Below are 72,089 nucleotides of genomic sequence, written 5' to 3' on the forward strand. Positions count from 1 at the left end.
GTTCTTATGGTGGAAATTGGTAAATCGTCATTTACCTACCTTCAAATATTTTATAGCTTGGATTACAGAATCCCTCTTCTAACTATAAATAGTTTGTTGGATCCTAGCCTTAATATTTCATTTGGGTGACTTATTAAGGACTCTTAAATCTAATGAAGCTTGTTTTTCTTTCTTTCAGATGTCTTCCAACAATGCTACTGGCTCAAACTCAACAAGCTCTTTCTCCCTTATGAACTTGTGCGGGAAGGTCATTTTTGACGGATCCAACTTTAATGAGTGGATCAGAAACATCAGAATGATTACCCGCTATGAGGACAAGGAGTATGTTCTCAACAGGGAGCTTAAGCTTGTGAATGAAGACACTGCTACTCCTGAAGAGTTTGTGGAGTTTGTGGCACATGAAAAGGATGCTACTAAGGTAGCATGCATCATGATGGCCACCATGACTCCTGAACTTCAAAAATCCTATGAAGATTTCTACCCCTATGAGATGTACCAGGATCTGATGGATAGGTACCATCAGAGCGCGTGTTGGGAGAGGTATGAAATCATCTACTCCATGATAACAACCAGGATTAAAGATGGTGAACCCATCACCGGTCACTTACAGAAAATGCAAAGGTTTGTGGACCGGTTATTGAAGCTTAATGTTGGTTTTCCTGATGATTTGGCGATTGATATCATTCTCCATTCCTTACCTCCATGTTATGATGAATTTCGTATGACTTATCATATGAAAAATGAGGAAGTCACACTTAGTAAGCTTCAAGGACTCTTAAGGACAACTGAAAATGTCCGTAAGGGTAATGCGGTAGTTACCTCTACTTCCACTCCTTTAGTAGCCCCTGTTCTTGCAATTGGGCAGGGAAAGGGTAAGAAGAGGAAAAGCCCTTCGAAGGGTACCAAGGGTAAGCCCCTTGATGGTTTCTCTTCAAGTGCAACAAAGAAAGGTCCCAATACTCCTTCCTCAAACCCAAAGAAATCACAATGCTTCTATTTCTAGGAAAAGGGGCACTGGAAACGAAGTTGCCCCAACTTGAAAGATGTAAAGAATGGGAAAGTGAAACCCACCCATGCAGGTATTTATACAATATTGTCTAATAACTCGTCTAATGCTAATCCTTGGGTGCTTGATACAGGTTGTTGTATTCACATTTGTACTGATTTGCAGGGCCTAAGAAGAAGTAAGCGAGTGGAGCACGGGAAGATAAACTTAGTCATGGGTAATAGGAAAGCATCACCTGTAACCAAGATAGGAGTTTATTCTTTATTGCTTAATAATGGGTTAATGTTAGATTTGAATAAATGTTGTTACTCGCCTGAAATGGCGAGGAATATTATTTCTTTCCATGGCTTGTACAAAAAAGGTTTTACATTTTTCATTTGATAATAATAATGGTGCTATTAATTTTTATTACAATGGTGTATTTTACTTTAAAGCATTACCTTGTGATGGTGTATATGAAGCTGTAAATGTTGTAGATAATCTAGGAAATAATGTGTTGTATATTGATTCTTCAAATAACTTGGATAAAGCGTCCTTGTGGCGTTGTCGTCTTGGACATGTTAACAAGAAGCACATAGGCTAACTCCAAAAGGCTGGAGTCTTGGAATCATTCGACCTAAAGTCGAATGATAGTTGCTAGTCTTGTTTACTTGGAAAAATGACAAAGTCACCCTTCACATGTACTTGTGATAGGGGTGAAGGTTTGTTGGACCTTGTACACATGGATGTGTGTGGGCCCTTCAGAGTTGCTACAAGGGATGCTAATCGCTATTATGTGACTTTTACTGATGATTACAGCAGATATGGATGTATCTACTTAATCAAGCATAATTCAGAAACTTTTGAAAAGTTTAAAGAGTTTAAGCTGGAAGTTGAGAATCAATTGGGCATGAACATCAAGATTCTCCGATCTGATCGAGGAGGAGAGTATCTCAGCATTGAGTTCCTTGACTATCTTAAGGAATGTGGGATTGTCTCACAATTGACACCTACCAGAACGCCACAGTTGAATGGTGTGGCTGAGAGGCGCAATCGAGCCTTGTTGGATATGGTTCATTCCATGATGAGTCGAGCTTCGTTACTAATCTCTTTCTGGGGGTATTCCATAGAGACTGCCGCCCATATCCTTAATCTAGTCCCTACCAAAAAGGTTGCCAAAACACCTCACGAGATGTGGATTGGGAAAGTTCCCAACTTAGACCACATCAAGATTTGGGGTTGTGAAGCTTTCGTGAGGCGTGAGACTCATGATAAGCTTGAACCTCAAAGTGAGAGGTGTATTTTCATCGGCTACCTACAGAGATCCTTTGGTTACCTCTTCTACAGACCCAGCGATAATGTGGTCTTTGTAGCAAGAAGAGGAGTCTTTCGTGAGAGAGAATTTATAAGCCAAGGGGATAGTGGGAGGCAAATTGACCTTGAAGAGCTTCAAAAGTCAAGCGACCAACTAGAGGAGGAAACTCCTGTTGAACCGATAGATGAGTCTGTACCTCTGAGGCGTTCCACTAGGGTGAGGAACACACCTGAATTTTATTACGGTTAACACATCACTACTAAAGGTGATACATTTATCAGTGATAGTACACTGATAGATTTGGATGAACCTAATAGTTATAGAGAAGCCATGGCAGGCCCCGAGTCTGCAAAATGGAAGGAGGCTATGGACAGTGAGATTCAGTCTATGTATGCCAATCAAGTTTGGAACTTGTTTGACAATATACCAGGTCGAAAGACAGTTGGGTGCAAATGGATCTTCAAGAAGAAGACCGACATGGATGGGAAGGTACACACCTACAAAGCGCGACTAGTTGCGAAGGGCTTTACTCAAACTCCGAGAGTTGACTATGATGAGACCTTCTCATCAGTAGCGAAGATTAAGTCTATTAGGGTGTTGTTAGCCATAGCTGCATTTCATGATTATGAAATATGGCAAATGGATGTCAAAACCGATTTCCTTAATGGAAAGTTGGCTGAGGATATTTACATGGCTCAGCCAGAGGGTTTTTTTGATTAAAAATACCTTAATAGAGTGTGTAAGCTTGAGAAATCCGTTTATGGATTGAAACAAGCATCTCGCATATGGAATCTTTTCTGATGAGAAAGTCAAAGAGTTTGGCTTTTCAAGGAGTGAGGATGAGTCCTGTGTATATGTTAGGGCTAGTGGGAGCATATTTGGTGCTGTATGTGGATGACATACTACTAATAGGAAATGACATCCCAACCTTGCAAGAAGTTAAGTCCTAGCTTGGGAAGTGTTTCGCTATGAAGGACTTTGGGGAAGCTGCCTATATACTAGGGATAAGGATATTAAGAGACAGGAGTAAGAGACTAATTGGACTTAGTCAAAGTACCTACTTGGATAAGGTGTTGAAGAGGTTCAGCATGCAAGAATCCAAGAAAGGGGAATTACCTATCCAGAGTAATACCAAGCTGAGTAAGACTCAGAGTCCGAGTACAGAGGCTGAGATAGCAAAAATGAGTCAGATACCATATGCTTCCACTGTGGGTTCGATCATGTATGTTATGACTTGTACTCGCCCTGATGTGGCTTTTGCTTTGAGCATGGTCAGTAGATATCAAGGGAACCCTCGCAAGGCTCACTGGATCGCAATAAAGAACATTCTCAAGTATCTGCGGAGGACTAAGGATTGGGTCCTTACCCTTGGTGGCAGTGATAACTTGAAAGTGGAAGGATATAGGGACGCTAGCTTTCAGACTGATAGGGATAATTTCCGATCTCAGTCAGGCTGGGTCTTTATCCTAAATGGAGGGGCAATTACTTGGAAAAGTTCCAAGCAGGAGACAGTAGCTGATTCAACTTGTGAATTAGAGTACATAGTAGCGAGTGAAGTAGAAAAAGAGGTGATATGGATAAAGAACTTCATCGGAGACCTTGGAGTTGTACCAGCTATAAAGGAGCCAATGGAAATTTTCTGTGACAACAAAAGTGTGGTTGCTTTGGTTAAGGAACCAAGAGATAACGGAAGATCTAGGCACATTGACAGAAAATACCATTTCATAAGGCATTGAGTAGAAGAAGGACTCCTCGTGGCAAAGAGGGTATCATCAGATGAGAACCCATCAGATCCCCTCACTAAGGGACTGAGTAGGGTTAAGCATTTACAGCATGCGAGGCGCATCGGGCTGAAGGATGATATTAGTTTCAATAATTAGATTTCTGAAACTTGTAAAATATAATTGACATTTGTTGATTAAATAAAAGTTGTTATTTATTTATGAGTAAAGTGTTACTATCTGTGTTAATCGTTTACTATGTTTCAAATTTGCATGTTTTGACTTCCAGAATAATTATGTTATTATTCGAACTTTCCACAGTTAGTCAAACTTTGGAAGTAGTTATTGTTTTAAGACTGTCATGAAGTTGGTTTGTATGATTTGTCTAAAGTGTATTAGACATAGTAATGGTTGCTGCAACATTCATGAGTACTCATAAGGCCTAAGTATTGGATTCAACCCACGCTCACTTGCATCACTTCATGGAATTTCTCGAGTGATCGTGAGACGGTAATATCATATAAATCTTCAAACCTAGAGATATGAGTTAGTTATCCATTGATTGTACGTAAACGCATTGGTAACTCGATGTTATAAAACGTGCTCTTGTGCATAATTTAACAGGTAGTCAGTAGAAGCATATGAGTTGAAGTTTATATGTTCCTTCTAGAAATAGAAGCGATATTTTGGCCCCTCGATGATTTGGTTTTGACTTATGTATCGGGTCCGGTCAGAACCTAATTGATGTGTTCAATTTAGTTCTATGTCGAAACAAATCAGAGATCGAGAAACAAATGTTGGACAATAAGTAAGACCATGTTCCATGTGTTTGTCCGGCTGGTATCTTGCGAGCAGAGGATTATATGATCACTTATCTTAAATGGCGTATCATCATCATCTTAGTTCCGAGAGACTTTGAAAGAGCTACGATTGCTAGTCGGATCCTGAAGTCATATCTGCAAATAGAGTTATTAGACTTATCCAAGTGGGAGATTGTTGGATATAGTGTCTAAGTCCATAACTTTATTTGGTATGTACTTGACCCAACCTAGCATGGTCCATTTGGGTTGCATGGCATTGCAATACTTGGATAGACAAAAATGATAGAAAGGACATTTGTGATTATTAATATATTATAGGTTCTAATATATTAATAATAGTATTATTTAATTAGTATTGATCAAGTATTAATCTAGTATTAATTTGGTGATCAAAGTGAGACTAATTAAATATATAGGGTTGATTATGACAATCATATAATATTTTATGGTGGATTAATGATCCATAGTTCGTGGAGTTGGGTTATAACCATTTGGAGCTCCATGGATAGTTCATGGGAGTTACAAACCCATGGATCATTAGAAATGATGAGTCATGACAATTAAGGGTATTCATGTGTAAACCCTAATTGTGACAACACTATAAAAGGAACCCAATAGCTAGAAAAATCGGGAGCTAAGGGTATTCTAAGAGGGCATAACCGATTTTGAGTGCAAGTGTGTTCTCTCAAGTTATTCCAAGTCTTGTAGTGTTGTGTTAGGCATTTAAAGCACCACATTTGGGGTGCTAGGCTCACAAAGTCTCAAACGAATCCAAGCAACAACAAAGGTATGTACTTCTATCTAGTTTTGTTATTCATGTACATAGGATTGCATGCTAGAAATGATAAAGCTTTGGAAATCAATTTTGAATGTATAATAGAGAAAACATAATTTCAAAGCTTCTAGGGTTGTATGTGCACATTAAGGTTGTTAGGATGCTCAAAATCCATCAGAACATACACCTCTTAGTTTTGCCTTTGTTAATATCGTTGCAAAGGATAATCATTTCAGAATCAAGTGCATTCATTTTGATACGGGACTTAATTGAGAATTCGTGAGTCATTCATCTTCAATATACCTTTTAAGGTACCGCTAGAAGTCCTGTTTATAACCAGAATCTTCCGTCCGGAGGACGTGACAAGTGTGTATAGATCTATATGGGACAAATGATCCCGCGCCCTGACTGTTAGCTATAGTCCCTGGGGTGACAAGTGTCATCTCATTTCAACGCTTGAAGAATGTCGCTACAGACAAATTATGATAGTACGGTTATAAAAACTCACTAGATAGACAATTATTAAGGTATCACGTTTTCACAGGAAAAGTAACAGATACAGTTCTTTTCACATTCAAATACAAATCTTCTTATAGTTTTGTTTTATAATAAGACTATACATCATTCTTTTGAGCATGTCATAGTTGTTTACAGGTTACGGTCTTGGTCATTTGAGACTGCATTTCACTTTTAGGAAAATATAGAATTTTCCTGGTTCAAATACATACAATTTATACAACAATCATTCATACTCATTTCATACGCTCATAAAAGATATCGGATTTTCTGGAAAACATACACGAACTTTCGAATGGCATACATTTTCTAAAAACACTACTTATGAACGCACCAACTTAATTGTTGACACTTTCTTTGAAATAACTTGTATTCTCAGGGAATCGCTAAGTCATGTTAGCGACTACTTTTGAAAGCTAACGCGCTGGCGTTAGTAACATATTTTGGATCACCATATTTTATTTGATATTCAAACATGTAACACATACAATCATGTAAAATTTTAAAATATATTTATATCATGGTGGTGTGTACTTTCTTTACTATTCAATTGTTGTGATATTGAATATGACGTCCTCCGCCGCCGAACATTTCCACCGTTCTAGTTTGGGGTGTGACATATGGTCCGGGTATGGGAAACTTTGGTACAGGACTTGGTCAAGATGAGGATGCAGAGCAAAATGCCATCAGATGTATGTGTTCAGGAATGCAAGAGTCGTCGTTGCGACAAGAAGGTGTTAGAAAAGGGGCTCATTGTAGCCAGTGGCTCCTTTCGAGAACATCGAGGAATAAGGTCAAGAGATGTTTGGGTCACTTAGGTTGAGTATCGATTGTTGAGGGATTTGTCAGCTTGTTCTGTAGATTGATATCTGTGGTCTAGGTTGGGCAGTTGCTGATCGGTCAATTAGTTCTAAGTTTGGTATTTTTATTCCCTCATGGGCTTTGTCTAGTAGAGTATTGGATCAATGGATTAGTTGTCAATGCACTCTCGATCGTTGGTATTTCGTTTCATCATCAATAGTAAGGGTTTTTCTAAAGTTTCGAGCTATACCAGTTAGAGTTCAATGGATGCATCAACCTATTATTAAAATATGTACATTATACAATTTTGTTTTTAGGTATGGGTACCCTCAATGGTTGGTTGTGAAATTATTATTCATAGCAGGCTTGAGTTTGGAAGTTGTTCTTGGTTATTGGAAGTTTGGATGTTAGGGTAGCGTATTTTAGTTTTTTAGGTGTGGCTTTGGATCTGCACAAAATCTAATTTTGACATATCGCATTGGCAGGGTTAGTTTGTGGATTGAACCGACCTGCGTTTTGCTAGCATTTTTGATGGCTTTGGAAGTTTTTTTTGAGCTACTTACATATTGATAGGATCTGTTCGGTTTCAATCAAGATGTGGGATCTTAGTTTTGGCCATTCATGAGGATATTTCTGTTAGTGATTGAGGTTCATCTTTTCGGTTAGATCTATTGGTACCACATCCTTTGGGTAAGGTTGTGAGGAAGAAGGAGTGCTGTAGAATTAGGTTGGTCATGTGTTTTCCATTGGGGATATATGTAGGATGAGTAAGATAGTATGAGAAAACTTGGATCGAGTTATTGGCATGGTTTTTAATTGATTTTTATCCTTTGAATTGGAATAATATTTTAACCACCTATCTCAATATATAGTCATGTGCGGCCATGTTTTTTGCCTGATTTTGCATTGGTAGCAGTCTATACTATGAAAGGAATTTTACGTATGGAAGGGTATGGCCTTTATTGTGTTCAGTTAGCATTGAAGGGGATGTTGATCGGCTTTCTGCAAGTCGGTCGATTGATGGTTGGGTGTCTTTGGGCCCTTGTGATGCCAGTCGTGAGCCTTCGGGCCAGGGATGGGATGATGGCAAGATCGACATTGTATCGTGAGCATATCGTTAAGTGGTTAGAAGGTTTCACGATGTCTTGTGAACCAATGGTCATATGATTCATATGGGTGGGACCCGATAGTCATTTGATTGAGACTATTAGGTCTCAAATCATTAGTTTTCTTGGCATGTTTAGGTGTTAGTGCATAGTATGAGTCGGGAGACTCAGTGTATAGCTAGTATGGATCAAGTTGGAAGTTAAAGGTTGTTGGGAGTAGCAGTTGTGCATCAAATGTCTCTTTCAGGCTGTCTATTTGGAATTTGCTTACCAATGTTGGGTATCAATTATGGAATCTCGAGTCATGAAGTTCGTTGTGAATTTCACGACTTATTTGTCAGTTGGAGGTACACCTGAGTTGATAAGGGATTTGGATCCAACATGAAATTTTTGGATGGACCACCATTATGCTCGTGAGACTAATAGGTTGGTGATGACTTGTCAGGAAGTCAGGTGTGTATTTAAGGTTTTTGGGCACAATTTTTAAATTTAGGAATGGGTGAAATTCACGGTCAGTAAGTTTTGAGTATTCTTTCCACATGTTTCCTAGTCAGGGACTAGGGGTAAGTACGACGAATAAATGATCATCAGTCTTAGTGTATGGTTTTTGAAGTTTAAAACTAATAGATTCCCGGTTCCAGGAAGTATATTGATGGAGTTGATTTGTGGTTGTAGTTTTGAGAGTTCCCTATCACATGGTTCTCACTGGAATTTGGTCTTATAGTTAGAAGATAAAGATAGTTGTTGTGATTGAGTATTCTCAAGTTGTTGGGCTATTTGTTGGCAACTATGGGTTTTCGAGTTTTTTTTATAAGATGTGTTGATTTCAAAATTGTTAAAGGGAGTTGTGGAGTATCATAACATTTTTTGTGTTCCACTACAACGGTTATTTAGTTGAGACTCATGTTGGGAGCCACCTTTGTTTTCAAGTAGAGTGTTTAACAAAAATGAATAGGCAGAGGTTACAGATAGCTCAAAGTTGGTAGAAGAGCTATGCTGACAGACATCGATCAAAGTTGGAATTCTAGGTCGACGATATGGTATTACTGAATGTATCACCCTGGAAGGGTATAATACGCTTCAGGAAGAGGGGCAATTTGGGTACCTGATTCATCGGGCCATTTTGAGTAGTTACTAGGGTAGGCAGGGTGGCATATCGACTGGATCTACTTGAGGTGATCAGTCAGATTCACAACACCTTCCATGTTTTCGAGCTTTGAAAGTGTGTGGTAGATGATTCAATAGTGGTTCCTTTGGATGACACTCATGTTGATGATTGCCTGAATTATGTTGAGAGGCCAGTGGCGATTTGGATAGGAAGACGAAGGCCTTACACAACAAGGTGGTATCATTAGTCAAGGTCCAACGGCAGCATCAGAAAGGTTTCGAATCGAGGCATACATACAAGAGCACTACCCCAGGTATTCACCACATTGGGATTCGAGGATGAAGTATGATTCAAGTGGGAAATAATTATAACACCTTGAGCCATGTATTTTCGATTTATAACCTTACTAGGAAATTTAATTGCAAAATCAGTCCCTTGGATCATTATGTGAGATCGCATGTCTCATCTAGTATGCTAGGCATACTTAGCATACGTAGGGAATATGTGGTTGGGGTTCAAACCCTAATTTTTAGGGTTTGAACCATATTTAAGCATAATTGTCCCTCTAAGACCTCTTCCCTCATCAACATCCACCTCCTAAATCGCCCCTTATAAACCCTAATCCATCGTATGAGCATTTTGAGCTTGAAAGTGTGCTTTTGGTGATCCTGAAGGAAGAAGAATGAAGTGGAATCAACTTGGAAGTTCAAGGTATCCTGGATCCAGAAGTATATTGTCCACAAGCATCAATTGAAGGTATAAATCTTGGAGCTTGATGTGTTTTTTCGGTCCTATAGTTTGTTCTAGTGGAGTATGAGCCACTCTAGGTCCTTGAAATGAAGTTTCATGTAGTTTTGAGCTCATAGATTCATAAAAATTAGAAATTTGGCATTCTCATTGAGCCATGTAAGAGTTTTCGGACTTTGGATGACTTTTTGAGAAAGGGTTTAAGTTTTTACCCACTTGTATGCATGCACATGTATAAATTCTGAGACTTTATCCATTAACACATCCATTTTTACTTGGATCTGAAGTTTTGTGCCTTGGCTTAACGAAATAAGTGCTTAATAGTGAAGTATATATTCAAGTCTAGTACGTTGGGTGTAACTATAGGTACGTTGCACATACCAAGGATCGAACCCATGTTTTGGAAGGACGCCCTCTACGCTCAGCGTAGAGGGGAGTACACATGGCGTACTCAACCCAAATGAAATATTTAACTTTTGACCGGGATTTTGACCAAGTTTAACCTAGGGGTATTTTGAGCAGTAGTTTGAGACTTGCTCCTTGCTTGTTGTATAAGTGATCTGTAGCGTTAGCAGTTGGAGCTGTGATATATTCAGCTACATTTCAGACTGTGAGGTGAGTTTTCCTCAATGTAGTTATGGGTCGAAGGAACCAATGTCGACCCATTGGATTATGTATTATGGTATATTGGATGATGATATGCTGGTATATGATAGACTAGTAGATCTGTATAATTACCTGTGTAGCCTAGTTATATGTTAGATTGTTAGTTCTATATGATTACTTGTTCTTGTTGGTTATTGGTTTTTATTGTATATGTCGACATGCTATGGTTGGTAGGGTTGAGGCGATCCTACTTTTTGTTCAAGGACAAGATATCCAGGGTGGTCCGGATAGGTTATAGGTCCAACGAGGCGGTCCAATTAGGCCGAAGGCCTAAGGAGCGGTCTGGATAGTTATAGGCCCGACATGGCAATACAGTTAGGCTGAAGGTTCAGATTTGTATGCTATTATCTATATGGTTGTGTATGCAGTACTTTGAGGGAACTCAGAGGATACGGGCAAGGAAAAGTCTTGATTGTGTACATCCTCCTAGATTTCATGTGTTTTTACGATTTAGGGATACTCTGATTTATGATAATGACTTTTGGAAACTAACTTTTGCAAACACTTATGGTTTCTGGATTTGGGTTCGAAAATGAAAATTTTACCTTGATTTTTGGGATGTTACAAAACTACGAAATTATATGGTATCTAGTAAGGATGAGGTTAGTCATTTGGCCTCATTCTTGTCAAGGGAAACCCACTCGAGCTCTAATGTTTATAAAGGTGATTTCAATGTTTTAAAGCCAAACTCTTAAAGGCATTGCAAGGGGAACAAATGATTAAGATTCTATCACTTGGAATTCAAGATAAAATACTCTTTCTATCAACTTTGAACAAGCTTACATGGTGGGGTTTTCATAAATTGTTAGAACTGAGTTTAGATGTCTAGAATGTTTTTGTTAAAGGTATGAAGGATATGATTTCAAGTTTTCATGGTGAAACATTGTAAAATTCATAGATTTTATTATTTAGGGCTCAAACCCTAACTTGATGATAGTGTTGGAAACTTGAAATTATGGATAAGAATTATTTATATAAGTAATATAGATGAGATATCCATGGATCATAAATAGTTTTCATGACAAAAGTTATGAATAAGAAGTTCATGAGATCAAAAGAATGATCACATTTAATATGGATTCGAAATATGTTGTTTATGGATTTAGATAGGTTAATAAAGGCTTAATGTGCCATTTGAATAGGTTGTGGCAAAGGGATTGATCAAGAGAACCAACTGATAATGGGAAAGCCAAGTAACATTTAGTTTTCAATAACTAGTAAGGTGATTTATATTGAGTTTTTCTTAGTGATACACGGTTTGATAGATTAAGAAATATACTTAAAGATACTCTTTATAGGAGTATGTAATGTTGATATGAGTTCATACTAAATATAATAAGGAGAAAATGTTAATTATGCAAAATTATTTTATGTTATACATGTTGATCTTGCTAGAAGTGATTGCCAAGTGAATGTTAGTGTTCGAACGTTGGTGGTATATCAAAGTGGATAAGGGACGAATCTACTAGGACAAAGTATCCCTTCATGAGGTAGAGGTCTAGGGAAGCCTCAAAAGGTTGATCCATTCTTCCTATGATGATAGGGTCGATGTGGTGTCACTTTTATAATGATCCCTAAGGTGTTGATTGGTACATAACCAAAGGATTATATATGAGTATGAGAATATGATACTCGAAAGGCCCATAAGTTTTGATTGTGTTACATTTTGATGATACATTGTGTTTGAACTGTATAACTCACCAGAAAATGTTGTCTGGCGTATGTTTTGTGTAATGTCATGTACCCCATGACTAGGTGCAAAGATTTAGCAAATATGAAGATTAACAGCAAGCCTTGACATGACTAAACATAGTTGTCATTTTGTAATATAATTGGTTATTTATTGTGGTTTGCTTGTTACTAATTTTATACTCAATGAATGGATATTTTAAAACAAAAGTATACCAATTTGATTTTTGTGAAAACATATTTTTATAATTATGATCTTGAAGAATTAAGAATCCAATCATGTTATGATTTCAGTAAAAGAAATGAACATACAATGTAAATAATTATGTTGAAGCTCTCATGTAGTCTGGAAGAAATCAAGGTTATAAGGTTTAGAATGTAATGAGATTGCATACCTAATAATCTAGACCACAACACTATTTATAGTGCCCTCAACATACTACAAAATGTATAGAGAGACTTCGATATCAAAGTACTAAAACATAAGTGCTCCCTGAAATACATAGATAAATCGAAGGTACGTTGTTACATTAAGGATCCTAGGTACAATTTATTATAAATTTATTATATATTTTATTGGCCACGATATAGGAAAGGTGTCCAAGAATGTTTGCAGATGTTATTGTGCCTCACAAAATGGAAAGTATAGGGTCACATTGTGACAACCACCTGAGGGAAAAACCCTAATTTTTCGGGGTTTGGGCCCTATATAATCTAGACCACTACACTATTTCTAGTTCCCTCAACAAACTACAAAATGTATAGAGAGACTTCATATCAAAGTACTAAAACATAAATGCTCCCTGAAATACATAGATATAGCGAAGGTACATTGTTACATTCGGCATCCTAGGTATAATTTATTATAATTTTATTAAATATTTTATTAACCACGATGTCGGAAAGGTGTCCCCATGACATGGCATGTCTAGGAATGTTTGCAGATGTTTTATTGTGCCTCATGATATGGCAAGTATTGGTTTCACATTGTAGCGACCTTCTAAGGGCAAAAACCCAAATTTTTCGGGCTTTGGGCCCTATATAAGGAAAGTATGAGCTAAGGTTTTTTTAGCCTCAGTGTAACGCCCGCAATTTCGGGCTAGTTAATTTATAATTAATAAGAGTCAAAAACGACTTTTTGATAGAAGATTATTTAGAATAAATAATCTTAACCAAGTTATAGTATATATCACAAGGATTCTGTACACATAAAAAACGCTGAAATCCGACTTACGAAGAAATAATGACTCGTCAAAGTTTTACGGCTAAATCGACATGACACCGCGCTACATAAAAAGTGAGTTTTTGATAAATTACTTTTTAGCCTTAGGGATCTAAAAGAAGGTTGTAGTTTATGTTAAACCAAGAATGTACATAAAAAGAACGTCAAAATATGACTTCGTGTGAGGAAGTTATGATTTTTCTAAGAGTTAGCGTAGCAGTGCATAACCTAGAAATCGAATTTTAGATCGATTGATTTGTAATCGAAAAAACCTAAATGAGAATTGAAGATCTCATTAATATGAACTCGACGACATAAAGACAAATGAAAAACGGACGTTGGATGACAAAGTTATGAATTTTTAACAGACTTTATCTATCTAAGCCTGTTAAAATATAAATTTAAAAATAAATTAAAAATCAGCCAACGGAGTCTGAATGAAAGTTGTAAATCCCATCCATACATACGCGTGGATATAAAAAATGTCAAAAACGGAGCTCGTATGCAAAAGTAACGGAATTTAGAAGTTGTATATAGGCTGATGCGAGGAGTGCCACCTGGCACCATCTCAGCCTTCACTTTCTCCCCACGGCCTCGCATGTAATCTAGAAACCTGCCCCCTCGTATGCGCAGCATAGGCTCCGGACGCCCCGCGTACTCCGAAGTACGCCGCTCGTATGCGCAGCCACCCAGCCTATAAATAGAAGTGTTTTTCTTCATTTCTCTTCACACCTTTTCCATTATTTCTCTCTCAAACATCCTTCTTAAACCTTCCCATTCCCTAGAACTTCCCAAGTTTTAGAGGCTAGTCCTGGAGTGCCAGAAGGCTCTGCGAAGAAGAGCTTTCTACTCAGAAGTTCTACTCGCGCAAAGCCCGGTTCTTCGCTAAACTCCCTTGTAAGTGAGTTATACTTACCCTACTTTAAGTATAACTTACATTTAAGTTCATTATCGTAATTATGAACCTATAAGCAATATATATGTTAAGCAAAAAATATTAAAAGCTTTATTATAATACCTTTTAATTGCTCGCGGTATGGGGAATTTGGTTTGAAGGGCCACATAGAATTGTTGGATTTCAGAATAGCTTAAATGCCAAAATGGTCCCGCCCTCCGGTGTTTCATGTTTGGCCCCTGCCATTTCATAGTAGTTGAAAAGTATTGTTTAACACTTATCAAATTTAGCAATAATAATGCTAGGTTTCGTCGAAGGAAAGGACGATTGTTAGAAGCGAAGCACAGTCCGAATTTCGAGTCATCACTTTAACAAGTGAGTTCATAGTTACTTTCGTCTTACATATAGATATGACGTATTTAATATAAACTACGTGCTATGTATGCGTATTATCTATGTTCTTGATATCTATTTTAGATGAATGATTTATACCTGTGTTACGTGATTCATACAGTATATGTATTTTTATACCTATAAATATATTGGGTAAAGATGGGTAGAAGTGTGATGAGAGATAGGTGATGATAGAAAGGTGATGATAGATATGTGATGAAAAATAGGTGATGCGAGATGATAGATGATTAGGAGATGAGATAACCTTAACCTGCGGTTGCGATGTTGCGATGTAGTCATCTACCAGAGTCTAGATGGGGACTCTTGACTAAGTCATGTGGAAACATCAGAAGGCTCATAACCTGTAGGTGGTGAATTACGATTTCATACGATGTAGTAACTATGTATTCATGAAATAATACCCTAACCCTTATTGGATATGTATTGGGGGAGCGATCCCCGAAACAGTATTGTCTGATGAGTTATAAAAACTGTTAGATCGATTAGATCTTCGTAACAGGTAAGTAAAGAACGTAAAAAGCAAGGAAATAAACACAAGTATCGATCACAATGAGTCAAATGATTAGATTACTCAATCCTCAGCAGAGCTCGACTAAGAACTTCCGCTGTAGAGGACTTCTAGGGTTACAAAATAGGAACGATGAATATGCTGAACAATACTTCTCTAATCGTTAGTAATCATTACGTTCTAGGATGCATGCAAGCATCTATTTATAATAAACCCTACAAAACTCATGGATGGACAGGCCCATACCGGAGATAAACATGGACTAGCTAACGAGCCCAATAGACGCAACACAATACTGGACCTAACAATCTCCCCCTTTGCGTCAATTTAGAGCGAGACTATCGTTTCTTCTTGCTTGGACCAGCAACGGGAACCTTCTTTGTTGTATCAAACAGACGTGAGATAAGTGCAAGGATAGTCTGTCTGAAGCGAATGTACCATTGAATCATGTCATCGAAGTGCTTTATATCATCCGTTGTGTTCTGCTTGCACCGATGGATGATCCCTAAGACGTGTTCTAAACAAGCAGTGGTATAGAGATGTTTGTCTGCCAAGGCGAAAAGACATTTATGTCCTTCGTTTCTGGTAAACATGACGGAGTTTCTCTTTGGTTCAATCTTCCCCATCTGCATCATGTTGAGATCACTGGCAGAGCCAACAGGAGATATGGTGGGCTTTTTCTTGAATACGCTCGCTATCTCCTGATCCATTAGGGCAACTTCCATGACAAAGCATACAAGCATCCTCTTAAAGTGGTCGATGATCGGACCATATTCAGCTTCGTTTGTAAGAAGGATGTTGTGCAAGATAATCCAGTCATGGGGATTAAGGTTGGGAAGATCTGCAAGTGAGATGGCATGTTCGGTCTTGGCAGATCCCCGTAGTATCTTGAACGAACGTTGGTGAAGTTGCGTTCCCTGTACGGCTTTAGGACCCGAACATTGACGATTTTATGAGCGCTCCAAGTTTGATATTGTGGTTGAGGTGCCCTCAGATAAAATTCGACTAAGTCCCGATCTACCTTTGGATGAGAATGAGGGAACTCAGCAATGTTGTTAAAGGCATGAAAGATAAACGCCTTTCGGGTCAGTGGCATATCGAACTGAGAGTCGACAGTGTTAGAACGATCTTAAGAGATTACGGGTTCTAGCCACAAGATACTGGGTGTTTCTATGGCTTCTTTAATCAGTTCTCAAGAGTCCAAGGAGGAAAAAGGGTTTTCCTGCTCTTGAGAAGGTCGTGGGCTTCTTTCTGTCTCTTTTCGGCTTCTTCAGCCTCTCTAGCCACACGAGCGCTGATGTCATCCTCTTTATCTCGACCCTGTCGCTTCAAAAGGTCGGTAATTGTCTCCTTATCATCATCGTCACTCTCCTCAGCAATTTTCTTGCCTTTGTCTTTCACACCGGAACCTGAGGCTTGGCCTACTGAAGGAGGTTCGGTTGTGTGAGTTGCTGTTGAAGTAGGATGTGATTGAGACACTTGTTCTTGTTCTCCCCCTTGTTTCAGAATGGACACGAAATCAAGGAGCCCTTCAATTTTGCTTAGTAGATAGAGGGCGGGAGCAAGCTTCTCTACAAGGTCACGCCTTACAGAATAATTGAGGATCGGGTCATGTGCTTCAATGATGTTTGAGATAGCTGAGTGGACATCCGAAACACACGATTTAACCACCTCTCTTTCAGATCGAAGAGACTCAATCTCCTATTGAGAGTTGGAGAGTTGAATACTCTTGAGCTTCATAGCGGTAGTCTTCCCTGTGAGAGCATCCATGAGGGTGTTCTCAGCAGCTAAGTCTTCTTGAGGCTTGGCAAGGCGCTCCTCAATGGTTGTTCTGAAAGCTGAGTTGTCGTCAGAAAGAGTTTGAGGAAGTGAAGCGAACGACTTCAGCTCCGATGCAAATGTTGTAGCCAGCTGGTTGACAATTGGTTCCAACATTGTTTTGGTGGCTGTAGCAGTTTCCTATATAGATTGTAAAAGGGTAGAAGCATCAGTAAATAGTTTATCGACTTTTTCGGTCGCTACCTCACAAGCTTTGGTTGAGGCGTCAATGGCTGCAGTGGCGGAATCAAGGGAAACTTGATGAGCTTTGGAAAAAGCATCAACAATTTTCTGAATGGCAGCTTCAGAGATGGAGGACTGAGATGTCGAAGATGAGGCAATGAGCGAATCGATTTTATCATGTAGCTCCTTGAGATGTTTCTTTGTGACAGGAGCATCGTCATCATCATCACTCTGAACTTGAAACGGACTGTAATAGACCGAATCGAAGGTCATGTCCTCCCCGCCAAGGAGTGGTTCTTCACTCTCTGCTGTATTAGCAGGAGAAGATGGTGTTGGTGAAACTTGAAGTTCGGTAGTAAAGGTAGGTTCGGGTTGGGTGGTGTGTTCGGTTGTTGGTGTGGGTTCGGGTGTTGAGGTAGATTTGGGTGCATCAGTATGAGCCCCCGTATCAGATATGTTGGTTCTTACTTCGGCAGTGGTGGTGGTTGCTTCGATAAAGATGGGTGGTGGTACTAGGATGGAGGTGGATGGTATTTGAGTGGTGGAGGTTATGGGGGGAATGGAAATAGGAATTGTAACTGGTGGAGAAGAAATTGGAGAAGTGGAAATATGAATCTCTGGTGTATGCGAACATGGTGGAGTGTTACCACGTTGAGATCCATCAGAATCAGAACCCTCTTCCTCAGATTCGCTTGAGGACGAAGCGATGATCAGCTTTCGCTTTGGTTGGGTTTTACGCTTCTTCATTGGAGGGGATTGGGAAGCTTTGGTGGGTTTCCTCTTCTTGGGAGATGGGTCTTTCGCTCCCTTTGCAACCTGCTTGCCCTTATCAGCCTTCTTTCCTCTGGGGGCAGGCTTGTCAGCATCATGAATCGACTTGAGCATCTCTGGAGTAAGGTCTCTCGGACCAAACCGTCGGAACTCCTTGTACGTTTTAATGATCCGGCTGTCGGCAGGAACATCACCATACATTGTTTCAGGGATAGAACCGTTGAAGGGAAATTTTGATGCGTCAGATACAATGATCTTCGTGCTATGGAAGGTACCAATCGAAGACATTGGAGAACCAGCAACAATGGGGATGTGGTACTTGTCCATCACCCATTTAGTGACAAGAGTCCAGAACCAGGCATATGAAATCTCTGAATGTCGAGAAGTGGAAGAGAGGCTCTGAATGAGCTGTTGCCAAAGGACCGACCCGTAGTCCATATTGATACCGTTGTAGATACCGTACATGATTAAAAGGAACATACGACTTGACCCGTCTGATCCAGCACTCCTTTCAGACAGCCCCTTGTAAAGCACTGTAAACATCCCATTCCACTGAGGGGGCAGACACAATTTCTTGAATTTCGTGACCATTGTGAGCACCTCAGTGTACCCCATGTTGTAGAACATGTTAAAAAGATGACCCATTGGAATGGTTTCAGGGTTAACCCTCGACGAATCAGGTTCAAACCCTAACAGTGAACAAAATCTCTGCTTGGAAATTGACGCCTTGTGCTCGAATACGTCGAAGAAAATCCGGTCGACGACCTTGTTGTAGTGAGCAGTAGAAAATATCTGGGACAGGAACTCCATGGGAACTGCTTCAGCTCTGGTGAGAGAAGGAGCAATCGGCGAGTACTTCAAGCATTCGATAATGGGGAACATGAAAGCGTCGTATGCTTGAGGAGTAAGATCAATGATCAAACTTTTCTGGGGACAAATCGGCAAGATGTGTGAAGTAGCGTGAACTGATGAAGAATCCGCCATTTTTGTGAAGAGAATGGGAGAGATGATGAACAGTAGAGTGTTGGAGGGTTTTCTTGCTCTCTGGAAATATGGGTGCAGTAAAGAGGTAAACAAAGGGTTACGTTACCTTTTATACTGTGGGTAAAGCAGAGAGAAGAATCTTTCCCAAATGTTCGAGTGAAAAACGAAGAGTTTTTCGGAGGCGATTGATGTGTGACAGTTGTTAATGTCGATGATTACGCATGAGAGAGAGTGTGTCAGTCCCGATTTACACGCCTTCCCATCAAGCGCCATTGTCAGATGAAACGGTTCCAATTCGCACGCGTGGCCTTCTAGCGCCGTTTGAAATCAAATCGATTGGACTCCCGCCTGAGTCAGCTTTTTGTAATCTTATCCCTTTAGAGTTAACGGCATCTTGAAAGCGAAATATTACCCACGTGGATTAATGTTGAGCACAACCCGTTAATAACTGCCAACCCCATTAAAATGCCTTGTAACTAATGAAACCTGAATTTTGGAAAATCAAAAAGATTTTCGTGCTAAGTGTGTAAAAGAAAAAGAAATAAAGCAACATATTTGAGGGATTATGTGATGTCAATAAAGACACGAAACAATGGATCCCGGGCCCGAATCTCTTCCTTCAAATTCAAGAGAGACCTTAAAGTGTTTGTGTGGTTTCCCGTTGAATAACGATCAGACACTTATTAAGAAGTGTTGAAAGGCTTCTTTTAATTAGGCTTAATTGGGTGGCTTTTGCTTCAATTCAGAATTCATGATCTTGATATAAGATAGAAATCGAACGAAGTACTTGTGAGACCAATGTAGTCTATTGAACAAGTAGGTTGGAGATAATTTAAGTGGCAAGGTAAAATAATGTATGTAAAATCTCAAAAAAAAAATTAAAACTGGATTTCGAGGGAAGAAATGTTATTGGTTTTAACAATTTCATAGAAATCACTCAAAAGGAAATTAGAGATTTTACTTTGTATCCCCATGGATAAATCCATAAAATTCATTAGTGAAAGCTAAAACAAGTTTATTGTTCACCGTCAATGCATAGCAGGTATTGAATTTTGGGTTTCACTTAGCACGTAGTGACACGAGGCTAAGATAATTAACAAATAAATTGTGTAACCATAAACCTCAGTGGTAATTGCTGAGAGTCTCAAGGGTTACGTTTGTGAAACGAATAAGATGGAGAAAAGTAGTGCAGATGGTGTAAAGAAACCAAAGTACCTCTGCTGTTAAAATAGAGACCAAGCAGAAAACTCTTATCTCATGTGAGAATAGAGTTAGGTAGCTCATGATTAGAATAAATATGAGAGCCTAATTGGGAAGACAAGGTTTGTGTGTACCAAGTCAGTAAGGCTATTATTCAGAATCAGGTGAGGCTTTGGACACATATAGTAGCATGCTTCTAGGGACACTTAACTAGTGAAACGAATTTCCCACAAATAGACGCATAAAAAGATAAGACATAAAAAATAAAATAATGAAAGAAAAAAATTATTTTTGGATTTTTTTTTGAATTTACGAAAAAAATGTTTTTGGAATTTTTGATAAAAAGAAAAATGAGATAAAAAATGAATACAAAAAAATGTTGGAACCGAACGCGAGCGTTCAAACTATTTCGGTTTAAAAAAAATTGGGAACCGAACCCGAGCGTTCGGTTTATTTCGGGTGAGAAAAATTTGGAACCGAACCCGAGCGTTCGGTCTATTTCGGTTGCCAAAAAAAAAAAGATGAAAAAGAAAAGAACTTTGACAATAAGATAAATAAATTTGAGAAAATAATACAAAAGAATTACAACCAAAGAAACTACCTTTGAGTGATAAGCGAAGAGTAGATGATACAACCGAACTCGAGCATTCGGTTCATTTTGGTACACCAGAACAAGACACGAACCCGAGCGTTCGGTTCATTTCGGCATACATGAGACCCGAACCCGAACGTTCGGTCTATTTCATTTGTAACTTTCGATCTAGAGAAGTAATCTTTGGTACTGACTCTGATTCCATCATTCCTAGCCCTTGTAGAATTTTGTTGAATGAAGTTTCAGGAAGAGCTTTAGTGAAGATGTCAGGCAGTTGATCAGTGGTTCGAACAAAGTGAATTTCGACGTTCCCGTCTTCCACATGATCCTTAATGAAGTGATACCTCAGTGCTATGTGCTTAGTCTTGGAGTGTTGCATTGGGTTATGAAAGATCCTAATTGCACTTTCTGAGTCGCAATATAGTGGGATCTTTTTCATATTGAGTCCATAATCCCGGAGCTGGCTTTGGATCCAAATCACTTGAGATGTACAAGTGGCAGCTGCTATGTATTCTGCTTCAGCTGTAGACAGAGATACACAAGTCTTTTTCTTTGATTGCCAGCTAACCAACTTCCCGTCAAGGAATTGGCAGCCTCCAGTGGTGCTTTTCCTGTCTAGTGCACAACCTCCAAGGTCTGCATCTGAGTAGGCTTGAACGAAGAAACCTGAGTTTGATGGATACCATAAATCGAGAGAGGTAGTTCGTTTCAGATACCGGAGTATGCTCTTCACTGCAAGCATATGAGGTTCACGAGGATTCGCCTGAAATCTAGCACAGTAACAGACATAAAACATTATATCAGGCCTGCTAGTAGTAAGGTACATTAAAGAACCGATCATCTGGCAATATAGCATAAGATCAACTGCTGGTTTATCCAAGGATGGTGTGAGCTTGGTGCCGAATGCCATTGGAACTTTAACATTTGATTCTCCCATCATGCTAAATTTAGCAAGAAGAGTCTTGGTATAAGCTTCCTGGTTGATAAAGATGCCTTCGGGTCCCTGTCTAATATTTAAACCAAGGAAAAAGTTAATTGGACCCATTGAGCTCATTTCAAATTTAGTCTCCATCAGCTTTCTGAATTCAGCTGTTAAGCTAGGATTTGTTGAGCCAAAGATGATATCATCGACATAGATTTGAACTATCATAAGGTAGTTACCTTCCTTCTTACGAAAGAAGGTTGGGTCAACCGAACCTTGTTTGAATTTTGACATCTTTAAAAACTTGGTTAGCGTTTCATACCATGCCCTAGGTGCTTGTTTCAGACCGTAAACCGCTTTGTCAAGAATATAGCAGTAGTTAGGGTATTTTTCATTAACGAAACCTGGAGGTTGCTCCACGTACACGGTTTCTTCTAGTTCTCCATTCAGAAATGTGCACTTTACGTCCATTTAGTAGACCTCAAAGTTCTTGTGTGCAACATAGACAAGAAATATTCGGACAGATTCCAGCCTAGCTATTGGAGCAAAAGTTTCCTCATAATCAATTCCTTCCTCCTGGCAGTATCCTTTCACCACTAGACGAGCTTTGTTTCTTATCACATTGCCTTCCTTGTCCATTTTATTTCTAAATACCCATTTGAGACCAACAACTGAGGCGTCTTAAGGAGTGGGTATGAGTCGCCAAACCTTATTTCTTTCAAACTCGTTGAGTTCATCTTGCATAGCTTGAACCCAGTCAGAGTGGTCAAGAGCAGTATTTACTGTCTTCGGTTCAACTTTTGAGACGAAAGAGTTAAACATGCAGAACTCTACTTTTGAGAATAGAGATGCTTGCTTTGCCTTCAGTTGAGATCGGGTCAGGACCTTTTCGGAGACATTACCGACTACCTGTGAAACAGGATGATCTCTGGTCCACTTGACAAGAGGAGGGTAATTTGGATTATAGGATGGATCTAATTCAGCATTCACCATTTCTTCTAATTCCGACTGGCTATCATCGTCGTAAAACATGTCGTCATTCTCCCCCTCGACAGATGAGCTTTCAGGTGTAGCTGGACTTTCTGGTGCTACAGGACTTTCGGGTGGCGTTGGGCTTTCATGTGCGGTTGAGCTTTCAGGTGCAGTTGAGCTTTCGGGTGGAACTGAGCTTTCGGGTGGAACTGGAGTGGAATTCTCCCCCTCAGTTTGTGAGCTCGGTTGTTTTGAAGAAGGTGGATTCTCCCCCTCAACTGAAGCACCATGATTTGGAGGTTCGTTTGGAGCGTTTTCTCCTTCACCCATTCGTTTGGCGGCATCTTCGACGATTTGCTTCAGATAGTCGACTTTGTTGTCTGCTGCCTTGGCTTCCGATAGATTAGCTTTCTCCGGTTCATCGAACAATTCCACAAACTGCTCAAACAAATTAGCAATTGAGGCCGTGACTTGACCTGTTTGAGAGAAAATTTCCCCAACTGTTTCTGCAGAGGCCTTCAGCTTCTTGACGTAACTGTCATCGAAAGTCACATAATACGTTTCTTCAATCTTCCTCGAACACTTATTTAAAACCCGGTATGCTTTTGAAGTGAGTGAATATCCCAGAAAAATTCCTTCATCAGCTTTAACATCAAACTTGTTACGATGGTCTTTGGAGTTGAAGATGAAGCATCATGAGCCGAATACATGGAAGAATTTAACGTTCGGCTTCCTGTTGTTGATGATCTCATAAGGAGTAAGAGTGAATCGTTTATTGAGATAGGACCTGTTCTGTGTAAAACATGATGCAGCAATAGCATCAGCCCAGAAATATAAAGGTAGAGATGCAAAACTTAGTGTGGTTCGGGCTGCCTCACACAAAGATCGGTTTCGTCTTTCGACAATTCCATTTTGTTGAGGGGTGTAGGCTGCTGAGAAATTGTGACTGGTTCCTTTTTCTGCCAAAAAGTCTTCAAATTCTTTATTCTTGAACTCCAGTCCATTGTCGCTCCTGATGTTGCGAACAACTTTCCTCAGATGCACTTCAACCTGCTTAATAAACATCTTTAGCTTAAGAGTAGCCTCATATTTGTGCTTCAGAAACAACACCCATGTAAAACGTGAAAATTCATACACGATAACAAGAATATACTTGCTACCACCAATGCTTTCGATAGATGATGGACCACACAAGTCAATGTGAAGTAACTCAAGTGGTTCGACAACTTTAGTATTTATAATGGATGGGTGACTTTGACGACTCTGCTTCCCCATTTCACACGCAACACACAAATGTTCTCGATCAAACTTGAGCAATGGAAGACCTCGAACATTCCCTCCGGTGACAAGCTTGTTGATGTCCTTGAAGTTAAGATGAGAGAGCCTTCGGTGCCACAACCAGCTTTCGTCAGAATGTGCTTTGGATAACAGACAGATAGTTGGATTTCCTTTGATAGGTTTGAGATTGAGAGGAAACATTTCGCCTTTACGCTCTGATTGGAGAATTACCCTTTTTGTTTTCTTCTCTATTATTTCCGAACCTTCATCGTCAAATGAAACTTTAAGACCGGTACCTCCAACAAGCTGAGATACACTGATGAGGTTATGCTGTAGCCCTTCAACGTACGCAACCTTTCTAATTGTGAAATCACCATTGGTTATCATACCATAACCTTTTATTGTTCCATATGAGTTGTTCCCGAACTTGACATTCCCACCATTCTGAAGAGATCGAAACTCCCTTAGCTCCTCCTTCCTCCCAGTCATGTGACGTGAGCAGCCACTGTCAATATACCATTCTTCGTCGAACTGCTCGTCACTAATAACCTGCAAAATTTAAGCAGATTTAGGAATCCAAAGTGTCTTGGGTCCACGTGAGCCTTTTACAGGAACAAGAATAGTAAGAGAAATGTCAACAAGATATGTTCTTTTTATTAAAGTTGTTTTATCTTTCATCTTTCTTCTTAATAGTGAATACTTTAATTTTGTTAGGATTTGTTACATTCGGTTTGGATTCAGGTTTTGGCGTTTGGGCCTTGGACTGCTGCTGATCATTCCTGACTGAGGAAACTTTCGATTTTCCTTTCGAATCTGTTGAAGATTTTGGATTTTGAGTTTGAACAGAATTGGGTTTAGAATGAGGTTGAGAGGAATTAGAACGAGAGAATTTGGACTGAGAAGTTTTCTTGTCTTGAGGTTCTAAGTGATCCTTTTGTTTTTGGTCACTAGTGGGACCAAACCTTGAACTATGGTAGCTTTTGCTTTCCGAACCGAACCTATGCTTTCGGTTGCTGGTGTTCTCTAAACCAAACCTGTCCCTTCGGCTGTTATTCCTTTCCGAACCGAGTCTGTCCTTTCGGTTGTTGTTACTCTCTTGTGGCCTGACATCACTTTTCTCTGACTTTGAATTTTTGTCATGATAAGAGAAATGGGCGTTTTGAGATCGCCAAAATTGTCTTCGTTTTGAGAGATTCTTTTTGTATCTCAGATTCCTTTGCTGCTTTTGATCCTTCACTTGCTTCGGCTGTTTGTGGATGTTAGCCTTTTGCTTCAGCTTCCTGTCAGCAGGTTCACCTTTAACAGATGATGTTTCGCTTCTAGAAGTGACTTCTTCTATAGGAACTTCTTTTGTACCACTAGTGCTTGGCACGTCGAAGTTGTCAGGCTTGTTCAGTGGCTCTGGAACATATCTGCCTTTGGTTTTCCAGGACGTACGCTCTGACAGACCAACAGTTTCGTCAGCGTTATCTATAGGAGCAGACCAGAAAAACTCATCACAGCCATCTGCATTATCATCATTCACTATGGCCGTGAGTTCGGCTGTTTGATGTTCGGTTACTCCTGTGACCTTATATACTTGATTTGGTGTTGTTCTCACCTTTTGGTACACTACAGCCTTTTCTTCAAGAATCGGGGACTTATTTTGGGACAAACGAGCAAACTCCACTGAATTTTCAGAAATAAGATTTTTGTGGTTTTCGGGTTCACTCTTGACAAACTCAGAACAATCGACTTCATCCTCTACAGAAATTACGCTCATGTCATCATCCTCATTAAGTTCAGATGTGTTTTCAACATCAATTTTGTTTTCTGAACTTAAATTGGCAATCAATGAGTCAAATTTTTGTATGGTTTCGGTCCTTGGTTTCAGCTTATCGTTTTCATCTAAAAGGTTTTTCAACATGTCCTTATGGTCCTTGGACTTTATGAAAGATTCAATTTTGTCCAGTCCATACATATAAGTCGGATTCACATCATCAGACGAAACTACACTTTCGCAATTATATGCCTCAGCATCGATTTCATCCTCCTTAAACTCAAGGGCAAAATCATGCGATGAATTTTCTGCCCTATTTCACAATTCAGATGAAGTTGAGTGATGTTAGCATAAAGACGTTTAGCAATTAAACAAAAAACATTTCTCTGTTTCAAAAGTTTTAAATTGTCTCTTTGTAAATAAATGTTTTCGTCCTTAGATTTAATCAGCTCCAACTCCTTCAGCTCTATCCACATCCTCCGTTCCTCACTCTTGGATGACACCCTGCTTATTTGGTCTGTTAGGTTAGAATTGGTGACCCGTGTTTGAGATTCTTGAATTTAAGCTATTTAATTCTTTTTCATATGAATTTTGTGGGACTTTGAATGAAATAAAAAGGGATTGTACCTTCTTGATTAATTCATCAAGCTCATTGATCTGCACACTGAGAGGTTTTGCTGTGAAGCATAAGTCCTCTCGCTCCTTGGTGTCCTCTTTTCCGCCATCAGTATTGTATCCTCTCATGTGAGATACATCAGTCACCATCAAACATTTTCCACTGCTCTCGTCACCTCTTGCCACATACGCCTTTCCATACGAAGCCCTTCTCACTTCATCATCCTCAAATTCGGTAGACGATACTTGCACGCCACCGAACTCGTCATCTGCTGCCGAACCCTATACAATAAGAGCATTCATAGAAGGGTTAGTAGCAGTTTTCTTCCTCTTGATCTCATCCAGCTTTTTCATCAACACAACTTCTTCATCTCTCTCTTCATCCTTCTCTGTCATTTTCTTCATAACACAGTCTTTGGCATAATGGTTCTTTCCTCCACAGTAGTAGCAGTTCACACCAGAATCTCCCTCAACCTTCGCCTCCTTCTTTGATTCTTCAGTCTTCGGTTCCTCTCTGACCTTTTCAGAACTATATCTTCCCTGCCAATTTCGGTTCTTATTGGTAGGGAACCTTTTCTTGATAAACCTCTTTGGATTATACACCATCATTGCATAATCTTCAGAAGTAATATCATAATCTTCTAGATTCAGATCTTCATCATCAACCGTATTTTTGCCTTTAGACAGGAAGGCCAAGGACCCCAAACTTGAAACCACATTCTTCTCTTGCATGACAATATTTTCTTGGGATTTCAAAATTCCCACCAGCTTTGCCAGCGAATAAGACTTGAACTGCTCATGAGCTTTGACTGTAGACACAACCGCTCTCCACTCGGGTCTTAGGCTATTCAAAAAGGTGACCTTCTGTTCAATCAGCTTCCTTTCTATATCATGTTTGATCATCTTGCTAAGAAGATGATTGAAGTGATCGAATGTCTGAGTAACAGTTTCATCATAATTCTGCTTAAATTCACCAAACTCAGACAACAACAACGTCTGAATGGAATGCTCCAAATCTTCATCTGTGGAATAAAGCTCTCGCAACCTATCCCAGATTTCTTTAGCTCTACTGCAGGAACTTACTAACCTGAATGTATCAGATTGAAGAGCGAATCGGATCAGTCTCAATGCTTTGATATTGCACTGAAACTTTTCCTTTTCGTCTTGAGCGACGTCTTTTACGTCTTTTAAAAGATCATTATATACTTTCTGAGTTTTGATGATCTTTGATGTCCCTGAGTGAGCGAATGGTCCAGACACGATTGCTTCCCAAATAAGATTTCCATTATCTTCAGATCCGATGACATAATCTTCAAAATGATGCGCCCAGACTTCATAATCCTGGGTGTAGAGAATAGGAATCTTTGTCGTTGATCCAATGCTATTTGAGATGTTGATAGGATTAGATTGTGACTCGTCCATGCTTGATCGTTTAACCTGTTTGAAAGATCAGACTTGTAATACGTAATATTAGGGAAAAACAAATAAATGCTGAGTTACGTCAATTATGGAATGACGGCTCAATAAATATCAGTTAATGCAGAATAACCCTAATCGTAAACTCTTTCACAGAAAAGATGTGTATCGATTACACAGCCTCCTGCTCTGATACCAATTGATGAGTTATAAAAATTGTTAGATCGATTAGATCTTCGTAACAGGTAAGTAAAGAACGTAAAAAGCAAGGAAATAAACACAAGTATGGATCACAATGAGTCGAATGATTAGATTACTCAATCCTCAGTAGAGCTCGACTAAGAACTTCCGTTGTAGAGGACTTCTAGGGTTACAAAATAAGAACGATGAATATGCTATACAATACTTCTCTAATCGTTTCTAATCATTACGTTCTAGGATGCATGCAAGCATCTATTTATAATAAACCCTACAAAACTCACGGATGGACAGGCCCATACTGGAGATAAACATGGACTAGCTAACGAGCCCAATAGACGCAACACAATACTGGACCTAACATTGTCTATGCGATGTAGGCGATGATCCTTTGGAACATCCCTATAGATGAATATTGGCAGCTATGGACTTAGTGCCTAATAGATAACATCAAGAACTATAGAGTTAGTGTCAGTTACATAAATTGTGGTAGTGATGGACTTTGTGCCTATTCCTTAGGACAATCCTTAGGAATAAGTATTGAGGAATAGATGATTCTTAGGGAAGAAATTTAAGAATAAAGAAGATAATGGGGATGGGTAATTGGGTTAATTGTTTGATGATGAAACAATAATAAATTTATTATTGTGGGTTGAAAACCCTATGTACTCACCAGGTTTCCCAACCTGACCCACTCAGTTTATTTGTTTCACATGTGTCGATACGAAGCTACATTACACTGAGAGATTAAAGGAGATGTAAATCTTTAGTGTGAATGAACGTAAGGTATGTTTATGCTTATGTTTTTGTATTAACAATGACATACCAATGTTTTAATATAAACAAAATACTTTTCTTCGAAAATGCTTTGATAATATCTTTATCATGTTTTCTGGGAACAAATTCCACAATATTATTCTTTAAAATGGATACTCTGATTTTAAATAAGCATAAATAAATTTTTTAAAATGACCGTGAATTTGGGGATGTCACACTCAACATCCAATACCTTCCTTTCTACCCCTAATCACATCTAGCCTCCATTTTTAAGTTTTGATGAATCTTATGGTTTTTTTTTTGGAAAATTGAAGAAGAAGAGAGCTCTTTTGGTGCATTTTTTCATCTTGCAAGTCTTATCATCATCATCAAGCATAATTTTTGACCCTTGTAAGTGTGCAAGATTCAAACTTCAGGTTGCATGATCCTAGATTGTGGTTCCTTGTCCCTTATTCTTCATGTTGTGAGAGTTTTAAAGAAATGATTCCATAAAGTTGGAAACTTTATGGATCCTTGAGGTCCTTTTGAGCTATTTTCTTCCTTAATTTTGACCTAGTTTGGAAGGGACATGCATGTCCATAAAGCACTGATTTTTATGGTGATTTAGGAGAAGGAAACCCTTTTAAAAATTGTGGACTAGAGACTTTAAGGATTAAGTGCGAAATGGTTGATGTATGCCATAAGTTGCCATTAAGGACTTAAGTTTAGAGATCTTGGCTTATTGGGATGTCTTAATGGATAAAGTTGGAAACATTATCCATAACGACCTTCATAAGAATCAGATCTGAGTTTTATAACTCATGGAATAGATGGAAAACAACTTAATCCATTATGTTGTTAAGACCCTGACACCCTGTTCCCACAATGTGACATCTTGGTCGTCACGACGTGGCGACCAAGGGGCAAGTCGACTATTTTGTCTTATTCCACCAGGACGTACCTAGTAGAAGGACATGGCATGGTGACTCCCTGAGGCTGACTTGGATAGTTGGTCTTGACCGTAGACTTGTTGACCTAAGTTGACTTTTGGTCAAATTGCTAGTTCTAGAGTATAGACTAAGGTTGCACATTTTTTTATTTCAACAGGTGTGTTGTAGCACTATCTACATGGCATAAAGTTGTGTTTTAAGTGACTTCATGAGATAGGTTAGTCTTCTCTTTATACTATGTAGATTGCTAGATTGGTTTTATGACTCTTGCACGAATCACCGTGGTTGGATCACAACACTATGAAAGACTGTGGTTGGATCACAACATCTGTATGAAATACCGTGGTTGGATCACAACATGTGTATCAATGATGGTGGTTAGATCACAAAGCTTGATTGTCTTTGTGACTTGTATGTAAGACTATGGATGTATCATGGCATAAAGGTTATAGTAGGGCTGTAATATGGGTGTGATTGGAAGACTATCGTTGGATCATAGCGTTGACGTAGGGGCGGGCGCATTGATATTTATGATATATGGTATTTTGGGGAACTCACTAAGCTTTATGCTTACAGTTTTGTGGTTTAAACATTTTTAGGTACTTCCAGTTCCAAAGGGAAGGGCCTAGCTTGACTACAACACATCCTAAGATGATTTTCTGCACTGATGATTATTGTTTTACTCTGATGATTGTGATACATTTTACTATGACTGATTTTGGGAAACAGGTATCGGTGTATGGATTTGATGTTTGAAAATTAATTTATTATCGGTATTTTTGGGATGTTACATGCGTAATCTTCGATATAGAGTACAAATATTGCATTGACTCTTTGACACTTCGACATCTAATACTTCACAACAAACTTGAGCTCTACAGATCTAAACTTTGAAAATGTTTCAAACCATCGTATTTTAATTTGTAAGAAGTATAGATTTTATAGTTGGTATCATAGTCATAGTTTAAGAGAATTAGATTTGGATTGTCCATGTCTAGGCTTAAAATGTGAGGTGTAAGAAAGAAACTGAGTGTCGTAGGATCACTCATTGTAGCATCAGTAGGATTTGTATGTTACGTATACCGATTAGAACTACCATGCTACCAACTTTACATATATGATTTCGAATGATAAATAAAATATTTGTTTGCTGAACCAGTATAAATTACAAAATGGTGTGCACGAGTAGTGACCACGAGTCACAACATGACGACAACGATCCAACACAACACAACACTATGGATTAACTCAGGTTGTACATGCAAATACATATAAAAAACTTTGTTGTTCACACATGATTATGAAACAAAAGAGAAAATTACATGATAACTGTAACATCCCAAAAATCAAGGTAATTATTTGTTTATTTGTAGAATCCAAATAAAAACCATAATTTCTTACAAAACATAGTTCCCAAAAGTAATAGTCACGATCAGAGTTTCCCAAACTCAAATATCATAAAATCAGAAGGAGGTGCACGATCATGCCTTAGCTTTCCACTGATCATCTAAAGTACCTGAAATATAAAACTGAAACTATAAGCCAAAGCTTAGTAATTCCCCTAAAGTACCCAACACAACAGAACATATACAATCATGCATGCTAGGTCCAATCAGTCATTAGACTGGAATACCCTCAGGCCCATAGCCATCAGGCTGGATTATCCCTGCCCAATAAATCATCGGAATAAAATTCCTAGGCCCAATCAGTCATCGGACTCGAATGCCAATATGCAACGGGTCCAATTAGTCATCAGACCGGTATACCCTTAGGTCCACAACCATCGAGCTGGAATACCCCCAGTCTATTTGCTCACACACATAGCAGTAAAGCCTCAACCCAAAGCTGTATTATGTTTGTTGGATCATGTTTCTAAGCCCATAACTATAATTGGTATGTACTTGACCCGATACGGCATGGTCCATTAGGGTTGTAACACTTTGCAACAATTTGATATGATGGATATTTGAGATAAAGGTTATTTGTGACTTATTAATATATTATAAGTATAATATATTAAATGAGAAATCATACTATTTAATTAGTAATGATCAAGAATTAATTTGGAATTAATTTAGTAATCAATAGAGACTAATTAAATTTACAAGGACCGATTAGGTAAATTAGTAATATTTATAGTTTTGGCTAATGATCCTTGTTGATTAGAAATGGACTAAATCTTTATGAGGATCCATGAAAAGTTAGTCGATAAGGCTAATAAGTTATTGGATTAAAAGCCCAAGTGAATCAAGGTTTACAAATTTAAACATTAAGGATTCCAAACTATAAATATAATCCCTAGCTTGCTAAAATCAGCCCCCTATGAGTCTAAGAGAAATATAACCGATTTTATGTCTCCTTACTTCTCTCTCAAATTCTTCCTCTTGTTCGTGGTTTGTTATAAGAAATTTGAGGCATCACACTTGAGGTGCTAGGCTCTTGAAAGATCAATTCCTACAAGCTACAATTAAGAGGTATTCTTCTAACTTACATTTATATTTCAATTACCAATATTGTATGATAGTTACAGGATTCAAGCTTTGGAAAATTTATTGCATGTATAACTAGAGATAACTTAGATTCAAAGCTATTAGGGTTGTATGTGCACCATATGAGTGTTATGGTACACAAATCCCAACAGTGGTATCAGATACATGGGTAGTTTTCTATTACACAGATGCATAGCTAATTATTTAAAGTTGGAAAAGTCAAAAAACTGCACTCTGACACGAGGATTCGACGAGTCCATACATGAATTCGTTGAGTCCATGCTCATAAGTTATGAACTCATTGAGTCCATTATCCGACTCGACGAGTTGGATCATATGTTGGTAGTTTTTCAGGTTTTTGACCTCAATTGGATTATAATCATTACCACAAACTGTTTTGTGTCAGAAAATCTGTTTTTCTGATATGGTAGTGATTATTCTCATCCAATTAATAGATAAATTGTCAAATTTTAAGATAATTACTAGTTTATATTTTAAAGCTAATTATTTGTAATTTTTTATATGAAATTATAATACTACAAGAATTGTATTATGATAAAATTGGTAAAAGATAAAAATGGTTATTATATAAGTTTATAATTTGATCTAAATGTTCTTTTGAGGAGTTACAAATTCTGTCATCAAATTTGGAACTCAAAAGTTTTTTAAGGAGTTACCAATAAATATGAGTTAAATTGATCTTTATGTTTTTTGAAGAGTTCCATAAGTTATGGAAGTTGAAAAGTCTCATCTTTATAAAACAAATTAACTCCTTGAGTTATGGAGTTCAAAAGTTATTCAAGAATTATAAAACTTTCCCTCAAGTTTTAAAAGTAGAAAAGTATCAATTAAGAAACATTGAATTCATAGAAACCCTAGTAATTTGAAAAGTTTTCAAAAATGTAACTCATGAGTTCATAACTTAAAATTAATTAAATAGTTTAAATGGATGTTTTGAATAGTTTAATTAAATCTTATGGACTTTATTAATAGTCAATTAAATGTTTAATTAAAAGAGTATTATTAAATGCATAATCATATGGTTTAAGTTTAATTAAATTAAGAGTATAATTTATTAATAGATTAAACCATCAAGTATTTTAAAAGTTTAAAATACAACCTTATACTATATAAAATTAAAAGTCTATTAAATTATATATGTATAAGGTAAAAAAGGTCACTCTTACTGTTAGTAGGTCTCATTCACGAAGATGGTCTATAAGGGGGGTATAAGGTTACTACCTATAAAATGGTGGTTTAATGGGTGTCGACTCTCACCCACCGCTTCCTTGACAAGTGGAGGATCGTTAGCCGAACAGTTTTGATAGGACATTTAAATCAACATTAAAAGTATAATGAAAACACCAAGTAAGTAAACATTTATAAATTGCTAATCTTAGTTACTTAGGAAAAATGTGAATTTGGTGCTAACCCATAAAATTGCACTTTGCACCTTGCTAAGTCGTTAGTGGAGCGTGTGTGGTTAATAGCCACACTAATTTGGGACTAGAAAGAATGGCAAAGGGTAGCTTGATGTTAATCATGGATCAATGGAGTTTGTGTGGTTAACTGGCACATTGATTAGGTGATTTGTAAAATTAAGTGTACCAATCACATTTGCATGGTTATTCGCACCTTGTTTGTGATCCTCTGCATCCCAATTACAAACTTGAGAGGGCATAATTGAGATTAAACATGCCATTGAAAATTTCAATGAATCTAGGAATTTCAATTCATTGAAAACCTAAAATTTATTTTCATTTGTCATGGTGGAAAATGGTACATCGTCATTTACGTACCTTCAAATATTTTACAATTGGATTACGACATCCATCTTCCGAATTTTAAATTATTGTGTTGGGTCCTAGTCTTAATATTTCATTTCGGTGTTATATTAAGGACTTGAATCTCTGCCCTCATAGATGTCTAGTGTTGACAACAATGGTCTACCCGAGTCTTTTGGAAAAAAGCTTTCCTCATGAAGATGATGTTCCTAGAAATCATACTTCATTTCCTCCACCTCCTCGAATAGTTCTCCCTAACCCACATGTTCGAAGACTTGAAAATTTCAAGGTCACTCAAACCTTATTGGCAGGCAAACACGAAGATGGAAGGTCTATGTGTGTACATGTCTTGGAGATGAAGTCACACATTGACAGGCGGGGAATGTTAGGAGTCGTTGTATCGAGGAAGTTGGCTGTTGACTTTGTTATTCAGTCACTTCCTAAGTCATAAAGTGAGTTAATTAAAGATTATTATATGACAGACTATGACATGTCGCTTATCGATCTTACTTATTTGCTAATTGCTATTGAATCAGCAATGATTTGGCACACTGGTAAAGCAAATTTGATTGTAAGATCTACTTCCCAAACTTCCATGGACAATGCCAATGGAAACATTGGAAGTCCAGGAAAGATTCCTCTTTCCATGGGAAAGGGAAGGGATAAGTCTGAGATTGTCCCATGTACCATTCCTTTAGAGTTCGTTTGCTTCTATTTCCAAGAGAAGGGGCATTAGAAACGAAGTTGCCCTGATTAACTGAAGGACCACAAGGATGGTAAAGTCAAAATGTTCGATTCTGCTTCAGGTAAGTCCACTATCTAACTCTATTAAGTTCCTGTTTGTAGATTCTTAATACATGATGTGATAATATTACATTTCGATGTTTTGCAGGATCAAAGAAGAGAAAGGAAGCTTAGAGAAAGAGCAAACTGAGTCTGATCGCGAAGAAATGGATTTCGATCGCACGATTCAATGATCAGTATTTTGAGCTGTTGTTTAGGAGTTTTGATAGATTGGTTAGAAATGTGTAGTAACATAGTTTTCATTTGTAATTGCATTGTAAGGAAACGTTTTTCCACAAATTTTGTAAATAAATAATTTTTTTTATCTTATTTATATTTCCTTGCATTGGCATTTGTGAATATTGATGTTTGTATGTTTGTATTTTTAGCAATACAGATTTGATTCTTTCATTTGTGGTAGTGTCTAGGTTTACCAAATAAGGAAAGATTCTCATCAACCAAATTATTTGCATAGAAACTTGGAATCACGCAACCTATATTGTATGGTGAATGAGAACCTTCATCTTTGGGAAATTAAGACTAATTTCTTTTTGACATGTATATGTAAGTCAAGTGAAGGACTAAGGGATCTAGTACACATCATTTTGCACTAGCCAGGTCCACCACAAAGAACAATATGACTATTCATTTTGATTTATTAAAATTTTGGTAAATATGGTTATGCTTACAAGATTATGTATAAATCTGAATCATTGGAAAAGTTGCAATGTATAGTAGAATGGATAAGAAGTATCAATTAGGCAGAAAGATAAAAGTTTCTCCAATCTAAAAGGAAAGGAGAGTACTTTAGTATCTTGTTTTATGATCATCTTAGTGAATATGAACCATATCAAAAATGATCCTCTATAGACATCTTGATGCATTTGTATGGCTAAGAAGAGGAATCATGAATTGTTGAAATGGTTCAATCAAAAGGTGAGTCATATTTCCTTCCAAAGTCGAGTCTTAGAGTTATTCTCAAAGATTATGCCTTGAGTGACATATATTGAGTAGGTTATAACACTTTCAAATTGGTAGTTGTGATGTTTTGGATAAAACAAAGACCAACTAAGACAAATTATGTGAAGTTTTATTCTTGATAGGAATACACACTAACTCTTGAATATTTGTTTGTCAAATAATGTTTCTTGACAAAGAGAATCTTATATGTCAAGAGGATAGTGGGAGTCTTAAAGATCTTGAATAGTTTCAAGGACTAATCAAGAATAAAACATATTGTTTATCACTAGCACAAGACTTGAGGTTAGTAACTTATCGTGTTGACATATTCTTGTTTTTGTGCCATTCCAGTTAAAGTTGGCTATGCATGTGAGTTCTATGAGCTCTCAATTAATTGCATAAGGCATTAACCCTTAAGAGTGAGCTACTCAACTACTGAGAAGACATGGTAGGCTCTTGTGCTGCCAAGTGGCTAGAAATTAAGATTGAACAAGTTCAATCCATATGAGTTTGAATTTGTCATTGATCTTGTCTTATGATAATGGTTGGAAATGAAAATTTCACATGGATAGGAACACATACACCATAAAATCTAAGTTTCATAAGGTTTCTCTCCAATTCATGAAAATTATTGTGAGGAAACGCTTTCACTAAGTAGATTTAAGGAGATAGCAGTTGTGTTAATTGCATTCTTAAATTCGATTATGATTACAACATCCCTCTTCATAGTTCGAATTGCGAGAAGTAGCAAATAGCTGGAACATTCGGAACTTATTTCTGTAAGTTCTGAAGTTGTTTAGACACACATATGGGCTTTCTAATAAAAGGTGTATGAGCTTATATAAAAGGCTTATCGATGCAACTCGTACCAAAAATCTGAACTTTGGTAAGTCAATAAATTATTGATTTCTAGAAGTCCAGCTGATTTCTGAATACATGTAAAAGCTAGTGGGAGAATAATTGTTATGCTGGTAAAGATAATTGTTATACTAGTGGGAGCATAAGCATTATGGTAAGTGTTGCAAGTTAGCAATGTTAATTATAGAAAACAAAAGTTTCAATTCACAAAGTTGTAGAGTTTGAAAAGTTGTTTTGCTATAATTAAGCGAGAGGAACTTGTACTTCATTTCAAATCTAAAAGATTTGATGGATATTTTAATCAAATTTAGTCAAGGATATATATATGAATACCATGTTGGAATGCTTCAACATTGGGAATTCTATGTATGGAAATGTTATAGCAAAAGACTGGTCGAGTATCATGTCTTTATGTGAGACATTATGAATCATATCCCATATGCTTCAGATATTGGATCGATTGCATATGCTATAATATTCTCGTTTTCTAATTTTCCAAATGCCTAGCGTAAGTGACTAAAGTAGTTAAACAACTGTCATGGACAATCTAAGGTTCGCCAAGGATTGGTCACTTGTAATTGGAAGTAAACTAATTAATGGACCATACTGACATTATTATGAATAGATAGGATTCTATTACTAACGAGTTGTCGTATCACAAATATGTAAATATTTCCATATTTGGAATTGGATATTAGGAATTTATGTAGAAGTTAGAAACTTTTATGCAAGAAACATGTTCAAAGGAATGTACTTTGAAATTGAGACTTCGCTTCCATGGAATTGTTTTGTAATAATCTCCAAAGCAGTACTTTGTAATATTGTTGGTAAAGTCTTTGTGACTTTAGTATGATGACATTACAAAAGGATATATTGCGTGATAGTTTATGTGACAACCCGACACTTTTACACTGTGAAATCGATCCGTATATCTATAATTTACTTGAATTTAGCATCTTTTAGTAGAATGTTGGGTCTGCACGAGTGCTTTAGGCTTAGTATATCATAGATATGAGCCTTAGGAAGGGTTAGGAAGGGTGTTGCATCACAAAATCCAGCCAAGCACACCAAGAGAGGTGTGTGCGGCCGCACACTAGAGTGTGCGGCCAGCCAGCCGCAAACCCCTCCAACCTCACACCCGACCATATATATAGTAGAGGACCCCCTTCCATTCACTTTTGGGTGCATCCTTTCTCTCGCTATACTTTCTCTCTCTAAAAAAACATCCAAGAACACCTTGAAGGCCTCCAAAATGTGAAGAACATCATCATTCAGCTTGTTATAGAGGTAAAGCACTTGAATCCAAGCCTATAACTCATAATGTTCTTCGTGTTCTTCATCCCATGAAGGAGTATGGCTGCACACCTTCATCAGGTGGCCGCACAAATTCAAAACACCCTCCAAAGTGAGGGTATGGCCGCACAATTGACACATAGGACTCAAACAAGGAGTGTACGGCCGCACACCCCTGTGTATGGCCGCACACACCCCGGTACGGCCGCACACTCCAGTGTGCAGCCTCACACACACATCTGGCCGCATTCCCTAGCCGCACACTCCCTTTTATGACCATACACCCACTTTAATACTCATATTTGGCCTTAAACATGCATTGAACATTAATTATGGTACACGGTACACTTAGTCTTCGCGATTCCAAGCCCTTAGGGTGATTCCCCATCATGTTTAGTCAGGAAACACCCTATCTCTAACTCACATATGTGTCATCACATGTTAATAGAAACCACTTGCGTTCAGGGCATTCGTTGACACCCAACACTTATATCGATCACACTCGAACCCTACGTTAAACTGTGAGTTCATACCCCTTAATTAACCTTTCAAATGTTTTTAAATCCTTTAATAGGGAGGGGGAATACAATTTGAATCCAACATATTACAGTAACAATCACACGTGATTTATAACTTGCTATCAAAAGGATTTTCTATATTTTCAAATTACCCTGATCTTGTTTGATTGTGGACTTAGGGTATCAGGTTATCTGTCCGACTATCATTGAATACTTAGTTATATATCATGTATATTTGTGTTAGATATAAAAGTTTTCATTCTAGTTTGATACTTTTGCATATCGAAGGCACCCAACTAAACAACTCTATTTAACTATAATAGGTATAGTTAAGGATTTTCACTCATTACTGATGTTACTATGTTATGCACTATGGTCAGTACAATTACAAGACTATACGTGCTACACGCTATGCGAAGAGAACATTATACACAATGAACTATACACACACTATAACAAGAGACACTATAAACTACATCAAGAGAACACTACATAGTACACTAAAAGAATACTCGATACCATACGAGAGGAAATACTATAACCAAATGTGATGCACTATTTCTCTATACGACCCATCGCTATGCGATCGTCGGGTAACCAGCGCGTCCTGTTGAGAGGGCGATCACAACGTGTATAGATCTATATGGGACAAATTTTCCCCTCATCCCGACTGCTAGTTACAGCCCGAGCCTTCTAGGCCTAGGGATGACAAAACACTACTACACTATTCGCGACCTGGAGGGTCAACCGCTATACTACTATCAATCAGTATGGTTACATATGAGCTCACAATCAAATCTTAATTAAACACACTTCCCGAGGGGTATACACAATTAATACTATCTGGAGTTTACATTCACTAATACATTTAACCGACAGTGACGCTGCTGGGGTGAAACTCTATTCTTTCTCTATAATGAACGAGTTTAAAAACTGTATTTTCATTACTGATATTTTCGCGAGGAAAACTATTACATTTTCAAAGATTCAAATTTACAAATAACCTAGTCTTGGTAGAAGACTACTTTTTGCTGGAAAATTTGGGATTTTTCTAGGGATCAAACTATCTTCAAACTTTGTTAACAACCATTATACTATGCGATTTGTAATCATTTTTTTACAAGCAATGACACTAAATACTTATGAACTCACCAGCTTTATGCTGATACTCGTTTTCAAAATAGCTTGTATTCTTAGGCAACAATAAACAGGTAGTGATGCAGCTTTTGGGAAGATGGAGCACATATAAGACCCATCTTTTATTTTGTTTATACTTTTGGTGTCTATCAACTATACAGAACACACTTGTATTTCAATTATGATATCAATGCAATGGATGTGGCTGCTTGTTTCTACTATTATGCATTGTTATGATACTACACATGACGTCCTCCACCCCAGAACGTATTCCGCCGTTATCGGTTTTGGGGTGTGACAGATTGGTATCAGAGCATTGTTTATAGTGAATCAAGTATATCAACCCATAAAAGATATACGAACTATAAACACTTCGGGACTAAAACACTCTGACCAAGAAAATATACTTTTAAATACTAAAATATTTTACTAAGTATATATATACATCCACAAATACAAAGGGTTAGTATCATACTAGAACAGAAAAAAAGTATTAAGATTGTTGAGCATCACAGTTAGGCTTAGAGACATATAGTCACATCTGGCTGGATGTAGCCTGATCAAATACATTTTTCTAGGAGTGACTAGCATGTGCCTAAGAGTGGTTGTGGTGCTGCAACAAGTCTAAAACTTACCAACACTACTACAATAATACTAACATGAGAATACTATAGGAGTATTCTGCATCTCTATAATTTACATATGTGAGAACTAAAAAGGTCATTATTAGTAGAGCAATAGTTGCTAAGTGGATACATTACAGTTACACGCGATTGCAGCGTTATAGACTTAGAATCTGTGATCTTTACTTTACTTCCTATTCCTTGTTTGGTTGTGGATTTAGAGTTAGGGTCACTTATTCGAAGGTCTATTCTGCCTCGGCCGCATGTAATCAGTATGCACCATGCAAGTATTGGTCTAACTCATAATGATGATCTTATAAGTATCTTAGAACGTCTATTAACTATTCTTTCCCCCTTTCTCGCGTAGATAACATGGCTGGTTTTCACCTTCCTGGCGATCCGTACTATCCGAACCAAGGCATTGGAGAACGGATCGAAGAAGAGCCAGAAGATGATCACCCAATCGCTTTGGATGATCTTCGTGCTGAGGGCTTTTCGGATAGCTCTGACTCTGAACCAGAAGTCAACAAACTGCCTCTAGTAGCTCCAAATCCTAACCCCTGTCCAGCATTTCAAGGTCCCACTCCCATGTGGGCAATAACCTTGAGCCGATGGAGCGATGAGCAGGGTCAGCCATTACCTTTCAACGGAGACTGAAGTTTCTACAACCCAAGTGAGGGAGGTTCAACGGACCGAGTCTTCCCTATCATGGTCGTAGGATTGCCAGAAATGTCGAGCAAGGTCAAGCAGCCATAGGCAGAGTTATGGAAGTTGATGCCAACTCTAACCTTAACACTGTTCGCATCCGCCAACTAGAAGAATCCACGAATTGGAGAAGAAGGATTAATGAGGCTCTGCAGCAGCAGCTAGCCGCATCCTGAGCCGAAGTTAGGGAACTCAAGCACATCAGAGGGCTTATGAACGACATCTTCAAGAAGTTGTACGCCAACTGGCTGATCTGAGGGTTCGCCCAATGGGTACCCGTCGCCATTAGAAGATGTCAACTCATCTTTCTCTTTTGTTTAAGGATTAACCTTTTCTTTTCTATGCTCAATAGAGCACTATTCTGTAAACATTCCAAACTCTGAAAGTACTCTAACTAGACTCCTAAACTGCCAACATTTTCCCTTATGGTTGATGTAAGACCTACCGTTAGGTCATTTTCCCTGAACTCATCTTACATCATTAATACCAGTAATATTGGTAGTTATCCACTTTGTGAGAAATACTACACTTATGTGTTCCCTTACTCTTATTCTATGACTCTATCTAATATTGGGACTATGGTAGTTTAGTCCGTAAAACTCTCTCATCATGTTTACAATCGATCCTTACTATTGTTGTCATCTTTATAAATTTTTAGTAAAAGATGCCTCCCCGTAAGCGCCCGAACAGAGGCAGACCTGCAACTCAAACTCCACATCCACCACCTCCTCCAAAGTTCGATCCGGTGATGTTTCAGATGGTTGTAACTGCAGCGGTGACTACAGCTCTGGCTCAAATAAATTCCGGTGATGCAAGTGGTGCCGGAATGGGCGGTGATTCTAGGCATGGTGAAGTTCACCAACGGACACAGGGATGCACCCATAAGGACTTCATGAACTGCAAACCAACCTTCTTCAATGGGACCGGAGGAATCCTTGCATTGTCTTAGTGGTTCGAAAGAACGGAGGCAGTCTTTGAAATGTGCTCAAGCCCCAAGGAGAGTAAGATAAAGTTCGCTGCTGCCACCTTCACTGAAAGGGCCCTGACATGGTGGAACGGCCATGTCAATTCACTCTCTTTGGTAACAGCCAACGCCATGGGCTGGGACACACTAAAGGACCTTCTGAGAAGGGAGTACTATCCTAGGGATGAAATTCAAAAGCTTGAGGAGGAACTTTAGAACCTAAAGATGAAAGGGACTCACATAACAACTTATACAACCAGGTTCTGTGACTTGACAACTCTGTGTCCTAACATGATCCCATCTGAAAGCAAGAAGATTGAACGATACATCTAGGGTTTAGTGCCCCCGTATCGGGGGAATGTTTTAGCATCAAGCCATACGGCCTTTGACAGCACCAAGGAATTGGCTCAAAGGTTGATTGATCATGAAGTTCCTTCCACCCCATCAACAACCACAACGGTTGCCACTGCACCAAACACGTCGTCCGATAACAAGAGGAAACGGTGAGAATGGAAGAAGGGCAAGTCAACTCAATCATCCTCCAGAAACCAACAAATAGTGGCTCTCCATGCTGCCGCTACTCCTGCTGCCCCTGCACCAGCCAAAACATATACTAGAAACCTACCTGTGACAACCCAAAAGTTTCCGTTAGTTTTAATGTCGAAAATTAACGTCGAAATTAATTACGTCAAAAATTAGCCAAATTTATCCCGAAAATGTTTTGACCGGATTTGAACCCGTTGGAATATTTTAATTAATATTCGTCAAGCAAAAATAAAGACACGTAAATTATCTTTTCATTTATTTGGAAAAAGTTTACTTTTATTTACGGCCATTTAACCGGGTAAAATTTTAAACCTCGTTAAACATAAGTATCGGGTAGTCGTATACCGGGTACAACACCCAAAACCTATATAAGGGAGGGTGAACACTCCTTAGAACTCTTTTTACCACTACTCTCTCTCCTCAAGTCCGATTTCAACTCGAAACCGCAAGTTTCCACTTCCAAAACGTAAGTTCCCTTACCCTAACTTGTTCTAAACATCATTTCTGGTTGCTATAGTTCAAAAATCACTTAAAATAGCCAAAAAAAAAGGAGTTCACGGCCTAAGAACCTCCTTAGCCGTAAACACCTAAAATGGTGCCAAAATGCCCAAAATTCCTCCCTTAGGCTTAGAAACTAGTTTTGGGTTAAACCTAGAAGTCTTTGAGCCTTGAATCATCAAATTTGGGGGCTTGAAAGAGGGTTTAAGGCCCAAGCACATGCTTAGGCCGTAAACACCCTCTAAATATGCAAATCAAGCCCACAACACTTCCAAAACTCATCTAGGCTTAAGATATGACTAAGGGACTTTCCATTTCGGACTTGGAACACCCAAATATCACCATTTGGAGGGTAAACTAGAGTTTACGGCCCAAGCATATGCTTAGACCGTAAACTCCCCTTAAACATGCCAAATGAAGTTTTAACCCCCTAAAAAGCCTTATACCCTCACTAGAACCTTGTATGCATGAGTTAGAACCACCAAACAACCAAAGGAATGGGCTAACATGAGTTCACGAGCGTAAACTCATGTGTTTACGGCCGTAAACTCCTCATGGAGTGTCAATGGACCGTAAACTCCTCAAATGGTCCCTTTGTTGTCTTAAATCCACACATGTGCCTTATATTTGAAATTAGCATAATTCCACAAGTGATATAGGAGATTTTGGCATCCTAGAACACCCTCACCATGAGTTTACAGCCGTAAACTCATGGGGAGTTAGTCCCAGGGCCGTGAACTCTATAAAGAGTTTACTCTTGAGGAGTAAACTCCCTTTCTAAGCCATACACACCCTTAGATGTTACCCGGGACACCCCTAGCACTTAATCAAAGTGTTTTCCACACTTTAGGATGCGTATATATGTTTAATTAGTATTATATTTACTAATAGTATGTAAACATATGTCATCATATCTAAATAGGTCACTAAGTGTGTTCAAGTCTTTACTTGACACTGTGCACTGAACCGACACCCTCGTCGGATCCACTTACATCAGGTGAGTTCATACCCCTGAATTAACCTTTCTAAATGTTTTTACATGCTTTATGGGGGGGGGGGGGAATACAAGTTCAACATGCCGGTTATCATATCAATCACATGTGATTGATAACCCACATGCACAAGGATTTATTACACTGTCAACTATTTTACCAAGTTTGATATTGTTAATGGTCTTCTAAAATGTCTTTACTTGTTCAAATCCTTACTTATATTGTTTCATCAAAGTTATGATCAAAACATGTTTATGAAAGGTTTTCAAAGGATTTCTAAAGGTTTTCAAACTGATTTTTCAAAAGAATATTAAGCCGCGATCTTCTTAAGTATAAAGGTTTTCCAAAGTTTTCATCAAGGTTTTCTTCTGTGTTTTTATACTACTACTTGGTTAGATACTACTGCTTCGTTATACTTCTACTTAGTTAATACTCCCACTTAGTTAAATGCTATTACTTTATTGACGCTTCTACTTCGAGATATGGTTATACTTGTTTACGCCCCTACTTCTCGATACACTTTTACTTCACGATACACTTTTACTTCGTAATACACTTTTACTTCGTGAGACGCTTTTACTTAGTGATGCGCTCCTACTTCATGATACACTTATGCTTTTTAAACGCTTCTACTTCGAGATACGCTTATACTTTATTAACACTCCTACTTCGTGAAACGCTTCTACTTCGTGAAACACTTCTCCCTTGTTAGCACTTCTACTTAGTTAAATGTATGCCTATACTTGTATAGTTATATAAATGATGTTTAAAGGACTTAGGAAGGCTAGTTCGCCCTGTTTCCTTTTCCACGTTTGGATGTGGTCTGGTGGGATCGGATATCCATCCGATGGTCGTTTGATCATTAGTTATATATCATGTATACATGTATAGACATATGGGTTTTACATCGGTCTGTTCAGTTACGAGTCTCTACTGCTAGTCCAACACTTTCATCATAATTCACTATTTGGGATACATCTTCAGGACACGGCCTTCTCCGTTGTCTAGTTGGTAACCAGAGTCTCTTGTAGGGAGAACGGACATTGTGTGTATAGATCTATACGGGATTGACACCCCGCACCCTGACTGCTAGCTACAGTCCATGGCCTACCAAGCCAAGGGGTGACAAATGTCATACTTACACCGACGCTTGTAGGGCGTCAAGTAATCTAGTGTCGATTAGTATGGTTACGAGTATCTCCATGTTACCTTATAATTCATGGTCTCAAGGTAACGATATTTAACACTGTATGCTGGAAACACACTCTTATAATTTCACTGTTTTACACCTTGCCAGCTGTATCTTTCATTTAATACTGTCTGGGGTCTGTATTCACTGTTTTAGACCTTGCGAGCTGTATCTTTCATTTGATAATGTATGGGGTCTGTATTCACTATTTTAGACCTTGCCAGCTGTATCTTTCATTTGATACCGTCTGCGGTCTGTATCTCCTTTTGTTAGACTGTGCCAGACGTATCCTTCATTCGATTCTCCCCTAGAGTCTATGATTTCTCCTACCTTAGTCAGCAGTCTTCACTGCTGAGACATATGTTATTTTCCCTGCTTTTCTCCTACTTTCTTTAAAATCAAATACCGTGTTTTGATAATGATAGTGTTAAGGGAAAATTACTTTTACCAACATAACTCTGTCCGGTCTTGGTAGAAGACTGCTTTTAATTAGAAAATATAGGATTTTTTGGAAAGGACTCTAATACACTGTAGACTCTAAAACTACTACTTTAATAAAGTTATTTTGAACATTACACAAATGACACTAAATACTTATGAACTCACCAGGATTTATAAAAATGTAGATACTCGCTTTCAAAATAACTTGTATTCTCAGGTCAGCAATAGACAGGTACATCTCAGGAGCTTTTGGTGAAGACAGTTTAGTACCAAGCTGCACCTATATTATTACTTGTATTACTTTGATGTTCTATGTAATGTAAACCATGTAAAACTATTACTATTAATGCAATGGTTGTTGTACTTTGATTACTATACTACATATGTTGTGATACTTGACATGACGCCATTTTCACCCCAGAACGCTTCCGCCGTTCTGGTTTTGGGGTGTGACACTACCCAAGTGCACCAAGTGCTCTTTCCATCATCACAGCCCCTGCCGTGAAATGCACTGCACTAACGGCAATCGGAAGGGTCATACCATCCGTGTTTGCAGGTCTCTACCCAAACCCATCAGTCAAGTTCCCAGTACCGGAGTGAGTCAAGCCTGCTATGGCTGTGGAGAGAGCGGACACTTCAAAAGAAACTGCCCGAAAGCTTAGACTACAGGAGGGACAGGAAGACTACTTGCTATCGGTCACAATGAAGCAGTAGCAGACCCCACAATAGTTACGGGTACATTCCTTCTCGATAACTCTTATGCTTGTATCCTCTTCGATAGTGGAGCAGAAAGAAGCTTCGTAAACCAAAACTTTAAACAATTACTTAAACAATCCTCACAACCATTAAAAGAAACCTTCATCATAGAGATGGATAACGGAAAGACAGAAAGTTCTAACGATATCTACATAAGTTGTACCCTCACACTAGATAATCATTCATTTCCTATCGACCTCATACCAGTATCGATCAAGAGTTTCGACGTCATCGTAGGCATGGACTGGTTGAGTCTCCATCGCGCCGATATCCTGTGCTTCGACAAAGCCATCCGTCTAAATCTACCGAATAACGAAATTCTGTTATCTACAGAGACAAACCCAGTACGAGTCTTCGTATCATTTCCAGTATTCAAGCCCAGAAGTAGTTGCGTCAAGAATATTGCGCGTTCCATGCACACGTTGTCGACACGAGCCAGAAAACGAAAGATTTAAAAGACTTCCCCGTAGTATGCAACTTTCCTTACGTCGTCCCCGAGGAGTTACCAGGTTTACCTCCGCAACGCCAAGACGAGTTCAGGATCGACTTAATTGCAGGAGCTACCCCCGTAGCCAAATCGCCCTATCGTCTAGCGCCTGCCGAGATGCAAGAACTGTCTGGTCAACTTAACGAGCTACTCAGCAAGGGCTTTATAAGACCGAGTTTCTCACCCTGGGGAGCTTCCTAGATCGAAGCTTTCCTTGGCTTCGAAGCCTATCTCCACCATGACCTCTTTCTCCTAGCTCTAGCTGTCGAAATAAACCGCCTCTCCCTCTGTCCTAGTCCGGATCGAATCAGAGTTCACGCCGCCCGCCCTGAACAAATAGGAGGCGTGGGCCACAGGTCGCACTTTGTCACCCGGGATCCACCACAGGTTGGGTTTGAGATCAATTGATAGAGATTTTTTTTTAGGAAGAGAATCCAGGATGAACGCTTTTTTCATTCGCTATGCGCCCGATAGGTAGGCTATTAGATTGAGTCGAAAGCCTACCAACGCATAAAGGTTCCGATTCGAGCGAGAGCCCAAACGGGGGAGGCGAGAACATCTTGATCGAAAGCTCCACTGTTCTGAATAGTGAGAAAGACTTTTTCAAATTTGATCAAATCGATCGATAATTTTTTTCACTCGGTCCTGACTTCCCAAAGCAAAGGTTTTTTTTAGGTTTACTTTGGAAAGGCGCTAAACAGGCCTATAGGTTCGTGGGCGAATAAAATGAAGAACATATAAGAGATGTTGAATTCTAAGAAAGAGGGGGGATGGGGAAAGTCAAGGCCAAAGAACAAAAGACAAATAAATAAGGGCTGCACAAGACTAAAAACCTTTCTTCCAGAAAGCCCCCACGGAGCGGTAACGAAAAGCCGGGAATGAGTACCTATCCCTTACGGGAATCGAACCCGTGTCTTCGACATGAAAAGCAAAAAAGGTAACGAGGCGACCGGAGGAGGGAGAAAGGTTTTAGAAGCAACAGGTTGGGAAACCAAGAGAACGCTTGGCCTTTTCTTATCTTCTTCCCGCCCTAGGAGTAGGAGTAGCACAAAAAGAGGGATTAGCATTATGGACCATAAACCACTAACGCCTTCCTCGTTGGGGCTCCGTGCACTGGGAAAAGGCTCTAGCAAGAAGGACGGATCGTTCCGCATGTGCATTGATTACAGAGAACTCAACAAGCTAACAGTAAAAAATCGTTACCGTCTTCCTTGTATAAATGATCTATTTGACCAACTGCAAGGGGCGAGTTATTTTTCGAAGATTGATCTTAGGTCCGGGTATCATCAGTTGCGAGTGCCCGAGGAGGATGTTCCGAAAACTACCTTCCGAACTCGTTACGGACACTACGAGTTCGTAGTGATGCCGTTCGGACTGACCAACGCGCCCGCAGTATTCATGGACTTAATGAATAGGGTGTGCCGTCCTTACCTGGATCAGTTCATCATCATCTTCATTGATGACATACTAGTTTACTCTCGAAATCAGGAGGAGCATAGCGAACACCTACGACGAGTCCTGGAAACCCTACGATCGGAGAAGCTATACGCGACGTTCTCTAAGTGTGAATTTTGGATCCGAAGAGTCGAATTCTTAGGACACGTGGTTAGCGAAGAGGGAATCCACGTGGACCCATCCAAGATTAAAGCCATTGAGAACTGGTCAGCATCGAAGACGCATACAGAAATTCATCAACTTCTAGGCCTAGCTGGCTACTCTCGCAGGTTCATTCAGAATTTCTCCCGGATCGCGAAACCTCTTACAACATTGACCCAGAAGGGCGTGGCCTTTGACTGGGGAGAAAAACAGGAGAAGGCATTCCAAGCCCTAATACGAGCCTTATGCACCACACCGATACTGTCCCTTCCCGAGGGGACATAAGATTTTGTGGTTTACTGTGATGCATCCAATCAGGGGCTCGGTTGTGTTCTGATGCAACGAGGTAAGGTCATCGCATACGCTTCAAGACAGCTGAAGACACACGAGGTCAACTACACCACACACGATCTCAAATTAGGAGCGGTTGTGTTTGCCCTAAAGATCTGGAGGCACTACCTCTACGGTACGAAGAGCACGATATACACAGACCACAAAAGCCTTCAACATATACTCAACCAGAAGGAGCTCAATATGAGACAACGACGGTGGGTCGAGCTACTCAATGATTACAAATGCAAAATTCGTTATCACCCAGGTAAAGCCAATGTAGTAGCAGACGCCCTAAGTCGGAAGGAATATTCTGGCCGAAGGGTCAAATCACTGACATTGACCATCCATTCTCACTTACCCGCACAAATCCGAGAAGCCCAGATGGAAGCCCTAAAACCAAAGAACGTGCTGAGCGAAGCCTTGAGGGGAATGGATAAAAATATTGGGATCAGAGGAGACAAATTTATTGTTTCATGGACCGGATCTGGACCCCAAAGTTCAGTGGTTACAGGGAGGTTGTCATGAACGAAGCTCACAAGACCAAGTACTTCGTTCACCCAGGTATGGATAATATGTATCTTGATCTCAAGAAGTTGTATTGGTGGCCAAACATGAAAGGTGAGATCGCTACCTTCATGAGCAAGTGTCTGACTTGTGCCAAGTTGAAGGCCGAATATCAGAATCCCTCAGGTCTACTACACCAGCCCGAGGTACCTAAGTGGAAATGGGAGATGATTTCTATGGATTTCATTACCAAATTACCCAAATCTTCGAGTGGGTACAACACCATTTGGGTAAGAGTCGAGCGATTGACGAAATCCGCTCATTTCCTGCCAATCAAAGAAACTTTCAAGATGGAAAGACTCACGAATCTACATTTAAGAGATTGTTCGACTGCATGGTGTTCCTATATCTATTATCTCTGATAGGGATAGTAGGTTCACTTTGAAATTCTGGCAATCACTGCAAAGTGCCTTAGGAACCAGGTTGGACATTAGTATAGCCTACCATCCGCAGACCGACGGACAAAGTGACATGACTATCCAAACTCTGGAAGATATTTTGCGAGCCTGTGTGATCGACTTTGGTAAGGCATGGGATACCCACTTACCCCTTGTCGAGTTTTCCTACAACAACAGTTACCACACGAGCATCAAGGTAGTTCTATTCAAAGCCCTCTACGGCCGAAAGTGCAGATCCCCTCTGTGCTGGGCTGAGGTGGGTGACACTCAGCTAGCTAAAGGACGAGTTCCTGGCAGCACTCTCACAGTTCCGGAGATCATTTGAGAAGCGACCGAGAAGATCATTCAGATTCGTGAAAGATTGAAAGCCGCTAGAGATCGACTGAAAAGCTATGCAGACAAACGGAGAAAACCCTTGGAGTTCTAGGTGGGACACCGAGTCCTTCTGAAAATCTCACCCTGGAAAGGCATGATACGCTTTGGAAAGCATGGAAAGCTAAATCCAAGATACATAGGGCCTTTCGATATCCTTGCTAGAATTGGCCCCGTAGCTTACAAACTCAACCCCGCGAGGTTAGTAACATACATCCTACATTCCACGTCTCAAACTTGAAGAAGTGTCTATCTGACGAGACTCTTGTAATCCCACTCGACGAGATCGAGATCAAGGAGAGCCTCAACTTCGTGGAAGAACCAGTGGAGATTATGGATCGAGAGATCAAACGAACGAAACAAAGTCGCATCCCTATAGTGAAGGTTCGCTAGAATGCCAAACGAGGACCGAAGTTCACTTGGGAGCACGAGGATCAAATGAAACTTAAATATCCCCATATTTTTACTTAGTTATTTGTACCAACTTAGCTGCTTGAACTCTAATTTCGGGACAAAATTCCTCTAACGGGGGGAGGATGTGACAACCTGACACTTTTACACTGTGAAATCGATCCGTATATTTATAATTCACTTGAATTTAGCATCGTTTAGTAGAATGTTGGGTCCGCACGAGTGCTTTAGGCTTAGTATATCGTAGATATGAGCCTTAGGAAGGGTTAGGAAGGGTGTTATGTCACAAAATCCAGCCAAACAGACCATCAGAGGTGTGTGCGGCCGCACACTAGAGTGTGCGGCCAGCCAGACGCACACCCAGCCGCAAACCCCTCCAGCCTCACACCCGACCCTATATCTAGTAGAGGACCCCCTTCCATACACTTTTGGCTGCATCCTTTCTTTCTCTATACATTCTCTCTCTAGAAAAATCATCCAAGAACACCTTGAAGGCCTCCAAAACGTGAAGAACATCATCATTCAGCTTTTTATAGAGGTAAAACACTTGAATCCAAGCCTAAAACTCATAGTGTTCTTTGTGTTCTTCATCCCATGAAGGAGTACGGCCGCACACCTTCATCAGGTGGATGCACACATTCAAAACACCCTCCAAAGTGAGGGTATGGCCGCACAATCGACACATAGGACTCAAATAAGGAGTGTATGGCCACACACCCCTGTGTACGGCCGCACACACCCCTGTACGGTCGCCCACTCCAGTATGCAGCCTCACACACACATTTGGCCGCATTCCCTAGCCGCTCACTCCCTTTTATGACCATGCACCCACTTTAATACTCATATTTGGCCATAAACTTCCATAGATCATTAAGTATGGTACACCGGACACTTAATCATGGCGATTCCAAGCCCTTAGGGTGATTCCCCATCACGTTTAGTCATGAAACACCATGGCTCTAACTCACATATGTGTCATCACATGTTAATAGGAACCAGTTGCGTTCAGGGCATTCGTTGACACCCAACACTTATATCGATCACACTCGAACCCTACGTTAAACTGTGAGTTCATACCCCTTAATTAACCTTTCAAATGTTTTTAAATGCATTTATGGGGGGGGGGAATACAAGTTGAATCCAATATATTACAGTATCAATCACACGTGATTTATAACTTGCTATCAAAAGGATTTTCTATATTTTCAAATTACCTTGTCAGTAAACTTGTTTCAAATGTTTTATCAAACTCATTTTCATGAATCAGTTGTCTTAAAACTAATTTTCAATGTTTTCAAAACTAATTTATTTCCAAATCATATCTACACAAATATATTTATATAAGTAAGTATTGAAGGACTTAGAACTAACAACTGACCTTATTTATTGTTCTTGTTTGATTGTGGACTTAGGGTATTAGGTTATCCGTCCGACTGTCGTTGAATACTTAGTTATATATCTTGTATATTTGTGTTAGATATAAAAATTTTCATTCTAGTTTGATAGATTTGCATTTTGAAGACACCCAACTAAACAACTCTATTTAACTATAATAGGTATAGTTAAGGATTTTCACTCATTACTGATGTTACTATGTTATACACAATGGTTAGTACAATTACAAGACTATACATGCTACACGCTATGCGAAGATAACACTATACACTATATACTATACACTATACACTATAACAAGAGACACTATAAACTACAACAAGAGAACACTACATAGTACATTATAAGAATGCTCTATACTATACGAGAGGAAATACTATAACAGAATGTGATGCACTATTTCTCTGTACGACCCATCGCTATGCGATCATCGGGTAACCAGCGCCTCATGCAGGGAGGGAGATCACAACGTGTATAGATCTATAAGGGACGGAGTTTTCCCTTATCCCGACTGCTAGCTACAGTCCGAGCCTTCTAGGCCCAGGGATGACAAAACACTACTACACTATTGGTGACCTGGAGGGTCAACCGCTATACTACTATCACTCAGTATGGTTACATACGAGCTCACATTCAAATCTCAATTAAACACACTTCCCGAGGTGTATACACAATTAATACTATCCGGAGTTTACATTCACTACTACATTTAACCGGCAGTGACGCTGCTGCGGTGAAACTCTATTCTTTCTCTATAATGAATGAGTTTAAAAACTGTATTTTCATTACTAATATTTTCATGAGGAAAACTATTACATTTTCAAAGATTCAAATTTACAAATAACCTAGTCTTGGTAGAAGACTACTTTTGCTGGAAAATATGGGATTTTCTAGGGATCAAACTATCTTCAAACTTTGTTAACAACCATTATACTATGCGATTTGTAAACTTTTTTTACAAGCAATGACACTAAATACTTATGAACTCACCAGCTTTATGCTGATACTCGTTTTCAAAATAACTTGTATTCTCAGTTCAACAATAAACAGGTACTGATGCAGCTTTTGGGCAGATGGAGCACATATAAGATCCATCTTTTATTTTGTTTATACTTTTGGTGTCTATCAACTGTACAGAACACGCTTGTATTACAATTATGATATTAATGCAATGGATGTTGTTGCTTGTTTCTACTATTATGCATTGTTATGATACTGCACATGACGTCCTCGACCCCAGAATGTATTCCGCCGTTATCGGTTTTAGGGTGTGACAGTTTAGAATCTAACACATTCTAGCCATGACAAGAATTTCGTATTCTTACACTTGCAATTAGTATTTGGAATTGTGAAATGAGCATCAATGAAATGTTTTTAGTTGATCTATTTCACACAGTAACGACCACAGATAAACATAGTGTGCATTCTTGGAGCATGGGATAACTATTGTTTTAATTCACGTATTAAGTTGATAAATCGAAACATTATACAATGAATAATGTGTAATCAATATGGTGATTAAATAAAAGGTGTTTTATTTATATTCAATAATTTTGAGACAATATTGTATTCGATTATTCTTGTGTTTCACTTTGCATGTTTTGACATCCCGAATAACTAGATTATTCAAACTATCCACAGTCGATCATACTTTGGAAGTAGGTATTGAAGGTAGACTATCATGAATGGGTTTGTCGATTGTCTAAATATGTTTAGACATAACACAAGTTTGCTGCAGTATTCACAAGTACTCATGTAATAAGATTTGAGTATTGGAATAAACCCATGCTCATTTGAATTATTTCATGGATTTTATCACGAGTGATCATCAGACAATAATATCTTATATTCTTGAAAACAAGACATGTGAGTTGTATTATACAAGTCGGTTGCACAATTATCATATGTAAACACACAGTAACTCGGTCTTATAAAACATATAATTTTGTGTGATTTGATGAATAAATAGAGCAAGCATATGGTTCGAAGTTTATCCATTCCTTCTACCCAATGTGACATAAAATAGATATTTGTAGGCCTCTCAATGATTTAGTTCTGAAAACCCAAAGCACTTGGCCAAGCCTGGACTGATTTCATTTGTTCAATTAATCCGTCGTCATAAATCGGAAATCGGGAAACAACACATGAACATAGAGAATGATTATAATCCATGTCTCAATTTATACGATATCTAGAATGGAGGAATATATGACGCTTATCTTATGGACGCGTTACTAATAAGATGGGAGTTCGTAAATAGTCTTTTTGAGAGCTACGATTGTCGATCGGAGTTTGAAGCCATACTTGCAATTATAGTTATTAGACTTATTTAAGTGGGAGACAGTTGGATTATGTTTCTATGCCCATAACTATAATTAATATGTACTTGACCCGATAAGGCATGGTCCATTTGGGTTGTAACACTCTGGAACAATTTGATAGGATGGATATTTGAGAAAGAGGTTATTTGTGGTTTATTAATATATTATAAGTATAATATATTAATTGAGAAATCATATTATTTAATTAGTATTGATCAAGAGTTAATATGGAATTAATTTAGTGATCAAAAGAGACTAATTAAATTTGCAGGGACTGATCAGCTAAATCAGTAATATTTATAGTTTGAGCTAACGATCCATGTTGATTAGAAATTGACTAAATCTTTATGAGGATCCATGAAGAGTTAGTCTATAAGGCTAATAAGTTATTGGGATAAAATCCCAAGTGAATTAAGGTTTACAAGTTTAAACCTTAAGGATTCCAAACTATAAATATAATCCCTAGCTCGCTGAAATCGGCCCCCTATGAGTCTAAGAGAACTATGACCAATTTTATGTCTCCTTACTTCGTTCTCAAATTCCTCCTCTTGTTCTTGGTTTGTTATATGACATTTGAGGCATCACACTTGAGGTGCTAGGCTCTTGAATGATCAATTCGTACATGCTACAATTAAGAGGTATTCTTCTAACTTACTCTTATGTTTCAATTACCAATATTGTACGCTAGTTGTAGGTTTCAAGCATTGGAAATTTTTGTTGCATGTATAACTAGAGAAAACTTAGATCCAAAGCTATTAGAGTTGTATGTGCACCGTAGGAGTGTTATAGTACACAAAAGCCCAACAATGTCGACATATCAAACAGATAATATATAACCAATCAATAGACAAACAGGCAGATCTACAAATTAGTAGTGCATTACAACATCCTATATACCAGGATACAGATCTAATAGATCACTACAACATAACAACATCCTATATATGAGGATACATATACTAAGCCATCATTAGTGCCTTCGACCCACAAGTATAGTGAGGAAAACTCACCCTACAGTCTAAAAATATATCTGAACAGATCATAGCTTCAACTGCTGACTCTACAAGTCACATGTACAACAAACAATCACATAGTCTTAACTACTACTCAAAATACCCCAAATACCCCTAGGTCAAACCTGGTCTAAAATTATGGTCCATGTTAAAGTAAAAAAGTCAAAGATTCCCTTTTGGGCTGCATACTCCCCTCTACGCCCATCGTAGAGGGTGCCTTGTAAGGTTATGAGCTTGAACTCTGGTGCGCGCAGCGTACCTCCAGGTACGCCCAACGTACCAGAGCTAAACCCAAACTTTTTCCATTAATCTCTTGTTCCATTAAGCTAAGGTATGAAACTTCAGATCTGGGTAAGGATATCTTAATGGATATAGTCTTTGACTTTATCCATTTGCATGCATTCAAGAAGGTGAAAGCTCAAACCCTTGGTCCAAAAGTCACCGAAAACTCCCAAACTCTTGCATGGCTCAATGAGAATTTCCAAGCTATCATTTTTAAGAATCTAAAATCTCAAAACTACAAGAAACTAAAATTCAAGGACCTACAGTAGCTCATTCTCCATTAGATAAGGCAATGGGACCAAAAATGCATAAAACTTCTAGGCTAACAAGATCTAAGCAATTTATACATCAACGTCCAAGATTTATACCTCAAATGAAGCTTGAGGGCAAGACACTTATGGATCCAAAGTGCCTTAAGCTTCTAACATGGCTTCCTTTCCTTTTCCTTCCTTCAAGAACACCACAAAGCACACTTGGATACACAAGGGAATTAGGGTTTGCTTGGTACGAAAATGGGGATGAAGACTGATGAATGAATGGGTCTCAATGAGATAATGATGCTTAAATATGATCCAAACCCTAAAGATTAGGGTTTGAGTCTACGCCACGCACACCCATCGTACATAGAGTACGCCCAACATAGTTAATCAGATCCATGCTTTTCATTTAAATGTCACTTAGGACCAATTTGCAAACATATTACATAATAAGGGTCAAAAATATAAATTACCTGAATAATGAATGTTACAAGAACATATAATATTTATTTTGTAACTAGTAAAAAGTACAAACAATCATATATATATATATATATATATATATATATATATATATATATATATATTAAAACATATATATATTTAAAAATATTTTAATAATATGTGAATAAAAATCTGAAATAATATCATATGTGAATAAAACTATACATGTGAATAACATATAAATTTTGTTAGTAACATATGATTACAATGTATACATTTGTATTTACATAAAAACACATGAGAAAACTCCTGGATCATACATGATTAAAACATATAGTATATGTAAATAAGTAGAAAACTTTGTTATTCGCATATGATTATAATCATATGATGGATTTCTATTTGGAAAAAAACACAAGTAAAGTTTCTAACCATATCTGAATAAACCTATATTACATGTAAATATATAAAAGAGAATTGTTATTCACAAATAATGATAATGGATACAGTGGTATTTATAGAACGGGAGTACAAATGTGGGTTCAAAATAATCACAGATACATTTTGTTTATTTCGCTAGTCACAAATTAATAAAATGAGAATATTGCACAATTATGTAATACCTTTATGATTTGATTTGTTTTTTCTCGAATACTTGTTTTTGAAATCTTTTCTTGTAAGTTTAAAAAAACATGATTAAAACATATAGTATATGTAAATAAGTAGAAAACTTTGTTATTCGCATATGATTATAATCATATGATGGATTTCTATTTGGAAAAAAACACAAGTAAAGTTTCTAACCATATCTGAATAAACCTATATTACATGTAAATAAATAAAAGAGAATTGTTATTCACAAATAATGATGATGGATACAGTGGTATTTTTAGAACGGGAGTACGAATGTAGGTTCAAAACAATCAAAGATACATTTTGTTTATTTTGCTAATCACAAATGAATAAAACGAGAATATTGCACAATTATGTAATACCTTTATGATTTGATTTGTTTTTTTCGAATACTTGTTTTTGAAATCTTTTCTTGTAAGTTTAAAAAAGAACAATTAAATGAATAAATAAGTAACAACGACAAAACAAAATGTAAAAAAAAACCTTTAAATCAACAAAAGCCGATTATCAAATATATAAAAACGAAAAACTAATTATCGTCAACTTAATATAAACTCAAAAGTATAGTGAAAACAAAAATAAACAATAAAATACTTCTATTCTTAAATATAATGTAACGATCCAAAAATCAAGATTAAAAATTTAATTTTTAATTCAACCAAAACACTAATTATCTTTTATTCAAACATTCAAAAATATTTTATAATAAGAAAGTCATTAGAGTATAATCCCAAAATCATCACATTGTGAAACATGGGTAGATGCAGTCCAGTCACGTCGGTCACTCCCGTTTCATACCGGAAGTACATGAAACCATAAACAATAAACCGTAAGCACAAAGCTTAGTGAGTTCCCCGAAATACCACATATTTTACATATAATAGAGAATGCTATGTGTCAACCATAGTGTTGTCATTATGCCACGAGCCGTATCATAGTCTTTTCTTGCCAGGTCGGAGGCTAAAACCTTGTGTCTTATAGACAAGTGCCAAGAACTACCTCCTGGTCTTCCATGCAAGCATCACAAAGACAACTAGCCTACAATCTATATCTAACTATCTACTTATCTGCCATGGTCCGATCCCTGGTCTTGCATACAAAATTTCCAGGAGCCACCTCCAGGACTTTCGTTCAAATGCCAAGGGCTACACCTAGTCTTCCTATAATGCATAAGCCATTGGGTCGACATTGGTGTCTTCGACCCATAGTACAGTGAGGAGACTCATCTTAATCGCTTGATAATCAAATAACTGCCCGGGTCACTGAACCGAATAACCTTGCACCAACTAACAACAAATACAACCATAATTAATAATTTACCCAATAACCCAAAATCCAAGGCCCAATCCATATTCCAACTTCCTAAAAGGTAAAAAACCATTTTACTTGTCCCATAACTGGTCCAACCTCAAATGGCCCAACCCCCAAAAGGCCCAAAATGGATTCATGGGGAGTACATCATGCGTACTTGAAATGTATGTCCTGCATACCGACTGCCGAAGCACAATGTACAATACGATGATGCGTAAACCACACATTACATTGAGCGTATTCCTATGTACGCCCAACATACCAGCAGAGAGCTAAAAATCTCACAAAATATCTTATTTGTTAAATCAATGAATTCTAAACTCAGATATGACCCTAAGGAAATGCCTTAACATGTAAAGTTGGCAACTTTACTCCTTTACATGGCTTAATGGGACCAAATCCTCAATAAAATCCATAATGAACACTCAAACTTAACATGGTCCAAAATAACTCATCAAGATGACATTTTTATGAACAATGGACCTGCCAAATGTCAATATCCAACATTCTAAGCTCTTGGAGTAGCTCATACTCACATGGATGACTCTAAGGACCAAAATGAACCCAAAACATTCCTTAGACTAGATCTAAAACCTAGAGTCATCAAGTTAGAAACTTTATACCTCCAGAAGATAGATCAAGGTGCACCAAGCCTAGATCCAAAAGTTTCAAGCAACCCTACACTTCTCCAATAAGCTCATTCTTCTTCATTGAGCACCAAAATGCAACAAATACCACCAAATGCTCAAGAACCACACCAATGGGGACTAGGGTTTAATGGAATGGAGGCTGAAGATAAGAGGGTTTGGTGTTGAGATAAGGAGCTTAAATAGGGTCCACGACCCTAAATTAGGGTTTGGGTCTAGCTGGAGTACATCCCGCGTACTTCTGGTATGCCCAACGTACTCCCTTAAGTACCCACAATCCTTCTGCCTAGTACGCCCAACATACTACTATGTACACCCAACGTACTAGGTTCAACTCTATTACCACTCAAACTTCCGTAGCCCATAACTTCTTTGTTCTATGTCTGATTTCGACGATCCTTATATCACTAGAAAGGTAACAAGAAGCTCTACACTTCTATCAACTGATTCTTGCCTTAAAAATCGAAAGTTTATAAAAATCCCGAGCTGACACTTTACCGATATACTCTTGTATTCTAAAACATAATCCAAACTTTTGGGTTATCCAATCTACATTTTCCATTCCTAAAGGGGCTAATTCTCTCTATCCTAAAGGTCCTAAGCCTTAAGATAACCGATCTTTAGGTCATGGCCCTGAATTAGGAAACGATATGGAACAGGGTGTTACAACTCTCTCATACATAAATTAGATTTCATCCTCAAACTCAGTCATTTCTATCTTCATGCTATTGGAGACAACTTGGATAGTTCTTCCACGATCCATATATGGATGGAGGAAACAAATCAAGCATACAACAAAATTCCAAAATTGTAACCGAACCCAGCCTTAGCAGGGCTCTCAATGAACGAATCTTACCCCACTAGTGTTCACCCCTGAAACATTACTACTCTGCCTGAAATCCAAAATCCTAAAACTCTATCTAACTCCCCGATGATCAGCCCACTCTGAATCACTGACTTCAACTTGTCACACCCCCGAATTGGAACGGCAGAAACATCCGGGGGTGACGTCATTGTACAGTATCATAACAATAGAATATAAATGAAACATAGAAACACAAACATTCATACATTAATAATAGGTTTACATTGTTAAAATACTTGTTCTGTTCGAAAGTTAAACAAGAATAACAAAAGTAGAAATAACATAAAGCAGCAACGTCAGGCCTCGATCGTGGTGAATATCTGTCTACTAGATCTTTGAGAATACAAGTCGTTTTGAAAAGCGTCAATTAAAAAGTTTGTGAGTTAATAAGAATTTTTTTTGTAGGCAAAACCTTGTAACAACTTTGTTCATAGTTCGATGTAAAACTCCAAAAAATCCAAATCTTTCTATAAAAGTGGTTTATGAGTCTCGTTCCAAAAATTGTTTATAATTGCATTCATGTTCTTTAGTTTGCCTTTGTTTGTTACTGAAAAGAGGGTGTTCCCAGAAATTCCCATATTTTCTATATACAAAGATGTGGTGGTTCTCAAACCCTAAAACCGTAGTTGTGAAATCAGATTTACAAAATATATGAACATAGTTCTAGATTCTTATAAAACTAGCAGAGTGAGTACGCTTTGTAAATTCGTGTATAGTTGCATGTATTTGATGGGTTTTGAGCATTCTAACACTTCCTAAGTGTACATGCAACCCTAATAACCTTGGATCTATGTTTGTCTAATTATCATGCAAAGTTGAATTTCCAAGGTTATATTCCTATCTAGCATACATGGGGAACAATTTTAACTTGAATGAAAGATAGAATAACTTACCTTGTTGTTGTTTATGTTCCTTGAAACCTTGTGAGCCTAGCACCCCAAGTGTGATGCGTCAAATGCTTCACACAACACCAAATGCTCTTGGAAAGACCTTTGAGATAATACACACTTCTTAAAATCGGCCAAGCCCTCTAGTTTCTTTTGTCTAGCCGATTTTGGTGGAGAATGGGATCCTTATATAGTGTTGACACATCTAGGGTTACACCATGTAAATCCTAATGTGTCATGACTCTTCATTTCCATGACCCATGGGTTTGTAACTCCCATGGAGCATCCATGGAGCATCCTATGGGTAGAACCCAACTTGATAATCCATGGAGCCTCTTAGCCCACTATACAAGATATGAATGATTTACATAATCAACCCATATATTTAATTAGTTATCCTTTGATCACTTAATTAATTCCAAATTAATTCTTTGATCAAACTAATCAAATAATATTATTAATATATTAGAACTTATAATATATTAATAATCTCCAAGTGTTATTTCTCTCATTTAGTCTATCCAATTGCATGGTGCCATGCAACCCAAATGGACCATGCCGGGTCGGGTCAAGTACACACCCGAAATAGTTATGGACTTAGACACCTTATCCAACAGTCTCCCACTTGGATAAGTCTAATAACTATATCTCTAGTACTTCAGGAACCGACCGACAATCGTAGCTCTTTCTAGGTCTCTCGTAACTGAGAAGATGATGGTACGCCATTTAGATAAGTGATCATATAATCCTCCGTTCTAGATATCAGCCGGACAAATACATGGAACAATGTCTTACTTATTGTCCAACAGTTTGTTTCCCGATTTCCGATTTGTTTGACAAAGAACTTAATTGAACACATCAATTTAGTTCTGACCGGGCCCGGTTCATAGGTCAAAACAAAATCATCGAGGGGCCCAGATATCAGCTTCTAATCCAAGAAGGAACAGATAAACTTCGACTCATATGTTTGTTCTACCACTCATTGAATTACACACAAAAGCACGTTTTATAACATCGAGTTACCAATGCGTTTTCGTACAATCAATGCATAACCAACTCGTAAGTAACAAATCATATCTCTAGGTTTGAAGACTTATATGATATTACCGTCTCACGATCACTCGAGATAAAATTCCATGAAGTGATTCCAGTGAGCGTGGGTTGAGTCCAATGCTCAGAACTTATGAGCACTCATGATTGTTGTAGCCTTGTCCAACACCTTAGACCTCTGCAACCAATCATGACAGTCTTGATTCATACCTACTTCCGACATATGACCGACTGTGGAGGTTTGAATAATATGTTATACCAAACAAAATTATTCTGGAAGTCAAAACATGCAAAAGAAATATAGTAAAAGATCGACAAGAGATAGCAACACTTTACTTATAAATAAAACACCTTTTATTCATCATCAAAGTCAATTACACTTTACAAATTTCCGGGTTATCTAACTACTAAAACTTATATCATCCTTCAGCCCTATGCTCCGAGCATGCTGGAGATGCTTAACCCTACTCAGTCCCTTCGTGAGGGGATCTGCTGGGTTCTCATCTGATGATACCCTCTTCGCCACGAGGAGTCCTTCTTCAATTCGATGTCTGATAAAATGGTATTTTCTGTCGATGTGTCTGGATCTCCCGTGATCCCTTGGTTCCTTGGCTAAGGCAACAACACTTTCACTATCACAGAAAATTTCCATTGGCTCTTTAATGGCTGGTACAACTCCAAGGTCTCCAATGAAGTTCTTCAGCCATATCGCCTCCTTTGCCGCCTCACTAGCTGCAATATACTCTGATTCACAAGTAGAATCTGCCACTGTCTCTTGCTTGGAACTCTTCCAAGAAATTGCTCCTTCGTTTAGGGTAAAGACCCACCCCGACTGAGAGCGGAAATTATCCCTATCAGTCTGGAAGCTAGCATCACTATACCCTACAACTCTCAAGTCATCACTCCCACCGAGGGTAAGGACCCAGTCCCTAGTCCTCCGTAGGTACTTGAGAATATTCTTTACCACAGTCTAGTGTGCCTTGCCAGGGTTCCCCTGATACCTGCTAACCATGCTTAGGGCAAAGGCTACATCAGGTCGAGTACACGTCATAGCATACATGATCGATCCTACAGCCGAAGCATAAGGTATTCGACTCATTTCTACTACCTCAGCCTCAGTGCTAGGGCTTTGTGTCTTACTCAATCTGGCGTTACTCTGGATAGGTAACTCTCCTTTCTTGGAATCCTGTATGCAGAATCTCTTCAGCACCTTATCCAAGTATGTACTCTGACTAAGTCCAATTAGTGTTTTACTCCTGTCTCTCAAAATCTTTATCCCTAGGATATAGGCAGCTTCACCAAGGTCCTTCATAGCAAAACACTTCCCAAGCCAGGACTTTACTTCCTGCAGGGTTGGGATGTCATTTCCTATGAGTAGTATGTCATCCACATACAGTACCAAAAAGCTGACTATACTCCCACTAGCCTTGATATAGACACAAGATTCATCTTCACTCCTCGAAAAGCCAAATTCCTTGACTTTCTCATCAAAGCAAAGATTCCATCTGCGAGGTGCCTGTTTTAATCCATAAATGGATTTCTCAAGCTTACACACTCTATTCGGGTACTCGTTGCTGACAAAACCCTCTGGCTGACTCATGTAAACATCTTCAGCCAACTTTCCATTAAGGAAAGCGGTTTTGACATCCATTTGCCATATTTCATAATCATGAAATGCAGCTATGGCCAACAGAACCCGAATAGACTTAATCTTGGCTACTGGAGAAAAGGTCTCATCATAGTCCACTCCAGGAATTTGAGAGAAGCCCTTTGCAACCAGTCTCGCCTTATAAGTGTGTACTTTACCATCCATGTCGGTCTTCTTCTTGAAGACCCATTTGCACCCTACAGTCTTACGACCAGGTACATTCTCAACCAAGTTCCAAACTTGATTGTCATACATGGATTGTATCTCGCTATCCATGGCCTCTTTCCATTTAGCAGCCTCAGGGCCTGCCATGGCTTCCGTGTAGCTGTTAGGTTCATCCAGACCTACTAGTGTTTCATCACTAATAAGTGTCTCACCTTCCGCAGTAATATGGAAGCCATAATAATGCTCAGGTGCATTCCTAACTCTCGTGGAACGCCTCAGAGGTACCGGCTCATCAACTGGCTCAACAGGAGTTTCCTCCTCAAGTTGAGGGCTAGTGTTCGAAGTTCCTTCACCGGTTGATTCTTGAATTTCTTCAAGATCAATTTGCCTCCCACTGTCTCCTTGGCTTATAAATTCTCTCTCTCGAAAGACTCCTCTTCTTGCTACAAAGACCACATTGTCACTAGGTCTGTAGAAGAGGTAACCAAAGGATTGCTGTGGGTAGCAGATGAAAATACACCTCTCGCTTCGAGGTTCGAGCTTATCATTAGTCTCGCGTCTCACGAAAGCCTCACAACCCCAAATCTTGATGTGATCTAGCTGAGGTACTTTGCCAGTCCACATCTCGTGAGGAGTTTTGGCAACTTTCTTTGTAGGGACAAGATTAAGAATATGGGCGGCAGTCTCTAAGGCATACCCCCAGAATGAGATTGGTAGCGTAGCTCGACTCATCATGGAACGAACCATATCCAACAAGGTTCGATTACGCCTCTCAGCCACACCATTCAACTGTGGTGTCCTGGGAGGTGTCAATTGTGAGACAATCCCACATTCCCTAAGATAGTCGAGGAACTCTGAACTAAGATACTCACCTCCTCGATCGGATCGAAGCATCTTAGTGTTCCTGCCCAATTGATTCTCGACTTCCTGTTTAAATTCCTTAAACCTCTCGAAAGTTTCTGACTTATGCTTGATTAAGTAGACATATCCATATCTACTGTAATCATCAGTAAAAGTCAAATAATAACGATTAGCATCCTTTGTGGCATGTTTGAATGGTCCACACACATCCGTGTGTATAAGGTCCAACAAACCTTCACCCCTCTCACACAAGCCTGTGAAGGGTGAGTTCGTCATTTTTCCAAGTAAGCATGATTCGCAACTATCATCTGACTTTAGGTCAAACGACTCCAAGACTCCATCCTTTTAGAGTTGGCCCATGCGTTTCTTGCTTATATGTCCAAGACGACAATGCCATAATGATGCTTTATCCAAGTTATTATTATTAGTATAATCAATACACAAAACATTATTTCCCAAGTTATCTACAACAGATACAGCTTCATACACACCATCACAAGGTAATGCTTTAAAATAAAAGACATTATTATAGAAAACATCTATAGAACCAACTTCATTATTAAATGAAAAGGTAAACCCTTGTTTGTACAAAGCATGAAAGGAAATAATATTTCTTGCCATTCCTGGCGAATAACAACACTTATTCAAATCTAAATTAAACCCACTACTTAGCGATAAAGTATAAACTCCAATCTTGGTAACAGGTAAAGCTTTCCTATTCCCCATGATCAAGTTTATTCTTCCTTGCTCCACATTCTCACTTCTTCTTAGTCCCTGCAAGTCACAACAAATATGAATACCACAACCGGTATCAAGGACCCAAGACTTAGAATGGGGTGAGTTGTTAGAAATGATAGTGTAAGTACCTGCATGGTTGGGTTTGACTTTCCCATCCTTCACATCCTGCTGGTATTTTGGGCAGTTCCGCTTCCAGTGAGATTTTTCATGACAATAGAAGCATTCAGCCTCTTTTGGGTCAGAAGAAGGAGTGACGAAACCTTTCTTGGTTCCACTTGAAGAAGAGCCATCAAGGGTCCGAGCTTTGGTACCCTTCGAGGATCTCTTTCTCTTCCTCCATCGATTCTTCCCAATTGCCAAAACCGGAGTTGAGTTTGGAGTAGGAGTGATAGCAACCGACTTCCCCTTAAGACCTGTTTCTGCGGTCTTGAGAAGTCCCTGAAGTTTGCTGAGTGTGACCTCTTCCTTATTCATGTGATATGTCATGCGGAATTTTATATAGCACGATGGTAAGGATTGCAAAATGATATCTATTACAAGATCCTCAGGGAAGTTCACATTAAGCTTCAGCAAACGATCCACATACCTTTGCATTTTCTGCATGTGGCTCGTGACGGATTCCCCGTCCTTCATCATGGTTGTTATCATGGAGCAGATGATTTCATACCTCTCTTGTCTTGCACTTTGATGGTATCTTTCCATCAAATCTTGGTGCATTTCATAAGGGTAGAAATCTTCATAAGACTTTTGGAGTTCCGCTGTCATCATGGCCATCATGATGCAAGCCACTTTCGTAGCATCCCTTTCATGTGCCCGAAATTCAGCGATCTCCTGAGGAGTTGCAGTGGTCTCATCAATCTCCTTAAGCTCCTTGTCAAGGACATATTCTTTGTCCTCGTAGCGGGTAATCATCCTGATGTTTCTGATCCACTCATTGATGTTGGATCCATCAAAGGTGACTTTCCCACACAAGTTCATAAGTGTAAAGGAGCCATTAGGATTAGAGCCAGAAGCAACATTGTTTGAAGACATCTGAAAGAAAAGGACAAGATTAGTTTAGATATAAGAGAGTCCTTAATAAAACACCCAAATGTAATATTAAGGCTAGGATCCAATCACAATATAATATAACTTAGAAGAGGTATGCCGTAATCTAAGCTATACCATATTTGAAAGGTAGGTGAATGACGATTCACCAATTTCCACCACGAAAACCGCAATATTTAAGTATTAGGTTTTTGATTGGGTCTTAGAAATTCCTAGATTCTTTGAGATTCAATGAACTTTTTTCAAAGGCATGTTTCAATCTCGAGTGTGCCCTCCAAGTTTTGTGACTAGGATGCCGACGATCACAAAACGAGGTGTGAAGTAACCATGCAAATCACTTGGTACCCTTAAAGTTTATCACTCAATCGATGTGCCGGTAAACCACACACGCTCCATCGATACTATAATAAACCCTAAGTCATCCTTTACCTACCTTGCTAAGTCCAAGTTAGTGTGCCGGTTAACCACACACGCTCCACCAACGACTTAATCAAAGTGTAAAGTGTAATTTCATGGATTAGCACCTTATTCACATTTTTCCTAAAGTAACTAAGATTAGGAATTTAATAAAAACATTTAGTTACTTTATAATATTCATCATACTTTGAATGAGAAATTGTAAGTCCTTGTCTTACCCGTTCGGCTAACGACCCTCCACCAGTCAAGCAAGCGGTGGGTGAGAGTAGACACCCATTAAGTCACCATTTTATAGGCAACAACCTTATACCCACCTTATAGACCGGCTTCGTGAATGAGGCGTACTAGCGGTAAGACGACATTGTTCTTATACATATATATAATTATTAAATAATAATATAGTATAAGGGTTGAATTTTAACTTTTAAAAATTCTAAAGGTTGGAACTAAAGTTTTAACTTGACTTTACTTGTTCCAAAACTTGAGGGCAAGTTTTGTAAACTTTCAAAACTTTTCATATCTTGTAACTTATGAGTTTAATAGAGTAATAAAATGAGGACTTTTCATTTTTCTAACTCTTGTGTTCTTTTAATGGTTTTTTTAATCCAAGAGACTTTTGGTTTTCCATAACTTGAGGACAAGTTATGGACTCCATTAAAACACATTATGATCAAGAATTAAACTACCACATAGGTTACAAATAATTCCTATGATCATCTAAACATCATAAGAACAAGATCATGAACATGAACACTTTCATATATCAAAATCACACTTATTCTTTTGTAATTTTGATAACTAGTTGTTGTAAATGAGTTAGAAAAGACATTACACCTTCTAAAACAAGTTTTCAAGTACCAAAACAGTTTAGGGTAATGTTTCTAATCCATTTCCAGCAACTAAAGTCGAAAAACTGCACTCTATCGACCCTACTCGTCGAGTGCATGAACCTACTCGGCGAGTAGGTTGAAGATACAAGTGGACTCGGCGAGTTCCCCCCATGGACTCGACGATTCCATCATTCAGACAGCAAGATTTTGACTTTTCCTTTCAACTTTTAAGCACAAATAAAAAGCAAACAAGCCTAGGCTCTGATACCACTGATGGGTTTTGTGCATTCTAACACTTCCTAAGTGTACATGCAACCCTAATAACCTTGGATCTATGTTTGTCTAATTATCATGCAAAGTTGAATTTCCAAGGTTATATCTAGCATACATGGGGAACAATTTTAACCTGAATGAAAGATAGAATAACTTACCTTGTTGTTGCTTATGTTCCTTGAAACCTTGTGAGCCTAGCACCCCAAGTGTGATGCCTCAAATGCTTCACACAACACCAAATGCTCTTGGAAAGACCTTTGAGATAATACACACTTCTTAAAATCGGCCAAGCCCTCTAGTTTCATTTGTCTAGCCAATTTTGGTGGAGAATGGGATCCTTATATAGTGTTGACACATCTAGGGTTACACCATGTAAACCCTAATGTGTCATGACTCTTCATTTCCATGACCCATGGGTTTGTAACTCCCATGGAGCATCCATGGAGCATCCTATGGGTAGAACCCAACTTGATAATCCATGGAGCCTCTTAGCCCACTATACAAGATATGAATGATTTACATAATCAACCCATATATTTAATTAGTTATCCTTTGATCACTTAATTAATTCCAAATTAATTCTTTGATCAAACTAATCAAATAATATTATTAATATATTAGAACTTATAATATATTAATAATCTCCAAGTGTTATTTCTCTCATTTAGTCTATCCAATTGCATGGTGCCATGCAACCCAAATGGACCATGCCGGGTCGGGTCAAGTACACACCCGAAATAGTTATGGACTTAGACACCTTATCCAACAGTATGTTCCTTGGTTTTCCCTTTTTTGTTTTCGAAAAGAACGTGTTCCCAAAAAATCCTATATTTTATGTATATAAAAGATGTTGTGGTCTTAAAAACCGTAAGACCGAAGTTGTGAAAGTAGTTTATAAAATATACGCAACATAGTTCTATACTTTATAAAATTAATGGTTGTATAATGTACGTAATTCCAATGCCACTAGGACCCTACTCTATGTGAATCGTTATAACCATACAAATATGACGAGAACGCCTGCCCTGACGTTTTTCAAGCGTCAGATACTGTCCAGATATTTGTCACCTTAGACTGGTCGTTCTAGCTGTAGTGAACAACACATATGTGAGGAGTCAACCCCATATAGATCTATACACAATTATGCCGCTCCCCCTCCAAGGGACTCTAGTTATAAACACGACTTACAATGTACCTAGATAGGTACGACGAAAATAAAACTTGTCTCACAAGAGCCTTAATGGAATGTACACGAGTTTTTCTCCCTTTGTTAAATAATGCAAATAATGTTTTCCTTGGGTAAAATTATGACTGCAGATTTATGACACGCATTTTTCTGCATTATGACGTACAACTTAGCACTTGTGTTTCTGAAAGTTTTATGACGGACATTTATGACATGCGAATAAACCTGTCATAAAAGCCCTGTTATGTACATTTTCTTGATGAAATTATTTATATTGAATATTTATAAATAATAACTAATAGTTTGTTAAGTTGCAAAAAGTTAAGAATATGGCATAATGTTCCATGTTTTAAAACTCTTGAAATAGTAGCAACCTAACATGATTGATTTACTAGCAACATTTATTTTTCGATAAAAAGCCATGTTTTATAGGGTGTTTTAACATACCCAAAATTTTATGGAGATCTTTGCAAACAAAATATTCTCTTCTTGTTGTGACTAAAATATTTTCACTAGTTCCACTAAAATCTCATATATATCCATGAAAATTATTATGTCTTAAAGTTTGCACAAGTTTTAGTGGTAAAATTGTTTTTAACCAAAAATTACCATTTTGGTGTAACTTAACATATATTTACCTAGTAGATTAGTTTTATGTCTAACATCATGGGGTTTGTGAAATCTCAAGTTTATGAAGTATTAACATGAAATAATATCATTTCCACACACATAAACACCTAAACATACAAATACATGCAATTATCCAAGGATTTAAACAAGATTTGACTCTTATTCCCCCCCCCCCCCCCCAAAAAAAAAAAAAAAAAACAAAAACAAAAAAAGAATGAAAAACTCTTTGAACTTTAGAATATCCTAAGAATATTATCACATAAATTTATTTGTAAGTATGATGAAATAAACAAAAGAATATGAGAAACTACTTAGCTAAATATGAAATACATACATGATCTAGGGAATACTTTGAAGGAGATCAGGCTTGAAGCTTCAATCCATTGGGAGTGTTTTGGGAGTTTACAGAAAGTAAAATGTGGTAAATGGGATGTGGTTTACGTTCAAAAGAATAAGGGGAGAGGCAGTTTTCGTTCATGAATAAGAGTGTGGAGTTGATATGATGTTTTCTTGGAGAAATTTTGGATAATTCATAAGAATCTGTGATTACATGGGAAAATGGCCAAATACAACTCATAAATCCGTAAACACTTAAAATATCTAAGTGTTTGCACCCAAATGCCTCCTAGGGAGGTGTTTATGGTCAAAGATTGGAATATATATATGGTGTTTACGCCCTAGGATCCTTCCTAGGATGAGGTTCACGGTCATACATCACATCCTTAAGGTGTTTACGCTCAAGATGCTTTCTAGGGAAGCGTTCATGGTCAAGGTTTGGAATCCTTATGTAGTTTACACCCAAGACATTGCCTAGGTGTGTGTTCTTCGCCTATCTTTGTTTTATTAGTGTAGTTCACGGCCAAAGGTGATCCACTGCGGGTGTTTATCGTCAAGTAAGGTCCACTAAGGGACTTTATGGTCAAATAAGGTACAATAAATAAGGTTTATGGCCAAGGGTGGCCCAGAGGAAGGATTCACGATTTTGGTTGATTTTTTAAGGGTGTGTTCATGTTTTTAGCTAGTGTGCACTCAAAGGTGACGACCTTAGTGGGATATTATGCTAAAAATTGCATACAAGGTGTCTAATGGGTGTTTTCTTGTTGACTAGCCAAGGGTGCATTCAATCATGGTTCCAAAAAACTTATTGGCCATATTTATATCCATATAGGTTGACTTAAGTCATTATTCTTATTGCCTTCCATGTTCTAGGGTGGTGGGGAGACTAAGCTTAATACTAGACAATATTTTGATTCAAGGTTCTTATTCTAATTCATTTGCCTAGTTTTCCTTGATAAAGTTGTTTACTTTCAAAAAGTTACCTTATATGTGACTTCCAAGGTTTTCCTTGTAACAGAGTTACAATTTAGACATTGTTTGATCCAAATATTTCGGGTTGTCACATCATCCCCCCGTTAGAGGGAATTTCATCCCGAAATTCAAATTCTCTGTGGCATATCAGGGGTGCTGTTTCTTTTGATCTTCTCATTCTGCAATCCTCGCTTGGTGTCCCAGTGTACCTCGTCATTTGTTTTTGACCTTGTTCTCATCGAATGGGATTGGTAGAGTTTCGGCGATTAGACACATATTAAGGCTGGATACGTGGTATTTGCTATGTATGATGCGGAGTTTCATGGTAGCCGAAGGCTATGGGTTACCAGAACTATCCTGAGTGGTTTTCTAAAGATTGTGCTCCTGGTTTTCTAGGAGTAGAGTTTCTAGGCCATAAGGATTGGCAGAATTGTTACCAAGGTTAAGGTTACGTGTGGTGTAGCAGGCCTTATGAATCCTAGGTTGCCTCGAGGGTTCTCTTCCTATAGAATCCTGAACTAGTGGAGTGTTGACCATTTCTTGATTCTTAGTGTTGGCTGGGAGGGATCGTCGATTCAGAGTATGGTATATTGATTTTTTACAATGGGTTTGCTTGACTCTTAGTGTTCAGTTGTCCTATGGGAAATCCACTTTTCATCCTCAATATTCGGACAACTGTTTTCCTGAGGTTAGAGGCTTGGTCTGATAATCTCAAGACTTACTAGATCGTTCCTTTGATCTGACAGTCTCTATTCCTATGTTGGTGCTAAGTGGTATTGGGGGTTTGGTTACTAGAATGGTTCAAAGAATCGAATCGATCCCAGCTCAACTTAGTACATGGGTGAGGTTTCCAAAAGAATTTCGGGAATATTTGGCGGATGTTGTAAACCTCTGGAATTCCCTTGATGGCTATTTTTTTCTATTTCTCATCTTTACTGTGGGGCTAAGAAGGAGCATGTTATCTCTCCCTAAGTACTCGCGAGTCTAGATATTAGAGATGGTCTAGGGATTTTTAGTTAGGAGTTGAAAGAGTTTTTCTTAATCGATCGGGTATGGCAAAAAGTCTCCTTGTGGTGCTGGAAGCTGGTATAGAAAGGATCAAGTCAGTTTATGACAAGTGACGGCGTGGGACTTCTTATAGTAACAGATGCTAAGTTGATTTTGAAGGGAGGCGATTGTTTAGAATGATACCATATTCTATGTATATATCCTTGATGCTTTTGGTTTGTCCCTATTATTATTACTGCGAACATTTCATAATGTAATCCTTACAAGGTTCTTCTATAATCGTTTGGACTATACAAGTCAGGTATAATTAAGATCGAAAAGGCCATCGATGGAGTGGCCCCTGCCCTAATTCTACAACCAGACAAGGAACAAGAATTAAGGCGCGATCATGCACTCTTAATCCGTAGAATCTTAGTTATGTATGAATCTAATGTTTACACTAAGCCATTGCAGCTCACCTGTGAGGATTGCTA

Source organism: Lactuca serriola, chromosome 1 (genome assembly GCF_051521515.1).
Source record: "Lactuca serriola cultivar US96UC23 chromosome 1, Lser_US96UC23_V15, whole genome shotgun sequence".
NCBI classification, from domain to species: Eukaryota; Viridiplantae; Streptophyta; class Magnoliopsida; order Asterales; family Asteraceae; genus Lactuca; species Lactuca serriola.